Raw genomic sequence first — 72089 nt, 5'->3', positions numbered from 1 at the left:
TCCTGTTGTGATTATTGGTTGAGTTGTATTCAGGATTGTTAATTAATTAATTAATAATATTTGTATGTTTATTTTATGTGTGTTGATATTTCACTTGCATGTATTTTTGTGTGCCACTTATGGTCTTAGTACCCATGAAGGCTAGAAGAGAGTTTTGCATTCCCTAGAACTGGAGTTACATTTGGTTGTTTATGTGGGTACTGGGAATTGAATCTGGGTCCTCTGAAGAACAGACAGTGCTCTTAACCACAGAACAGTTTCTCCAGCCCCTAACATGTTAATGTTTTGTATGGAATAGTCATTCCTATTCTTTCTTTTTCTTCTAATGCCATCCCAGAAGCACTGACTTACATTTTCTGGGTAGAGTGCCTGGATTAAATGAAACATGCAGACTTTCCAAACTCCTTTACTTTGTACTAATCACTCACTGGGATCATTAAGCATAAGGACTAGACTTCTTGGATCTTTCCCAATGTCTAAGAAGTCATCCTCTATCTCTCAAATACACATATTAGCATTTTATATCATACAACTTATTCAAGTACTAGAAAAACAAGGTCACTCATATATATGTATACCATGTCCTGATGTCACTCATGTATACTTATGTGTATATATGCACATGTCTTTGTATGTGTATTTTACATCAATTTTAAATACCTGGAAATATTTGTAAATTTGTAAAGTTGGTTCCCACATTTTGTATTATTATTATTTTTTATCTATGAAAGCCTCACACAGAATTCCTGTTCCCTGAGAAACTACAGGGCAAGGTTCTATTGATCTCCTTGGCACAGCATATTACCAGTTGCCATTTGCCAGTTGATGAATGCATATTCTTATTTTCATATGTTTTTATGTTTAAGGACATTTCATTCTGTATGTATAGTAGATTCATTGATTGTAAGCTCATGGTTAGCAGCAGAGCCACTCAGGGTTGCATGGCGGTAGGCTTATGCATCATTTTCTCTGCATGACTTGCTGCCATCTTCCTGTGCTTACATCCACTAAACAACATAAAACACATGAGACTCAGAACAAATCTACAAACAGTACAAACCTGCACAAGTTACAGAGGACAGGGAAGGACACTTGTCCACAGTAAAAAAGGTAAAGCAAGTCAGCCTAGCACTGCTGCTTTTAATCTCATTTGGGAATGTGAATAGCAGATTGTTGAAATGTTTCTTTCCTCTGTGTGTGTCTTCCATTGATTGTGAAAAACACTGAATATTTAGCTAATGGTTACAAATAAATAATGAGAGAGAGAGGGAGAGAGAGAGAGAGAGAGAGAGAGAGAGAGAGAGAGAGAGAGAGAGGAGAGGGAGAGGGAGAGGGAGAGAGAGAGAGAGAGAGAGAGAGAGAGAGAGAGAGAGAGAGAGAGAGAGAGAGAGAGAGAGAGAGAGAGAAGTTTGGTTCATTTGCACTGCTTCAGAAGAGAACTTAAAAAAAATAGCTTAATAAATCTAAAACTGAAATTAGAAATTTCTGTAACATCCTGATCAACATGCCCATTGACCATTACTGGATAAAGACTCACTCGAGCACTTAAGTGTGTGAAAGAAGCTTCAGTCTGCAGTAAGTGAAGTAGTGTTTACACTTATTTGCTGCTCATGAAAGCCTTCTGTCTTCATTCTGTACTTACATGGCGCGAGCCTGATCACAAGTCTGAATTGCTACAATCACACATGAGGGACAGTGCATGCTGTAAATGTTACTTTTGATGGGAATTTCTGGAGGATGAGAAGAACAGTTGTCAAAGACTAGCAAAGTCTTGCATTTGTCATCCAGAACTGATTCCCCACAGTGATCCCAAATTGCTGACTTATGAAACCAATCAGAAAGAGGCTCCTGGCTCTCCATGCCTGTTTGTCAGGCCTTTTTGCTAACATAATAAAGGATTAGCAGGGAATTCAGGTCTTTAGAGGAGGAGAAAGAACACAGGCTTTGCCTGTCACAACCTGTTCAAACTCATAGCTGCCTGTGATATTAGCACAGCACAGCATGGAAGTAATGCCCCACAGAAGGCTTTTCTCCTCAGCCTGCTATGTGGCTTTCTGGGGTGGAAATAGTGATGTTTCCTGAGCACTGTAGACATCTGTCATCCAAGTTCTGAAGGCAGTGACCTTAAAAAGCTTGTGTGTGGGCTCCTTTGTTACTTCATGATCAGCCTGGTTTTTAACCACCCAAAAATCTAACATTTTAATATCATGGATTTTATTATATTTCAGTGACAAATGTGTTGGGTATTCATAGTCACCTTCACTTTTCAGTTCATCATGATGAATAGCCCCTTGTTTGTGATGAAAGTGGCACTTGGTGGCTTCTATCCTTTGTGGATCCACTCTTCCAATGTGTCACCTCGATCTTCACTTTTAGTTTCATGTAGTTTTCCCACTTTTCCTTAACTTCTCTTCATTGCTTTTAGCATAGAGCATGGGTGGATTACTTTTATTCTTCCTCAAGTCGTAAGCCATTGCATTCCAACACTCTAGTCTCCTGGGAGATGGTCACCATCATCTAGTGCTATTGACAAACACAATAGAGATAGCTGCATGAAGTGCAATATTGTCCATAACTTTGTCACATCACAGAAAAGAAAGAAAAGAAAAACAAAATAAAATGCCAGCATGAGTAATACACGCAAATTTTAGCCCCACCCAGGGCATGGTTGAGAGCCTGTTCTGGGGTGTAGCATCATCATATGCCATTTGATTATTCTTTGTGGGTGTGCATGCATGAGGGGATCTAGGCACGTATAGGACACATACAGAAGCAGAACAGGCCTAGCAGAACATTCCTCTCCTTGAGGATGCTAACTCTGCTATGAATTGTATATCTGAGTTTTGACCACAACCCGTCAAAGGAGAGTGGGTATAGAATATTTTAACTCTAACATTATACTGATGTCCAAAAGGTTTAATTTTTTGAAGTTGCAGGATTTAAGATGTGAGGGTTACATATTAATAAAAATTAGTAGTCATCAAAACAAATGAGGCCCAAATTCATATTATAAATGCTTTATCTACATCAAGGTATATTACTTTGGGAATATCTTGAAATCTATAGCTTATCAGATATGATAACTTTGACACAACTATACCTAGCGTAACCCTCCAGTGAGCTCTAGAATAGTCTGGAAACCACTTCACTAATGTGTCCCTGATATACAAGAAATTGAACATATCTGAAGTTAGTCTCATGAGTTTGGATGTTTACAAATGTCTGTAAAGCCATTGCCACAAACAAGAAGTTGAGCCTATGGACCATGGCCCCGAATGGTGTGTATTTTCTCTTCCTGTTCTTCTTCCTGCTGGAAACAGTAATTTGCATGCTGTCTGACTGAGTTTTGGAACCGTACAGCAGCTATCCTTCTCTCTGGCTTCTTTTTTGAAGAATAGTTATCCTGAACCACTGCCATAGTTTTGCTTTGTGTGTGTGTGAACATGTGTGTGCATGTGTTTATGCATGGTGTGTATGTGTGTGTATGTTTGTGTGTGTGTACATGTGTGTACAACAACACAACACCTAACCTCATCCTATGATAATGTGCCATGTTATAGATATGTTACAATTTTCTCATCTGTGTACACAGTATAGGCATTTGGTTTTTTTTTGTTGTTGTTGTTTTGTTTTGTTTCAAATTTTGAGCATCTACAAGCAAAGCTGCTGTGAAAGTGTGAGCAGCAGACATTTGTGTTTCCATCTGTCTTGGATAAATGTTAAGAAATGACATGATGAGGTCACATAAAAGACAGATGTTTACCTTTTCTAAGAAGCAGCCATGTTGCCATCCACTGTGCTTGTAGCATTCTGCATCCCCACTAGTAGTGTTCTTGTGTTCTGGTTTCTTTACATACTTCCCATGACTTAACCCAATCTCCATTTTTAATATAAGACATTCTGATAATATGTCCAAATATCACACTGTAACCTTAAGTTTTATTTTCCTAATGACTGAATATGGTGAACATCTTTCACATGCTGGTTGATGACCTGTAGATCTTTTCTTCCACAATATATTCAAATACTTTGCTCATTTTATTATATTATTTTATTGTTTCACATTTTTATAATCCTTTTTGGGTCTGAGGATTCCATGTGAACTTGAACATGTGTGTGCATGTGTGTGCATATGTGTGCACATGTGTGTACATCTGTGTGTGCACATATGTCTGTGCGTGATTGTGCATGTATGTGTGTGTGCACGTGTAACTTGTGCCTTTCATCAGGTGAGGGATAAGCAGGTATCTATCCTCATCTATGAGTGTGCTTTCATTTTATTTCTTTGAAAGAAAAATTCATATTTTGGCTGTGGTCCAGCTGGATGCTACCTTGTTCTCTTTTGGTTTGTTAGATATGCTTGACATGCACTAAGTCAGAAAGGTTTCTCTTATGCATGTGTAATTTAAACATTTTATAACTTTAGGTTTTATAATTAGCATTGTGACTGATTTTCATTAATTTTCCCGTCATAAAGAAAACATTCTACATCAGACTTTAATTGCCTCTTCTAGGCCTTGGCCTTGGCATTTGTCTTTTTTAGCCCACACAACTCAGCTTTAGTAAGAATGTTTCTGGGCATCCCCAGTCTTTTCCTATTTGTTGTCTCATCAAGTTGCACATCCCTCGTTGCTCTGTCTGAGCCTTGGCCTGACGTCAGTGAGGACTCCAGTTCTGCGCAGACAGTTTGCGCAGAATCCTCCCTCATGCATCCTGCTCCCTCTTAGTTTCCACCCATTGGCCCTGCCTGTCCTCCACAGCTGCTTCTGGCTCAGCAGTGCTGAATTTGAAATTGAGCTCTAGTGTATATCCAGGTTCTGTTTCCTCAATTTCAGTACTTCTTGACAAAATTGTGGTTTTTTTTAATTGCGTTACTGTCTGCTTTTGCATTTCTTTGACAATAATGTGAGAAACAGATTTCAGTTATCTTTAATTTCAATTATCTTTAATAATTCAGTTATCATAGGTGAATATAGAGATGGCAACTAACAATTAGAGCCACAATCGGTTAATGTGCAGCGAATCCTCAGCTCTAATATGACATTATACCATACCTTTGCTTCCACGGCTCAGGGAGCATAATGCGAGGAAAGGAGAAAGTTGACAAGAGTCAGATGTTTTGTTTTTGTCTTGCTATTTTTGTTTTGTTTATTTTCTTTGTTCGTTTGTATGTGCTGAATTTTGGTTTCAGGTTGTGTTGTTTCCTCATGTTTTTCTTTTAAAAATTAATTTATTCATATTACATTTCAATTGTTATCCCATTCCTTGTATCCTCCCATTCCTCCCTCCCTCCCATTTTCCCCTTACTCCCCTCCCCTATGACTGTGACTGAGGGGGACCTCCTCCCCCTGTATATGCTCATAGGGTATCAAGTCTCTTCTTGGTAGCCTGCTATCCTTCTTCTGAGTGCCACCAGGTCTCCTCATTCAGGGGACTTGGTCAAATATGAGGCACTGGAGTACGTGTGAAAGTCAGACCACACTCTCCACTCAACTGTGGAGAATGTCCTGTCCATTGGCTATATATGGGTAGGGGTTTGAAGTTTTACGGCCTGTATTGTCCTCGGCTGGTGCCATAGTTTGAGTGGGACCCCTGGGCCCAAATCTGCCTATCATAATTTTCTTCTTGTAGGTTTCTAGGACCCTCTGGATCCTTCTACTTTGCTATTCTCCCATGCTTCTCTCATCTAGAGTCCCAATAGGATGTCCTCCCCTCTGTCCCAGTTTCCTGGTAAGTGAAGACTTCCATGGGACATGCCCCTTGGGCTAGTATGCAGTGTCTTTACTTAAAGGAGAGAGAGATATGAGAGAGAGAGAGAGAGAGAGAGAGAGAGAGAGAGAGAGAGAGAGAGAGAGAGAAAGAGAGAGAGAAGAAGAAGAAGGAGGAGGAGGAGAGAGGGAGATGCAGTTAGGTGGGGAGGAAGGATGGAAGGATCTGGAAGGAGTTGGGAGAGAGGAAAATATAATAAAATATGTTGTACAACAAAATAAATTAAAATTAAGAAAAGTGCCAGAAGAGGCAGAAGAGCACAAGAAAGCAACATTCCCAGACACAACAGGATAGTTGCACAGAAGGATTTGTGGGAGTTTGTGAGACTATGCATAAGACCCAGGCAAATGCAAGCCAGACTAAATCTGCACTTGGAGGTAGGAAGTGGGTGTGAAATCTCACACTTAATGAGGCACTATTAGCAAGTAACCCCTGCTAGAAGGTATGAGTGAGTTTTCTTTAAGGATGTGGTCCCTGGTGGGTCAAACACACTCAAGTGCATGGTCGGGCATGTAGGACTCTTCAGGAAGGAAGCACACACTGGATTGGTGGGCTTTTTTTAAAAAAGGAGGAGATAAAGTTGGGTGAGAAGGAAAAGTGTGTATTTGGGAGGAGCAGGAGGGATGTGTGTGAACACAGTCAAAATACCTTGTATGAAATTCTCCAAGAGTTAAAATATAAAATATAAAGCTTACTCATAATTAAATATAAGGTAATGGATTTCCCTATGGCATCCATATGTACTTTATCTTGGCCATCTTGCCCAATCCCAGTGTGTGCTCATCTACTCCCAGCTGCCCTTTTCTACTTGCATGACACACAAAAAAAATTCAATTGCTTTTCCCAAGCCTTGAAACTCCCTTTCTCTCTCTTCTTTTTTTCCACTTTCACAACTGCATATATTCACATATATAAAAAAATTAATTCCTGGAACCACTTACAAGAGACCTTGTGGTATTTGCCTTACCAAGCCTTGGTTAGCTCAACACAATAATTTTATAGATCCATCTGTATTCTGAAGTTTTCATAATTTTACTTTCCTTCATGGCTCAATAAAATCCCATGTGTATAGGTACTATATTTTTATTATGCGTTTATCTGGTTTTGAGCATATAGGTTGATTCTATTTTTTTATTCTTGTGAAAAGAGCAGAAACAAACACGGAAGTGTCAGCATGTCTGCTGTAGCATACCGAGTCTTGCACTATATGTGAAGTAAACACTTAAGTCTCCGTCACCTTTCATGTGCATGCATGAGATTGCTGAAAATGTGCCACCCTCTTAGCACAATTCAAGTTCATATATTAATACAAACTGTTTATATTCAACAAGTACCACATGACATCTTGATAAACATATACAAAGGGAACTGACCGCCATCGTCAGACTAATTAAAACATTCACCTTCATGTAGATAATGAGTCCACTGAAATTTACTCTCCAAACTTATTTTCCATTGCACAATACAACATTATAGATTATAGTCACTGTGCTGTACATTATTAACTGTCAGACACATCCATGCTACATAGCTATGACCATTGCATGCCCTTTGGCCACTATCACTTCCTTTTTTCATTACATTCATCTTTGTTATCCATGTTTAATGTTTCTACTTATATGTGCTATACTCTTTAATATTCAAGTAGATGTAAGCTCATGCTGTGCTTTTGTTTTCTTTTTTGTTTTTGTTTTTGTTTTTTTGAAGCAGGGTTGCTCTGTTACACAGAGTCCCTGGCTATCCTGAAAACTCTTTGTAGACCAGGCTGGCCTTGAACCCACAGAGATCTGCCTGCCTCTGCCTCCCGAGTGTTGGGATTGAAGGTGTGCGCCACCACGCCCGGCTCATGCTATGCTTTTCAATCTGTGTCTTTCAAGTTCATCGATTTTGACACAAATGATGATATTCTTTAAAGGTTGAACAGCGACCCATTATGTCTGAGTGAAAGAATTTCCTCATCCATTCATCACATATAGGCATTTAATTGGTCTCCATATATTGGTTATTATGGACATACTGCAGTGGCTGTTGGGTTATTTATACTTCTTTGAGATACCAGTTTCATTTCCCTCAAATGAATACCCATAAGAAGGAAATATGATAGTTCCTTCCTTAACTTCCAAAGGATTTCCCTCCCATTCCCATAGGTGATGAACATAATCTACCAACAGCACATACATGTACTTTTCACCCCATCCTCACCTTCTTTTACCTGTTTGGCAATAGCCATCCTAACAGATACAAGGCCACATCTCTTTGTGGTTTTGTTTTGAATTTCTGTGATTAGTGCTATTGAACACTTTCTTCGTATATCTGCTCATCATTTTCACATCCTCTTTGGCATATATGTATTAAGATCCTGTGTCCATTTGCAAATCACATCACTCATGTTTTTACTATCAGGTTGTATGAGTTGATAATATATTTTGTATATTAGCTCCATTTAAGAACATATGGTTTGAAAATATTTTCCAAACTAATAAATGTCTTATTGTTTTGTTGCTTTTGTTTGTGTGGAGCTTTTCTGATGCAATCCTACTTTTCTATTTTCACTCTCATTTCTTGTTGTCTCAGCTTTTGGAGTAATAAGATATATACTATGAAGACCAATACAAAAACATAAAATGTAAGTCCTATTAAGTACTTATTCCATTCTGAGTCGTGTTTCTGCTTGTTAAGAGGTTCTAGGGCCAAGAAGGATCTGCCATCATGAGCAGGAGTAGTGCCTTCATAGAAATTAGAGTTGTCTCCCTTCTGTGGCTCTAACTTTATTGTCCTCATGATGGCTTCGGCCACTTGATGTGATACTACAGGTAGGCCCTCTCCAGATGGCGAGATATTGAGATATTGATCTTGGGCTTCTAAGGCTTTGGGACTGTTAGTACATTTATGGTTGTTATAAAATTACTCAGAATTTACTCTTTGGAAAAAGCAGCGCAAAGGGACTAGGATTGGTATACATAACTAAGAAATGATTGCTTATTCTCAACATCCTGGAGATTTAAACTTGTTTTCTTTTAAGAAATTTATGCTTCTATGTCTCATATTTAGTTCTGTCTCACTGGGTTACATTTTTTCCAAGTGTGCTGTGAAAGGTCTGAATTCATTCCTCCATGACTTGCTATGCAGTTTTCCCCGAACAATTCCTTTAAAGTGTTTCTGAAATCAGTTTGCTGCTATTTGTTGAAGATTGTTACACCTGTATTCATAGGAGACATAGTGTCCTATAGCTTCTCTTCTTCTTGTAATGTCATTAACTGTTTGATATTATGGAAATAATAACCTGACATAATGAGCTCAGAAGCATTCCTTTCTCTTCTGTAGTTTTCAAGGGCTTTTGAACGATTTGTATTAATTCTTCCTTCACTGTTAGCTGGAATTCATCAGTGAAGCCCACCTGGGCCTGGCCTGTTCTAAATTACTAATTCAATCATTTTTACTTGTTATATGTATTCCAATTTTCTGTGTTACTTGAGTCAAATTCAGCAGTCTTTGTCTCTCTAGGAGTGTTGAGTTTCATTTATATAAGCTAATTTGTTGGCATACAATGTAAGTAATCCTTATAATCCTTTTTTACTTCCACAAACTTGGCAGCCTTACTCTAGATTTCATTTCTCATTTTAGTATTTCATTATTTTCTCAGTTAGTCTAGCTAAAGAGTCTTCAATTTTGCTGCTCATTTCGAAGAACCAACTTGTGGCTTCATTGACTTCAGCATTTTTTTTTCTGTTCTGTATTTCATATACCTACTGGCTTTTCTGACACCCACAAGGTTTTCCATTTCCTTCTTCCAAACATGTATTTTTATGTTCAGTGGGGCACTAGGGACTGTGTTAACCTCTGTAGTGTATTATGAGGAGCAAAACCAGACCTGAGTCTTAGACCGTGAATCTTGTTATCTGAATAGCAACCACATTATCAGGCTTGTTTATGTAAGTCTATAAATTTTAAGCACTGTACTTATAAAAGAATATGATGAGAAAAGGATTTATGGTGATGGAAATAAAGAGATAGGTATGAATCAACCAAGAACAGGTCCCTGTGAGGAGACAAAGGACCTCATGAGGAAGAATCAGTAAATGATATTCTTATGCAAGGAACTGAAAGAGGGAAATGTCGCTGGAAATCGAGGTAAGAGAAGGATTAGGAAGATCTTTGAGTGCTGACCATCCCATGCTGTGTCTGTCATCCTTTTGGCTACATCATGGATTGGATATGGGACTGAAAACACTTAAGAAAGAAAAGTCAAGGGTGGTTTTGCTTTGGCTTGTGAAACTGCGTGAGTCATGCCTCAATAATTAATTGAATTAGAATTTTTGGGGAACACGCATTGGCATGTAGCACCCTGATATGTTGAGTTTTATCTGTTAAGTGAAAGTGTAGAGCAAGCAACTGTTTTGAATTGTAATACTATTTATGTTTACCAATGATAGCAAATAGCAAGGGCACCCACACTGCGTGTGTGTGTGTGTGTGTGTGTGTGTGTGTGTGTGTGTGTGCGCGCGCGTGTGCGCGCGTGTGTGTGTGTGTATGTGTTTGTGTGTGTATGTGTGTGTGTACAAGCATGGCAGTCTAAAGCAATTTTGTAAAGAACTAAGAGAAAGGAAATGAATAGGACTGTTAAAAAGCTTTAAGGCTCCTTTGAGGCTGGTGAATTCACATTTACAATAATCCCAACAGGCCATTTTGTAGGACACTTGACCTCTTGGATAGACACAGAGACAAAGCAGAGTGTGTGCTGCATGAAGAATTAAAATTTGATTCATGAAATGTGGTGAGGCGTGGAGAAGAGCTGAAAGAGCAAAAGAATTTATAGTTTAGCTAGGGATATCATAGAAATAATGTGCAGTAGGAAAATGAAAAGCTTGATGGACTTGAGGGGTTGGAGGAGGTTGGCAGAGAAGTCAGGAGTCAGTGGATTGCAGTTCCCCACCTGCAGCCCAGGGCAGCCTTGAAAATCCAGAAATCAGATCCTTTGGTGTGATGAACTGCCGCAGCTTAAATCTCATAAAAATACCACTGTTGTCAAACATGCTGCCTGTTCTCAATCACTAGATCCTGACTCAGCAGTGCGTTCTGAGGTGACAGGAGTAACCTCAATGCATGCATTCTGCAGAGCTCTGTGCTTCTAAATTCCACTATATTTGAAGCTAGCAAATCTATTCAAAATTAAGACTTATTTATTTGATTCTCTCTCTTTCTTTTCTCTCTATTCATATGTTTAAAATAAAGTTTTAAACATTAAATCTAAATCTAAACACTTCATGTTCTTTCAGTGTATATATCTTAGCTTCCAAAGGTATACTTTCCATTTAACTTGAAGTGCCCATAGATGTCAGGATCGTAGAAAATGCCCATTGAGATGAGGAGAAGAAAGAAATTAAGAGGTAAGAATAGTAGAATAGGAGAGATATGAAAGGGGGACATAGAATAATGTAGCTTATTCTTGGTAAATATTAATGGTGATGTAGAATAAGTACTGAACAACTGATACTAGTCAACAACACCCCTGACAATACAACTTCAGGATACACTTGGTTTCAGTAATGATGTCTGTCATCGATACTGGGAACCAGTTAGAGTGGACCTCAGGCATAGCCATCATAAAAGCAAAAATGCCTTACAATTTTGTGCTTGTCCTATTCTGAGAAGTAGTTAAAGCCATTTTTTTTCATTCTTTGGGAAGGGTCTATAAATGATTCTGGTCCTTAATGAAATATTATGAGCTGAAAGGACAACTCAACTCCCCTTTAAAAAATGTGCAGCTTGCTGTTAATAGATCAGGGAGTTCCCCCAGCTCCATGCCAGACTCTATTCGTCCAAATGTTGGATTGAAGTTGCAGGTGAGTTGAACAGCTGCCAAGCTTGCCTTTCAGGAAGATGCCTCTGGGAATGTAGCACTTCATCACCAGTGTTGCACCAGTCCACACAGAGGAGTAGACAAAACAATCAGAGCTCTGACTAAGGCATCCATTTCAAGGTCTATTTTCTCCTTAGCCACTGGAGCACCTTTCAACTGCCCCCTCCATCTGCTCATCCTCAAAGGCACAAGAAGTGAGCTAGTTGGCCAAAACTAAAGTCTTTCACCTGTTTTTCTCAAAACTAAGCCTGTAAACTAACATGTGCATCTAAAACAAAGCTGTTGGTGTTTCCTGAATCACTGTCTTCTTTTGTTGGTTACATATCTTTTCTATTTGCTTGGAGTTTAAGAGACCTCGCCAGTCTATATAGCCATCAACCAGCCCCCAGTCAAGCTCACCCAGTTCGTTTCTTGTAACATTTCTGAATGCTGGTACCTAAGAGCTGTAGGGCTAAAGTTACAGTGTTTAAGACTGACTCATTATCCTCTCTGGAACATTCAGCTTTCTCTTGTAACAATTCCTGCTCAAACTATGGTACCAGTCAAGGGCAATACGTGCAGTAAACTTCGAACCCCTACCCTGATCTAACCAATGGACAGGACATTCTCCACAGTTGAGTGGAGAGTGGGGACTGACTTTCACACAAACTCCCATATTTGATCATGTCCCCTGGATGGGAGGCTTGGCAGCACTCAGAGGAAGGATAACAGGCTACCAAGAAGAGACTTGATACCCTATGAGCATATACAGGGGGAGGAGGTCTCCCTCAGTCACAGTCATAGGGGATGGGAATAGGGTGAAAGTGGGAGTGAGGGAGAAATGGAAGGATACAAGGGATGGGATAACCATTTAGATGTAATATGAATAAATTAATAAAATATATTTTAAAAATCATCGAAAAAGAAGGTGTTACAGTCATCAGAACTTGGCTTAGATATCAAATAGATTTTATTAAGCAACATTTTGAACTGATTATAAGTAAAAACACATTTCAAATAATAGGAGACATCCCATTGGAAAATATATATTTAGTCTTTTCAAAAAATAAATAATTAAAGATGTATTAAAGTTATTGGAAACACTGAGTGTAAGTGTTTCCTTTCTTGCCTTCTTTTGGAAAGAAATAGAAGGAATCCGAGGGCTCTGACAAGATATTGACCTGTCTCGTGTTGTGAACAAGTGTAATCTGTTAATGTCTTTCTTATCTCAGGAATAGAAAAAGAAGTACAGGAAGCCAGTGATCTACTTGTAGGGTTCTATTAATTAACTGCAGTACAATTGGCCTTTTGAAACAAGTTTTCGTAGGAACATCCAGGATTAAGAGAACGGAATAATGAAATCCCAGCTACTGTGTCAGGCATGGAAGAGGCCGGTCTGAATCTAGGTCTTCATCCATTCTCCTGGACAGGCTTCACCGACAGCTCATGCTCAACTCTGCAGCTAGGGACAGGACTTTCACCTTTCCGTTCCTTGTTACAGTGCATGTGCTTTAGAATGGGCAAGTCTTTCCATGTTTCTGTCAGGACTATTTTGTCTCACAGTATAGGGTAGGTTCTCAGGGCACATTTTCTGACTCCTATCAAGTATGGGTCTCATTTTCTCTTAGTTTCTTTTTCCAGAGAACTTGCCGATGGTTTTAACTTCATTTTGGCTCATCTCTCCCTCCCCTTCAAGTGTTAGTTGTGGCATTGTTGCACACTGCAGTGTCTCAGTTGATTTCTGCCTCTCACTGCAGTGAGTAAGTGACTTACCTCATTTTTGCCTCGATCTCCTATAGTGCAGCATCTATATTTGTAGGGCACAGCTATGAGCCAGACATTTGCAAGTTGGAACACAGAATTCAGGTTTCTGGGGTCAATGATTCTGCAATGGGGACTCAGAGCTTTAGGATGATTGCTCTGGCAAATCCTCAGCCCACAATGCAGAAGTGATGGAGGTGGTCAGATAGAATAATACCTGATTCTGTACGTTATTAAATATTGAAGGCAACCAATGAATTTGCATGTACATTGTAAAAGCCTAGTACATAATCCAACAACTACAGCCCTCAGAGTTGCTGGGAAGTTTGTTTGTGGATAACTTTTGGTCTCAGAAAAGATGCAAGAAGATTTTGCATCACACCGTTGTTCACTTCAGTTTCTCTGTCTCTCTGCCCCTCACTTTCTTGAATACAAAATCATGGGTTTTGCTGTGGTAGTTTTACATATGCATAGCCTGTATGTTGTTCATGCTTCCCTTTATATCAAACAACTAAAAAGATTGGCAGAGACACATCACAGTTTATCTCTGTAGGTGCAGTTCTTGGTTATTAACTTCGTGGTGACTTTACTTTCATTTCATAAACTCAAAACAGTCATGGTACAAGCGAGATGGGGTATGGAGATACAGTTCTGCAATATATAAAATATCCTGCTCTCACTGCCTTCCTGTGTTGGGAAAGTTTCCATTACTAATGAAAACATGGAAACTGTAGAGTGTAACTACAGAGGATTTTTCATTTCTAGTCTCTTATTGTCTCTTTAAATTTTTATTTTGAGGGATATAACCTCTCTTTACATCTAGATGAAATGTTGGGCCTGTGGTATTTTTTGTTACTTTATAAATTAAACAAGCAAATGAATAAACAAACTAAAGATTGATTGCCTTTTAGCAATAACATGTCATAGCTCATAAACTAAAGAAAAGCTGTGTGCAGCCCCACAGACGAGCTACATTTTAAATGGCTTCATGTTGGGTTGTTGATTTGAATGCACTTACTAATGATCATAAAGGCAGAGTGTCAGGCATTTCTCTTCCTCGCACTCTTCAAATTCATGTTTTCTATTTTTTCTGCTAGAGAGGTGAGTTGACAGCCAATCTTACTTGTCAGAGATATATATGATGTGACCTTGGATGACCCACTGGATATATAGGCCTTCCTTTTGTGGGAGTTTCTGCACACCATTCCTAAGGATGTCATGAGAATCCATATGTATCATCTTTCTCCTATTTTCTTTTGTTCACACCAGGTTAGCTGAATCCCTAGCAGTGCAGAAAGCTCTTGTTCCAATATCCCCTTTCCCTTGGAAAGACATTCACCACAGCCAAAAGCATGCTGCATTTTCTCTCAGCCCAAGACCTGAGCCTGGTTGCTGGACTCTCCTGCAGTGCTGAGGTGCTTGTGATGGTCTCAGGGCAGGAGCAAGCAGATTTTTTCTACCCTGGTTGCCATCTGCAGCAATTTTGCCTTCTAGACTCCAGATTTTGGATCAAATACAAGCCTCGTGACTTGAAGTTTGTCAGGTAAGCATCAGGCACTGGTTGTGGTGTCTTGTGCCTTCAGGAAATACAGCAAAACACATCCCGAGCCATATTTCATAGGATGCTCTCCAGGTTCCATTAGGGAGCAAGCTTGCTGTTTGTCCTTGCATAGTCTTATTAGAGGATTAGCTGACAAGTGTGCACAAAGGTCATCTGTCACTCAGAGAAAGGTAAAGTTTATGGTTTACTATTTATTAACAATTAAAGTTCAGAAAGTACAAACTTATTTTCTTTCTAAACTTGAAGTCTTATTTTGGCATTTGTTTTCTCCATCTTTCTCTTGCAAAGGCATGTGTGCACATGTGTCCATGTGTGCACCAGTATGTATCTGTGTGTGTGTATATGTGTGTGTGTGTGTGTGTGTGTGTATGAGAGAGAGAGAAAGAAAGAGAGAGAGAGAGAGAGAGAGAGAGAGAGAGAGAGAGAGAGAGAGAGAGAGAGAGAACACTCCATAACTGGTATGCTATTAGCTTGCCATTCTCATTTACAGACTCATGGTATACTTTCTAAGCACGAATGAGTGTTCAGTCACATTAGCCCGATGCCTTGACGCTCCCTCCTGAGGGGTGAAATCAGAAGGGAGACTTACTTCTCCATCCAGTCCTCCTATTATGTCCCATGATTATATTCATCTAGTGGGGAAAGGGCCAGGATTTCGGGGGGCAGAGTTTGAGTCATTTCCTTACATTCACGGGAGATGGAAGCTTGTCTCTCTCTCAGGTTTGACTTTCTGATAAACTATTGCATTGACACCTCAGCCAGCCAGAAACAAGGGAAGTTACTCTCCAGCATCCTCTTATACTGGGATGAAAATAAAAGAACGAATTGACTGAGGGAACAAAGCCGACACAGCAACCTTTGATCTTTGACTTTCTTGTAGGGATCACATTTACGGTGTTTTCCTATTATCGCTTGCTTTTTGTTCTCAGTGTGCATGCCCCAGCAGTATTCTTGGAAGTTCATATTTTCACAGTAGTTACACCCTGGAACTTCTGAAAGGGGTCAATATAGATCAGCCTGGATGCTATTATCTATGAAGCAGAAAGTGATGTGATGCTCATGTAGGGCAGGTACAAGGCCCAGGGTAACCAATGATGAGGATTTTATTTTATTTTTTCCAAGATATATATTATTTTATTAATTTGTTCTTGTTACATCTCAATGGTTATCCCATCCCTTGTATCCTCCCATTCTTCCCTCTCTCCCATTTTCCCCTTATTCCCCTCCCCTATGACTGTGGCTGAGGGGGACCTCCTCCCCCTGTATATGCTCATAAGGTATCAAGTCTCTTCTTGGTAACCTGCTGTCCTTCCTCTGAGTGGCACCAGGTCTCCCCCTCCAGGGGACATGGTCAAAGGTGAGGCACCAGAGTACATGAGAAAGTCATATCCAACTCTCCACTCTACTGTGGAGAATGTTCTGACCATTGGCTAGATCTGTATTGTCCTTGGCTGGTGCCTTAGTTTGAGCAGGACCCCTGGGCCCAAATCTGCTATCATAATGGATAAATGGATTGAGCTAGAAATGATCATAATGAGTGAGTTAACCCAGAAGCAGAAAGACTCAAATGGTATATACTCACTTATATCTGCATATTAGCCCAAGGGGCATGTCCCATGAAAGCCTTCAATTACCAGAAAACTGGGACAGTGGGGAGGACATCCTATTGGTACTTTAGATGAGACAAGCATGGGAGAATAGCAAAGCAGAAGGATCCAGAGGGTCCTAGAAACCTACAAGTAGAACATTATGATGAAGATTTTAAAAACTGATTTAATTCCAAAGATTGTCTTCTTAATATAATATGATGGTAGTTTAGAATAAGATATAATAATATGGTAACTTTGCTTAAGATAAGTCTTCAGAACATCATATTCTACATTAAAGCCAATATTTAAAAATACTTCCTGAAATATTTTATGAATAATCAACTAGGAAACCATCAACCGACTGGACCTGTGTATATTTTAGGATAGCACTCTACTCAACCAGCTTCGTTATCAGTTCTGAAGTTGGGCTTCTGCCACAAAGAGGGTCCTGGGATCTTACCCACCTTGAGCATGTCTTCATCACCTTGGGCTGACCTCATCATGTCCCAAATATTAAACACCCAGTATCGAAATGCATTGAGCATGGAAAGCCCACCATGGACGTTATTAAGTTTGCTTGATCAGCACTTACAACTAGTTCTTCTCTGTGCAGAGGCTGTGCTAAATGAGAAACAAACAAGCAAAAAGGTGGGTGAAATACATTTTCTTATTCGTTTCTCAGATGCATAAAGAAATGTCTTTTGCAGTAACAAAGTCTTTTAATTACAAGCATCAGAATCCAGAGTTGGTGATGATTATAGCACTGCATTGGGAAAGAGATACTAAACACAGAGATCCTCAACCACCTGCTACATGTCATTGGCTAGTCATCTGTGTAATGCTTAAAATGCAAGTCGTATGTATAGACACTTTAAAAGAGAATGCATTGTGCTGACATTGACAGAGTGAAGCACAAAACATACAAACTGTCCTCTGGACAATTCAAAAGTAATTAATTGCAGCTACTGTTTTGCAGCAAGCTGGGGGAAATGTCACCGAATACAGAAAACTCCAGAAGGAATGACAAGTCCTTCCTGTGATTCTCTCAGCCTAAACCAAAATGAGACAGCTGCATTGTGACTGCTGTAGGTAATGAGACTCTGTAAGATTATTATAAATAGGCTGTGTAATTAATGCTGTACAGTTCAGTGAGCATTTTGTGTTGTTTTGTGAATTGGGAGTAGACCCCAATGGTTCAACAGAACAGTCACTCTCCCAGAATCAGGAAAACTCTGTGTGTGTGTGTGTGTGTGTGTGTGTGTGTGTGTGTGTGTGTGTGTGTTAGAAGTTGCTTCCAAATGCACTAGCTGTCAATTACTTCTAAAGACAAATGTTACAAAGAATTAAAACATTAGCTCCAAGGAAAGATATTTTCCAGAATAGAGTGGTTCCCAGGTGCTGGGAGATCCCACTCACTCTCAAAGTACACATCACCACTAATATCTCACTTAATTTGCATAAGGCAGCTAGTAATGCTCTTTTTCATAAAGGAGAATCTGGAGAGGGACCTTGACTAATGGCTTTAGACACTATTTGAATTCAGACTTGTATCATTCAAGATCTTGGTCTTCCCAACTATGCCATTTTTTTTTTTCTCCTATTTTCCACAGTGTATAGAAGCAGGCATTGTGATGTTTTTCTTTTTGAGGTTCTTTTTTTTTTTTTGGGTGATGTTTGCTATGACCTTTAATGAAAACACATGTATCCACTATGAAAAGACAGGTAAAGGCAGGCAACACCACAGGCAGCACGTGTTGATATTGTTTATTATTAATGGATGAGAGTCAGGTACCATCCATCACTCCGTGTTTGTATTTGCAAAGGTGAGCTCATAAATATCCAAACGTTTTCATTTGCTTTTGGCAAAGATTAAAAACACAGGGACTAAAATGGAATATGAATATTGCAGAATTTAAAGTGATAACAATGAGCGGGAATGGCCATCCGCTGGGAATAATGTCCGCAGAGGAAGGCACACAAACCTCTGGCCCTGGAAGCAAATGAGCTCCCAGGCCTCACGCTGATCTGGGCCCAAGGTGTCTTCAAAACCAAACCAGGACTCAGATCTATGCCTTGGCAGAGAGAAAAGGCAGGGAAAGCAGGCCCGGATCCTGAAGGACCCCTTCCTATGTCAGCCATCATTTAAAAGGATGAAGCAGGGAGAGCCACTTCCTGTCCGCTTCCGTGTGTGAGCTATTTCCTTTGCTTCTTCAGCATCGCGGTTGAAATGGGAGGTTTTGTCGCTGCTAGAGCAGCTTGGCTCCCTCAAGGACTACTTTCCTCTGACTTCGGGCAGCCAGGTAGCAACCCATACCAGCACAGCTCTCTACCAGCAGATGGGGAAGAAAGAGTGGCAGAGACACAGCAGGTTTGCTTGCATAAAGAACAAGCTCAAGATAGGTACACATAGCACCCCTGCTCAGGCCATCATCACTCTGATGCATGGATGACAGGAAGTGGATGTCTAGTGGAATATCATGTGCTGGGCTGATGGAAGGAGCATGTGGCACCCAGACTGACTGGAGGACCCTGAATCTCAACTCCCTTGTGGCTCTTCATCCTGCCCTCTTTGCTCTATTTCTACAGGATTTAAAAAAGAAACAATGGAGCAATATTTACTTTGAATTAAAGATGCAGCAGTCTTTTCAAGGTGTACTGTTTGTTGAGAGGCTTTGTACAGAAGGCTGTAAATTTCCCTAATTTAAAAGCACAATTAAGAGGAAAACATCTGAAACTCTATTTAATTTCTACATCTCTATTAATGGAATCTCACTTTCAATTTCATCGACCTCAGGAAATTGGACATTGCCCATGGTAGTAGGTAGTGAATCCTAATATTTCTTGATTCACGTCTTTACGTTCCAAGCCTATCTCTACCCTCAACAGGCCATTGAAATATAAATGACATCTTAATGGGTGCTACTTACAAATAACTAGATGCAATGCAGGTCAGTCCCCTAGCTGGCATTCAACACACTTCTTGTGTTACTAAATGTTAACTCAACAGCAGCTCTGAGTGACACACACAGAACATCTCTACCTGAAATCCTTTGGTCAGAAGTGTCGGTCCTTCAAAGCAAATGTAACATACTCTCATTCTCAGGCAGGAAAATGGTGAAAAGGGAGGGAACAGGAGAATTGCAGCCAGTAGAGGATGAGATGGGAAGGGAAGGGAGGACAGAAGGGGCCTCTACTGTTCTGTAGCACAATACCGTAGTAAGAGCTAGAGACAATTTGTGTTGTATTTTTTAAATGAATGGAGAGCAAGTTTACAGTTTCCCAACACAAAGAAATCCTAAGTGTTTAAAGAGAAAGAAATGATATTTACTTTGGTTTGATAATTACACAACATGTGCTCATGTTGATTTCTTACACTGTATACCCCCAAATATGGAAAATTAAAAATATAATATGTTTAAGTAAAAATAAAAACATGTTTATGGTAAGACAATATCTCCTATACCTTTGGGCCAAGATGGTGGAGGGCCTTAGAAGATAGAGTGGTTGATAGCTTAGTTAGGGAGCTTTTAAAGATGGTAAGGGATATTTGAACTTTCTGTCCATCTGTTTGAAAGGGCAATCAGGCCTGGGTTTTACCTCACTGATAGAGTACTTCCCTAGCATGTGTGCCTTGTGCTTAGCACCAAAGAAGTAAAAGAAAAAACAAAAATTTATTATCATGTAGTATTAAGAAGAATGCTGTTGACATGCCAATGAGTCTTTACTTCTTCATAAATGTCCAATAAAATCCCTAGATTTTTTCAATTTACTGCTATGAATAATGATTGTGATGGCTGGTCTTCCATGTCAACTTACTGCACTTAGGCTCCCCATGGAAATATAGCTCTTGGTATATGCAAGAATGTTTAACTGTGGGTGGAAGACCTGTCTTCAAAGTAGGTGACAGCTTTATCATATGGGCTGAGGTACCAGCCGAGCCTTAGCATCACATTCTCGCTGCTCCCTGTCAGTGGGTGCACGTGAGCAGCAGCTCATAACTGGGATGCAATGTTTTTCCTCCATGATGGACTATACAGTAAGTTAAACACTATGAGACTAAGCACATCCTCCCTTTCTTGAGTTGACTTTGTCAGATGTTTGGTCCAACAATAAGAAAAATAACTGATACAAGGAGAGAGAAAATTAGTAGAGCTATGACACAGCATAGCATGATGAGGATGCTGAATTTATACCTGCACATGTCAAGTAAGGTGAATTTTTTAAAAGAACATTTTTATTGTTTCTTTCTTCCATTTCTATTTCATTAATTTCAGGTCTGGTATTATTTTTCCACCTATTGTTTGGCATGTTGTTTGTTCATGTTGTTGCTAGGCCTTCAGGCAAATCATTAAGTTATTAAGATGGCATATCTCAATTTTTTTTTTTTGAAATAGAGTTTCTCTCTGTAAACCAGGCTGGCCTTGAACTCATAGAGATCTGCCTGCCCCTGTCTCCTGAGTGCTGGGATTATAATTGTGAGCCACCATTATCCTGTTCAAGATTTTTTTTTAATGTAGGCACTTAGTGCTGTAAAATTTTCTAAGGATTACACTAATTGCATCCTATAGATTTTGGTATGTTCATTTTCATTCACTTGTAGGGATTTTAAATTTTTTCCTACTTGATTTCTCCCTTAACCTAATTCTCTTTCAGTAATAATGTTGCTTAATTTCCATAAATTCTCACACTGTCTCTGGTTTCTATTGCCATTGATATTTGCTTGAATCTTTTGTGGTCAGCTATAATTCCTTATCTGACATAAATTTTCCTATATATATTGAGATTTTCTGTGCATCCCAAGATGTGGTCTATTTTCAAGAAAGCCCACAAGCTCCTGAGAATAGAGTATATATTCTTTAATATTAAGGTGGAATATTCTCTAGCTATGTTAAGTCCATTTCATTTATGATAACATTTAACTTCAGAATTTGTCTATTTAATTTTTTCCTGATTGTCTATTGTTGAGAGTTGGGAATTAAAATTATCCATTATGGGTGTGTTGTTTTAAACTAATAATGTTTCGGTATGAAATTGGGTGTTCTATATTTAGTGTATGTATGCTTAGGATTATAATATATTTTTGTTGTATTTTTTCCCTTTGATGAGTATAAATAGACCATTCTTACTTCCTCTGATTAGTTTTGATTTAAAGTTTATTTTGACAGATATTAGAATCTCTATACTTGCTTGTTTCTTAGTTTTATTTGCTTGAAACATTTTTTCCTATTATTTTACAGTAAAGCAGCCTCTATTTTTGGTTTAATGTGTTTTGTTTGTTTTTGCCAAATAAAATATAGATCCTGTTTTCTGGTTCCATCTATTACACTTTTAATTAGTGAGCTATGGTTACTAATATTTAGTTATGTGTATTAATTCCTGCCATTTTATTGATTTTTATGATGTAGGCTTGGAGTCAGTGTTCTGGAATTATTTATTTCTTGTATATGCCTTTTTGGGTATGTTTAACCTTCTTGTCATATCTGGCTCAAATTGGTCATAAAAACTGGTTTTTGTTTTGTTTTGTTTTACCGCAAAAGCTTTTCTTTCTCTTTTTATTACAACTGGTGGTTTTTTCTGGGTATAATAGTCACTGATGGTATCTGTAGTATTTCAGAACTGTATAACATTACTGTAGACCCCTTGGGCTTTCAGAGTCTCCACTGAAAAGTCAAGCATTATTCTGATGGGCTTGCCTTTATCTGTCACTTTGTTCTTCTCTTTCTAGATTTCAATATCCTTTCTTTGTTATGGGGTTTTAAATGTTTTCAGTACTAAGTGAATTTTCCTCCTGTCTTGTCTATTTGGTATTGTATATGCCTTTGAACCTGATGGACATCACTTTTCTTAGATTAGGGATGTTTTATTTGATGATTTTTAAGAGATATTTTCTGTGCCTTTGATATGAGTCTCTTACCTTCCTTTGGTAGTTATGTTTTATACACTTGAACTTTTTGTTGTGCCCCAGAATTCCTAGAAGTTCTGTTCCTGGGTTGGATTTTCCATTTTCCATTTTGTTTCACTGAGTTACGCAATTCATCTACCATGTCTTAAAGACTATTCCACTTAATCAAGTCTGTTGATGAAAGTTTCCTCTGAGCCTTTTGCTTGACTTGCTGAATTTTAAGTTCTGACTTTTATTTCAGTTTGTCATTTCCTCAGATAGTCTCTTTGTAAAACTGTATTTTAATACTTTACACTGTTTTCGTTCATCAGTTCAATTGTTTGTATTTTTGAGGCCTTCACTTTGACATTTATTCATATCCTCTTTAAGTTCTTTGAATATCATTTCTTTTTGAACTCATTATCTTGTGCATCAGCTAAGTTGTTTTTCTTAGGGACCATTGTGATGGGGATACTAATTGTTGCAGGGAGATACATTGTCTTGGTTATTCATACTGTTGGTAATAATTCTTTATACAGGTGTCAGTTGTTACCTTTGTTGTGTAGGCGTTTGCATCTTTGTTTGTTAGCCTAGACTGGGGTTAGCTTTGGAAGGAAGTCTGTGTTGATCTGCAGATGGGGTGTCAGACATAGTTCCGGCTCAGGAGGCATAGTGCTACTACTAAGCTCATGTGTAAACTTTCTGTTCAGTTAGAGCAGTCAAGCTGCCATTTTTCAGAAGTCTGTGAAGAGCTCACTGTTTTCTACAGATGGTCCTTGTGTGGCTGGGACCACAGTCGCATGGGAAGTAGGCGGTGTTCACTGGAGGCAGGGCTTCAGAACCACTCCACTTTCCTCAGGTAGAGACAGGTGGACTATAAGCTAGGTTGGACTCCTTACCTAGGGTCAAGGTTGCAGGATGAGAGGCCATTTCAGGGCAGCACAATGGGTGAGGTAGCTGGTGAGCACTCTGGAAATCATACTTCTGTCATAACTGTGTGCCAAAGTAGATGGCACAAAATTTTTGCCAGTGTATAAAATAATGAGAAGCGGGCACACTCCCAGTGATTCTCGGGAAACTTGGGACCATCAGATGACTTGGGATTCCGTGCCACATTGTTAGAGCATGTTCAAATATGGACGCTTTTCTAATTTTCTCTCACTTCGGGCCTGACTTTTCCAAGCTGTAAGAAATGTGGACTCGCAAGCATTCTGATTTTTCTGACTTTTTCCCCCTATGGTGTCCCTTTCCTACACGCTTGGAACAGGACATGTACAGAGATATGAAATATGCTGTCTGAAAACATGATCAGTAGAGTGAAAACCTGCCTCACGATGCCCCAAGAGCCACGGCTCATATTCACAAAGGTAGTTATTACTTTCGGTGCTGCTCAGATGTTGTGCCTCTCTGTTTTTATTAATTGCATCTCTTGGCCTCACTGTGATGGAAAGGAACCACTGCTTTATGAGATTTCTCATTTCGCTATTGTTGTGATGTTTTGGTCTCTGAATGGGACAAAAAAAAAAAGGTATTTCACGAAACAACAGTTGTTTGTCTCATACAATTAAATTTTTGAAATTGACTCCACAGGTGATATTTTTGAGGGGAGATGGGATATATTGGTCATAAGTGCCTTTGCCATTTGTTGAAATTGGAGTTAGATTTGGAGATGAAATCTGATAAGGTAAACAGCCTGCTGACTGGAGTTATAAGACCAGCACTATTGCCTGCATACTCACACTGGCTTCTGGGAAGCTTTAACCAGAAGCAGCCTCTTTCTGTGGGGAATATTTTGTGTGAATATGTTAGTAACTGTGCCAACATTTTGTAGGTGCCATAGAACTCAGCATCAGCTAGTGCAGCCAGCACAGTCACCCTCTCACTGGCCTTGGCTTAGTGGTCAGTTGCTTGGGACTTTTAAGGGTTTATGACCAAAGAATCACATAATTTACTTTGAAAAAAAGCTGGTTCTGATTTTTGAATGCTCTTTTTAAATGAAAACAAAAGCCATTGTATATGTGTGTGTGTGTGTGTGTGTGTGCAAACAAACATATGTATGCATATAGCTTTTTATGCTACACATTAAAATTTTAATAATGTAAATTTATAATGTACATAAAGTTTTCATGGGGATTTTGTTTCAGTTTCTACCTCAAAAATGCACTCAACATTTATTAGAATCTTTGCAGTTGAAAACTTTTCTGATTTTTTAGGATGCTGCCATCATTTTTTACGGAAAAATTTCAAAGAAATTAACTTATGTACTTTCACAAAACACTGCTTGTGGCATGGTTGTGAGGCAAGTTTTTCACTCAACTGATTACATTATTAGACATAATATTTCATATCACTGAACATGTCCTATTTCAGACATGCAGGAAGGAGACACCAGAGGAGACATAAAAGTCAGATAAAATCAAGATGCTTGCAAGGCCACATTTTAAGAGACTGTGTATTTCATGTGGACTCTGTCTTCTATCACCTGAAGTTGCTGCATGGCTGACAGATGTCAGGAAGATTCCTAGACAGAAGCCAACTCAAAGACTCCTAGCAGAAAGACGGCCACCACTGAGTCTGTCATCATGAGCTGTAATTAATCACCTTTCTTCTAGAAATATTTTATTGGGAACGTTTAATCAGTGGCAGTCACAGCATGAATGGAGGAGGGGCTTAAAGTATAATTAGAGAAGTTATTTGTTGCAATGCATTTACATTTTACACTTCCTTTTTTTTTTTTGCCCCTCTGTTTTGAACAAAAAAGTTGTAAATTATTCTTCCTCAATAGTTAGAAACTACTCTAAGGATATGAGGATGTTATTTATCAAGTTCTTGCTTTGTCGATGCACAGTGCCTCAACAATTCTACCTTGTTACCTTGTTTTCACTAGTTTAACTGGCCTTACACAAGATTCACAATTTTAACATGGCATCAGAAGACAATTCTTTCTTATTCATATGTGCCCTATCATCGTATTTCTTTATTCATACACAAAAAAGTTGCCATGCTTAGGAAAGATGTAGATAATCTCAGAGTACAAGTGTGTGTAGTAGTTAGCATTCTGTTGCTGGGACTAAAACACTTTACAAAGGCACATTAAAGTAGAACGGATGGGTTTTGACTCATGATTTCAGAGGGCATGGTCCACGGTGTGTCCGAATACATCTTGAAGCACAAGGAAGAGGAAAACTGATACTGTATTGGTTTCTTTGCTTGTTTTGTTTTTATTTATCCCTTTTTGATCTTATTAGGGGCTCTCAGGCCATGGATGGGGCTATCCACACTCAGGGTGCAATCTTTCTTTCTCAATGAATCATCTCTGGAAGTATGTTCAAAATCTTGCCAAATGGTATGCATTGCCGGTTCCAATATGCCAGTGGGTTAAAAAAATAAGTTATAGGTGGTGAAATATTTGTGTAATTGGCAGGAGACCTTGACTTTAGTCCCTGGAATTTTCAAAAAGAATTGTGTTCTATTTGTAGATAAAGTATAAAGAGTAGGAGTGGAGGCAGAGGTTCACAATGACTTCCAGGAGAGATTTATCTGGCCACACTGTGATCTCCTTGCATATGGCAGTAAAGCATAGAAGGATCCCTGTAATATGTGGGAAAGTGAGAAAAGAAACTACATTTAAATTTATACTTGAGTGGTATGATAAGGTCACATGATAGACCTTAACTAACCTTTGCCAGCAGAAGCTGTGAACCAAAGAAAAAGATGAGGAGGCACTAGGCTGAAAACTGTACATATGCCTAGCCATACATGAGGGGAATGAAAGAATTAAGTTAAAGTAAACAATTAAAGATAGAAGGTTAGGACTACTAGAGCCAGGTTGCAGAGGCAGGATCTGCCCTGGGTCCTCAGAACTCCATTGCAGCAAGAGTGCTCTACCTCATGGGACCCTATCCTGACCTGCAACCCCAGAGACTAGAAGCCATCAAGGAACAACAGATCCTCCCAGCAGAGGCCATCTGCCCTGGGCCATCTGTGCCAGATCTCTCGCAGTGTACTCCACTCTCCATCTCCCAGGCATGATGGATTTCCTGGACCCTGTCTTCATCAGTAGTCCCGGAAGCAGGCAGCCATTGGCGAACAACAGTCCCGGAGGGTGGCAGGCAGCCAGTGGGGGAACAATAGTCCTGGAGACCAGCAGCAATCAAGGAACAGCACCATCCATTATGGAGCAGCAAAGACAGACATCCATCAGAGTCCAACAGCTCCCTGTCCACCACATTTCCTGGGCTCCATTTTCATCTGCAATCCCAGAGATAAGCAGCCATCAGAAACAGCCATTCTCCTTCTATCTCCAGAGGTCTGCTACCACCCAGGAACACCAGCTCTACCTACAATCCTAGAGGCCTACTATTATCAGGCACCAACAGATCTACTAATACCAGGGCCAACCAGATGCCTAGATGTCAGCATAAGAACACAATCAACAAAACTCAGGGCCATATGGCACCTCCAGAACCCAGCTATTCTACTTCAACGAGCCCTGGATACTCTAACATACCCAAAGCACCAGGTAATGATTTTACATCTAATGTTATGAAAATGATAGGGGCACTAAAATAGGAAAATAAATCCCTCAATAAATGCAGGAAAATACAATCAAGCAGGTGAAGGCATTGAAAAAAAATCTCTTAAAGAAATACAGAAAAAGGCAATCAAAGAGGAAAAGAAAATGAATAAAAGTTTTCAAGACCTAAAAATGGAAATGGAAGCAATAAAGAAAACATAATCTGAGGTAATCCTGGTGGTGGAAAACCTAGGGAAGGGAACAGGAACTAGAGACATAAGCACCATCAACAGAATACATGAGATGGAAGAAAGAATCTCAGGTGTAGAAGATACGATTGAAGAAATCAGAAATCAGTATGTAAGTAAAATAAAATGTTAAATCTAAAAAGTTCCTGACATGAAACATCCAAGAAGTCTGGGACACTCTGAAAAGAGCAAACCTAAAAATAATACGAATCAAAGAAGGAGAAGATTCCCAGCTCCAAGGCCAGAAATATTTGCAAAAAAAGAAGAAGAAAGAAGAAAATTTCCTGAACCTAAAGAAATTGTTGCCTATAATCATGAGAGAAGCACATAGGACACCAAATAGATTGGACCAGAAAAGAAAATCTTCCTTAAAGCACCAACTTAGATAAGAAAGAAAACTAAAAGCTGCAAGGGAAACAAGCCAAGTCACATATAAAGGTAGACCTATCAGAATTACACCCAACTTCTTACCAAAAATTCTAAAAGCCAAAGGAGCCTGGGCAGATATCTTACAGACACTAAGAAAACACAGATGTCAGCCCTGACTACTATACCCAGAAAATGTATAATCACTATAGATGGAGAAAACATTAATCCTATAATCTCTAAGGAAATAGAAATATCCATCAAAAGTTTCCCAGCCAAAGAAAGCCCAGAGCCAGATGGTTTTAGCATAGAATTCAATTAGATAGTCGAAGAAGATCTAATATCAATATTCTTTAAACTATTCTACAAAATAGAAGCAGAAGGAACATTTCCAAACTCATTCTATGAGACCACAGTCACCATGATTCCTAACCCACACTTACTCAACAAAGAAAGATAATTTCAGATCAATTTCACTCATGAACATTGATGAAAAAATAATAAAATGTTCACAAATCACATTCAAGAATATCATTCACCACAATCAAACAGGCTTAATTCCAGGCATGCAGGCTTGTTCAACATATGAAAATCCATCAATGTAATCCACTATATAAACGAACTGAAAGAAATATATCACGTGATCCTCTCATTAGATACAGAAAAAGCCATTGACAAAATCCAACACCCCTTCATGGTGAAAACTTTGAAGACATCAAGGATTCAAGACCCATACCTAAATATAATAAAGGCTATATACAGCAAGTTGATGGTCAATATCAAATTAAATGGAGAGAAACTCAAAACAATTCCACTGAAATCAGTGACAAGACAAGGCTATCCACTCTCTACATATTTGTTCAATATAGAATCGGAAGTTCTATCCAGGGCAATAAGACAACTAAAAGAGATAAAGGGGATACAAATTGGAAAGGAAGAAGGCAAAATATCACTATTTAGAGATGATAGAATAGTGTATACAAGTAACCCTAGTGTATATACACCCACCAAAGGACTCCTTATAGCTGGCAACCACTTTCAACAAAATGATTAATTAAAAATTAGTAGACCTCTTGTATAAAAATGGCAAATATCCTGAGAAAGAAATTAGGGAAATTATACCTTTCACAATTGCCACAAATAATACGAAATATCTTGGTGTAACTATAACCAAACAAATTGAAGTTCTGTATGAAAAGAACTCCAAGCCTCTGAAGAAAAATATTGAAGAAGATATCAAATGATTGAAAGATAGCCCATGCTCATGGATCAATAGAATTCACATAGTAAAAATAGACATCTTAGCAAAAGCAACCTACTCATTCTATGCATCTCCAACAAAATACCAAAAACAATTCTTTATAGACCTTGAAAGGACAATTCTAAACTTCATATGAAAAAACAATAACAACAAAAACAAAATAGGTAAAACAATCCTATTCAATAAAAGGACTTTTGGAGGTGTATCCACCCCTGACTTCAAGCTATACTACAGAGCAACAGTAATAAAAACTGTGTAGTACCAGCATAAAAATAGACTGGTTGATCCATGGAATTGAATAGAAAACCAAAAAAATAAACTCACATACCTATACACACTTGATTTTTTTCACAAAGGAGCAAAAAACCATATAACGGAAAAATAAATCATCTTCAACAAATGGTGCTGGTCTTACTGGATGTCCACATGGAAAAAAATGCAAATAGGTCCATATCTATCACTCTGCACAAAACTCAAATCCAAGTGGATGAAAGACATCAACCTAAAATCAGAAACACTGAATCTATTAGAAGAGAAAGTGGGAAAGAGCTTGGTCTCACTGACCAAACTGCAGCCTCCATATTGAGAAAAGATTTTCACCAACCCTACATCTGACAGATGTACAAAGAATTCATGAAATTAAACACCATCAAATCAGATAATCCAATTAAAAATAGTGTACAGATCTAAACAGAGAATTCTCAATAGAGGAATATCCAATGGCTGAGAAGTACTTAAAGAAATGCTCAACATCCTTAGTTATCAGGGAAATGCAAATCAAAAGGACTCTGAGATTTCATATTACACCCATCAGAATGGCTAAGATAAAAAACACAAATGACAGTACATGTTGGCGAGGATGCAGAGAAAGGGGAACACTCTTCCATAGCTGGTGGGAATGCAAACTTGTAAAACCACTCTGGAAATCAATCTGGCACTTTCTCTGCAAATTGAGAATAGCTCTACTTTATGACCCAGCTATACTACTCCCAGGCATATACCCCAAAATGCCCCATCATATAAGGACATTTGCTCAATTCTGTTCATAGCCCCTTTATTCATAATAGCCAGAAACTGGAAACAACCCCTGATGTCCCTCAAGTGAATAATGGATGAAGCAACAGTGGTACATTTACATAACAGAATACTGCCCAGCTATTAAAAACAAAGAAATTATGAAATTTGCAGGCAAATGGGGGGAACTAGAAAAGATTATCAGAGTGAGGAATCCCAGACCCAGAAAGACACAGGTGGTATGTAGTCACTTATGGAAATTTAGCCATATAATACAGGATAACCACACTACAATTCACAGACCAAAAGAAGATTTGTAACATGGAGGACCTAAGGGCGTTACTTAAAATCACTCAAGTGGAAATAAAATAGACAGCAGAAATGGTTAAAGAGTGTGACCATGGTCGGAGAGGGAGCACAGAGAGAAATGAGAGTTGATATCAGACTTGGGGTGAGTGGAGGAGGGAGGACAGAGGGTTTTCAAAGAGAAATGAAATCTTGGGCTGGGGCTTCTCTGTGACAAACTGGAGATCTACAGCAGGGCAGGCTCCAGGGACTATATAAGGGCAACTCTAGATAAGATTTCTAGTGGCAGGGGTCCTGGAGACTGCAGAGGACACCCTCTAACTAGACAAGACTTTCAGTGAAAGGAGGGGAACACCAACCCACAAAAGGAAACCACGACACAGGACTTGCCCTGCCTACAAGATGCACAGGTTCAGAGATGGAGCAAAGTTAGAGGAAATGTCCATCTGGTGCCTGGCCCATTCCATGGGAGACAGCCAACCCATGGTATTACAGACAATCCTATGAGGTATGGGTGCCTAGCATGGCTGACCTCAGATCGGCTCCACCCAGCAGCTGATAGAAGCACATGCAAGACCCACATCCAAACTTGGTGTGGAGGGTGGGGAGTCAACGGGAAAAGTCGGTTGGGGAAAGGATGGAGGACTCAGAGCAGGCAGGGGCTCCACAGGAGGACAGAGCCAACCAATCAGGGCCCAGGTGGATCTGTGGAGACTGAGGCTCCAGTCAGGGACCATGTATGGACTGGAACTGGCCCCCTTGATGTAGCTGATGGACAGCTCGGTCATCATATGGGTACCCTAGTGAGGGAAGTGGGGACTGGCTTTGACAGGGATGCTACTGCATGGTTTTTTGTTTGTTTGTTTGTTTGTTTGTTTGTTTGTTTTTGTCACTTTCTTCTGCCTGGGCTGCCTCGTTAGGCCACAAGGAAAGTTAATGACGTCCCTTCTTCCATTTTTTCTTCAGTTTCAATCAACAAAGGATGGGAAGACTGAGCAGCATCACTTTTCATCTTTTTTATTTTTTTAATTTTTACTTTTATGTGGATGTATATTTGCTTATGTGTATATGTTGGTGCATTACATTCATGCCTGGCGTTCAAGGAGGCCAGAAGAGGCTATCAGGTCTCCTGCCACTGGAGTTAACAGTAGGTTATGAGCAGCCATGTGGGTGCTGGAAACTGAACTTAGATCTTCTTCAAGAGAAGCCAGTGCTGAAAACACTGAACTATCTCTCCAGACCATGGAACTCAACATTTTAAAGAGGAATTTTGAATGATATTTTTATTGTAAAGCATCATTTCTCAGTCTTTGCTTTGCCATTGTCCCAATATAGTGTCCTGTCCATTGGCTGAGAACATAAACTGGCAAGACTTTATCCCTGTGTCAGGCAATAGCATCTATCCCTTAAAAATAAAAGGCATGAAGGACAGTGGTAAACACAGTTCATGTTGCATTGTGTTCATTTTAGTAAAAGAACACACAGCCACCATAGGGGCACACTGAGTTCTCTTATGATGGATTTTTGTGTGAAATTATGGACTGCTGATGCTTTGAAAATTTCTATTTGGTTTTCTTTGAGGGCACTGAAAAGTACCTACATTTAAACTCTTAGAAAATACATTTATGGATGTGATTTTAACAATAGAATACTGGAGCCGGGCGTGGTGGCCCACGCCTTTAATCCCAGCACTCGGGAGGCAGAGGCAGGCGGATCGCTGTGAGTTCGAGGCCAGCCTGGTCTACAAAGCGAGTCCAGGACAGCCAAGGCTACACAGAGAAACCCTGTCTCAAAAAACCAAAAAAAAAAAAAAAAAAAAAAAAAAAAACAATAGAATACTGAACTATGCAAAGAAGATCCTATTTATTTGGCTGACTATAGAATGTTAGTATAAGTCAGTGACATGCATCACATGAGAAACCATTAACACGAGATCTATTAAAGCCAATGCCTTGAAGAAATAATGAAAATTGAAAGAAAATATTTGTAATGAAAACATAAAAGATCAATATAATTACTTTTTAAAATATTTTGAGCATTGATTTAAAAATATTTATTTACTATTGGGAAAAGAGTAATTAGTGTTTGATTCCTCAGGCAGAGCAAAATCTATTGTTGCAGAGGATATTTTAAAACCTAATGAAGGAGTGGGTCTTGGAACCCTTCCATCAAAGTGAATAAATTAGTTTTATTTTACATATTAGATCAGACAATAACTTGGCATTGTGTTCACTCTGAGGAGACTGGTAAGCTTGTTTTAAGCTAATATCTTATGACCTTGTATGCTTGGGTCCATTGCAGTCTCAAAAACAGTTGGCATCCTCATGGAGAGGCTGAAGAGAAGGCTGAAAGGAGCCACTATGACAACGAGCCCGGAAACAGTTTCTCAGATGATGGACAGGTCTTTTTATTTAAGTGAATAGCATATTTAGCAGCAATGAGAAAAGATAATGAAAAACTAACAAGTGAAATCTTTTTTTCTATTCAGGATTTTTTTCTTTTAAATTTATTAAGGCTCTCCTCTATAAAGAAGCAAAAACACAACCTGAGATAAACAAAAGGAAAGGTGAAAGACTGGACTACCCATTGCACAGGGTTCTTTAGTAGAAAAACATTAATGTTTCGAATGTGAGTTCCATGTTGGGATACCATTGTGCAGTTCAGAAAGACCTGGGATTCCCAGAAACATGGGATTGGTGGGTGTGGACAGAGGCCACTTTCCCTGCCAGCCACACTGTGATAGACTGGAGTGTTCTTACTCAAACACTTGTGTCGTATGACTAATGTCATAAGAGTTAGTTAACAGAGTTACCTTTAAGACTTCTAAAGGACAAGAGGGCCTGAGGAGATGGGTCAGTGGGTAAAAGCACTTTCCGTGCAAGCACGAAGGCATGACGGCAGATGCCCAATAGCCACTTAAAAGCCAGACACAGAGGCATACCTAACCCCACTGCTGGGGACACAGAGGCATACCTAATGGGGACACAGAGGCATACTTAAGCCCACCGCTGGGAAGTAGCCACGGGCAAAGGTCAGGGGAGCACAGGCAGCCACTCTAACTGATGCAGTGAGCTCCAGATTCAGTGAGAGATCCCGCCCAGCAAAATAAGGTGGAGCATGATACAGCTTGAAATGGACTTCCGGCCTCCACATGCACAGGTAAGGACAGACTCCACACACATGTAAACACACTCACATATACCACACACACACACACACCATAAACACAAATAAATCCTAAGGACCACGAGTCCTGGGGTTCTATTGGTAGTTTAAAAACGTTGGTCCTCCCTTGCAAGCCCTACATCTCAATGATGATGTTTCCTGCAGCTTTACTGCTCTGCTTCTATATACAGCTGCCCCTTTCAGCCTTAGCTGGAGGCTTTTTATAGTCACATTTTCTATTCTTCTGTACTGAAAACAGCAATTTAACCCTTTTAAGACTTGCTTAAAATAGAATAACTAACTGATGGATTAACAATACTGAGAATTATTTGCTATGCTTCTAAATAAGAAGCAGTCTAATCATCTCTCCTTGACTGATCTGGCTTTAGGGACTTAACCAATGGGATCAAAACAGAGGTGACCGTATGGAATTGGAAGGATGCCATATTAAGCCTTCAAGCCTCTGCCTAAACTTCCTTGACACATTTCCTTTCATTCCTGAGTGTCCCTGTAAGACATTTGACTACTTATCTGGAAGTAGAGGTGGGGAAAGACCCTAGACCAGAGGAAGAGGGTGGTTTTGAAGTGAGTCCATCTTTTCCAATCTTCCTGATAAAGGTGCCAGCTGTAGGAATCTCCTTTTTGGGCATCCAGATATGCGGTCTATGATGGGTGTTGTTTCTCTTGTGGCGAAGGAAAGAAGGCAGTATGGTGGCCTTCCCAGCCTGCAAGACTAAAGATTTTGTTTGGGATTGAAGAAGAGGCCAGAGAATAGGTAAGCGAAAGCAAAGTAAGACAACACTGCAGTAGAGGGCAGAGTTCACTCTGAGCAAGGGAACTGCACTAGCAAGAGCAAATATGAAAACCAGTGGGTGACCGTTACTTAAGAGTCAAATGGAGAGTTTAAGACAGCTACAAAGAGGCTGGGAGCTCATAATCAGCTTCTAAGTTCTCCTCATGTCCTTTCCTGCCACCTCTACTGTCCATCCAATAACCCCACAATAAGCAAGGGCTAGAAGAACAAGAAGCAATTTGTCAAAAGACAAAAACAAAAAGCACCCTCTTAACCAAAGCCTCTTTGGTTGGCCACCTTGAACTGTAATAAGTTGTTGATAGTTAGTGTCTATCTGTTCCCTCTGTCGTCTATTGTTGGCTAAAATAGAATGTGCTTTATGCCTATAAGGAGAAATGAACACACGAATCCTAAAGTTATTTTGGAAAAAATCTTTCTAAGGAGAACAGTATGACTACTCAGTAATGAAATGTGTATGAACTAATGCTTACAGTCACTTTATCTTGAAGAAGAGGCACATGGTATTTTCTGTACTCACAGATTGAGTAAAGAGACAAGGGCATTGAGAGAAGAGATATAACAGCTACTTTCTGTGAACATCTTCTAAAATGTGGAGTTGGAACAGGTACTGAAAACAGAAGGAATCCATGAAATATCATGAACCAAAGTACCTGAGCAAGCAATTGGTAAATTACTTGGTATATAGTTTTGAACAACCTAAGAAGTGGCAGAGACCCAACTACTGCCATGATCATAGAAAACACCTCATTTCCTACACATTGCTCATTTGAATCAGTTCAAAGATGCTTTTTAAGATGTATAACTTTCCTATTTGACTAATAGTCATATTACCTCTTAAAATTTTTGTGATTAGTGCATATTAGTGTTAATTTGAATGAACAACTTATTTCAATTTTGTCTCTAATTTTCTTCAAGCAAGACTCATGTTTTATGCTGCTCATTTCCAACAGTTTCTTGCTCAACAATGAAAACACAGCATGCATCTGTAACTACTTTATTACATTGATTGAATACAAAGACTAAACAGGATGTGGATATTCTTGCCAACATTGCCATCAATGAGAAATCCCTTCATTATCCCCTGGATAATATAGCTGGAAGATAACAGTTTCTGTTTTCCATTCACTTTTGGATATTCTAGTGTTCTCTGTTTGTAATTCTATGGTTAAATAGTATAAAATAATGAGATAATCAGACACATGTGTTTTAATCACTCCACAACCCTCTAATAACACAAACAAATCAATACAGAAAGAAAATAAGACCAATTACTCATGCCTATAGTATGCCAATGAAAGATGAAGTAGTATAAATTTTAAAATACAGGAAAATGGGGGTAATAAATATCTGAAAGCAGTAGAAACACATCAAGCCCAACCAACCAACCAAATGAAAACAAAAAGCTGAAGATTCAATTGGACACAAAAAGTGAGGAGTTTAGGACTCAGTGAGGAAATAGAAGAGAATTCAGAAGTAAAAAATAAAGGTAACTCTGAATCAAAGGAACCAAGGGGCAGAGAAAATATATCTGTGATTAATGAATGTAAGTGCTGCTTTGTAATTACTGTAAAGGAGAGAAAATAAAAGCAGCTGCAGGCAAATGGGCTGTCAGCACATAGATTAACCCTTAATTCTCAGATAAAATACAGAACCACCCCTTACTTATTATCTTAAGAGAAATCCAAGACGGATATAAAAATCACCTCATCTGAGATTTTATCAGCTTCCCAATGCAGGATAAGTGTAATTTAAAAGTCTGTCAAGTTATTTTAAGATTAACATTTTCACTGGCCATGATGGTGTAGACCTGTAATCCCAGCCAGCACTCAGGGAGGGAGAGACAGGCAGATCTCTGTGAGTTTGAGGCCAGACTTGTCTACACAGCAAGTCCAGGATAGCCAAGGCTACACAGAAAAACCCTGTCTTGAAACAAAACAAAACAAAAAAGATAAACGTTTCCATATAATTAAAGATGATTTTTATTTAACTACATATACACTTTAAAATGATTTTAATTTTGTTGAGAATTTCAAATATGCCAATTAAATAACTTTATATTTATTACCTCCTCCCAAAATTCTCTCATCAACCTTCACCTCCTCCTCCCAAGTGCAAGTCTTCTTTCTTTTATTTTTAAATATCCAGTGAATCTAATAATAACTGACCCTGTGTACCAGAAACTATATCCCTGAAGAGAAATTACTGTCCTCCCATTAAGTTCCAAGAATGACTTAGGTATGGGTAGGCCCTTATGAGAGCCTCTTCATCCATCTTGGAATGTTGACTGGTTAGATGCATGCCTGTCTTGTAAAGGCATCTAAAGCTGTGGGGCAATCATGTGTGCTTAGTCCTACCATGCCCAGGAGATACTATTTTAACAGTAGTCCTCCCTGAACTCTGACTCTTATAATCTTGTAAATGTTTCCTGAGCCTTAGGAGGAGGAAGAATATTATGTAGATGCCCCATTTATAGCTCAACACTTCAAAGACCTTACTGTCTATCTGTACTCTGAGCAACACTGAGGTTAACAGCTGTTCATTGCAAACAAGAAACATCTCTGACTGAGCTGTGCTAATCTATGGGTAATACTCATTGGTAAGGCAGTTTGATACTATGTCCACTTAGCAAAATAAGAATAGCAGTGCTCTTCTTGGGTCTAGGGCCTCCCAAGTCCATCGTCCATTTTAAAACATTGACTTGGTTTTGTTGTTTAGTTTTTTGAGTTATTTATTTGTTCTAAACATTAATCCTCTGTCAGATGTATCACTGGAAAAGAATTTCTAGAGCTGATAAGACAAGTGAAACTATGAAGTCTGTAGGAGAATTATGGAGCTTGAAGATTTAGTGAAATAATCCACATTTCAAAAGAAAATTACCATATGTCCTCTCTTGTCGATGCTGCTCCCGTCCAGCAGGAAAGACACCAACACCGGGAACTCTTCTTGCAGCAGTTTTTATTCAGGATCCTGGAGTGACCCCGGGAAAAGCTGCCACAGAACCTTTATAGTGTGCCTGTCCTATCAGAAACTGCCACGTCGTCACTCCTGGTTGGTGCATTCAGATCACACCACCTCACACCATGCCTTGTCAGAGCATACCACCTGACGCTATGACTTGTTTGAATCACGCCACCTCACGCCAGGCCTTCAGGCATGTGCATAAGGGGCTTGCTCACTGCGCATGTGCAAAGGTTTACTCACCGCGCATGCACAAAAGGGGGCGCATTGCGCCGGGGAAGCAACAGGGGCGCTGCTATCTGTGGCTCTCCACACTCTCTAATGTAGAGATCATCTCTGTTAATTTTCCTATATGTGCATTTTAGTGGGTGTCTATGTAAAATGAAGAACCTAAAAAGGGGTTCATGGCAGCAAGAGAGAATTATGCTTTACAGGGACTGTAGTAAATTATGCAATACAATACTTCTGTTGTAAAGTCCAAGCAGGGATGGGTTAGGGGGAGAAGGAAAGGAGGTGAGGCTAGTACTAACTAAAACTAAAGCTGTATAAGAAGTCAGAACATCTTAATTATGGGCATGCTAAAAAATTAAGCTAAATTATAAAATGACTTAAATAGAAGTATCCTACATTGACAGATAAAGCTGCTCCCAGAGACTAGAGGTTATTAAATGGAAATCTCAATATGTGTCCAGGCTACTTAACGAAAAAGAGTGATCAGCTAAAGAAGGCTTTGAGACTCCTCAAATAATACAGGCAGTTTCCATGGATATTGGTTGTCCAGGTAGCATCTCTCTATTGCTGAAGACACCACATATATTTGTTTCAGCCAGAGAGAAATTAAACTACAACTGGGATGGAAGCCTCTTTCCTACTGGCTAATTCTTATTATGACAGAGGGTGCTACGCAGATTGCTGTGGGAAATTTTTCATCAAGTCTTACTTAGTTGTGGATTCTGAAGGCTACACTAATGGTTGGCAGGCAAGATGTCTCTACCAGTGTAATAGTGGCATATCAGTAATGGGAACAACCTACTGCTCTTGGATTAGAGTTGAGACTCACTCCTCCACCAGAGGGAATCCACATTTGGCATTATAAACCTTGTCAAAATGAAGAAGCTACTCCTATTCTCTCTATGTCTATGTCTCTGTCTCTCTGTCTCTCTGTCTGTCTCTGTCTCTCTGTCTCTGTCTCTGTCTCTTTCTCTGTCTCTCTCTCTCTCTTAGATAAACAAAACAGTCCCATCAACTGGCTCTTTAATTAAGTGTGTTCATACTGGTAGACTAATGCTACCATCAGCTTTGATTAGAGAATTTCTTTTTTTTCACTTGTCAGTAGTAACTACAGAATCTACTAAGTGGCCAAAGTACTTGACAGTAAGGAATTTGTCATGGATTTTGTCCAGTTATTAGTCTCTGTAGTTACTTCCTAGCCTATGATCACCTCCTTCCTAGGCTCGGGAAACATCACAGAAAAAAATGGGTGAGCAAGTGGAGAGATGTAGACCACTTTATTTGGAACACATCATTCTGATGCATTCTTAATATCATAGATGCCAGGGATTGCAGGTGCAAGACAAGTGAAAGACTGGGTTTATAAATATATCATGGGGAAGGTATGAGCCATTCCCCAAAGGACCTAGAGATAGATAATGATGGATACTTGAGAAGATCTCATGAAATCCCCTCCATTCCTGAGCATTTGCAGTCAGTTAATAGTCCCTGGGGGAAGGAGAGACATTTGCACCAGTGTTGTAACCACTGGTATGGTACTTATGTTATTGTAAATAATCTCTACTCAGAACCTTCTAAGTAATCCTAATGAGCCCATTAGGTTATCAAAATAAATGAAGATGAAGATAAAAGAGGAAATAGGTAGAAAAAGGAAAGGAGTCAGGAGGATCAGGAAGAGAACAAACTATGTAAGAGAAAAAGTACAATGATAATATACTATGTATGAGTCATGTATTGTTATATATACATATTAACATGCATGATGTGTGTATGCATAGAGGATACACACATATATATGAGAAAATATTGCAGTGAAATTAATTTTATGTATAATTGATTTCTAAAAATAAGTAAAATGTTCTGTCTTCTCAGTTTCTCACAGTGAGGATTCAATTTCAACACATGAAGTCCTTAGGGACATATTTAAACTACATATAAGCCACGAGTAACACACACTGAAAGCGATAAAAATATCACCTGATAAAAATTAAAGGGGACCTAAAAAAAGCCATGTTTATGAATCAAAAGACAATTGACATTAAAGATGGCAATATTCCCCCTGAAGAGATCTCTTAACTCAAAACAACATCAGTGAAAATCACAATTGACCTTGGTAAAGATTGACAGGATGATTCAGAAATTAAAGTGGAGATAGAAAGCAGTATTGGCAGAACAAATCTGGGAAATACAGTCAACAAATTTCAAAGGTCCTTTGATAAAAAACAGTAAAGGAACTTAGAAAATGGATAATTATGTAAAGTAAACAAACTTCAAAGCTAATTTGTAATGTTATGTGGCTAGAAGTATGTACAGAACTTGCAAAACTGCAAAATGAAACATATAAAAAAAATCAGTGTGAGATGAAGATTTTTCAGAGGAAATCATAAATTAGAACCATAAACTTTCATAAAATAGAATTGATCAACCTTTTAAAACAGTGGTCTCCATAAAAGATCAAGTAGAAGAGTAAAAGAGAATACTTAGAAACATTCCATAAGGATTAATAAGGTCATATTACTGAATAAAGAGAGAGCTGTCCTCCTACAAAACTGGGGAAGCTTCCAGAAGGAAAAGTGATGAAGCTACAGGAAGGGCTAGTAAACATATGTCAGCTACTCCAGATTGTGTGTGCCATACAATTATTAGCATAGATAGATCTAAAAAGACTGAGTGGGCCCACACTACAGAGGACAAAGAACAGCACAAATTCTTTCTTATTACTCTTGTCAAAATGAGAAACTATTGCAAACTACTGCAGAAACTATTTATGCAATAATTATTTTGATATTATTATAGTCATATATGAACAGAGTATTATCTATCCATGTGATGCTCAGATGTAATTGCAGCTGTAAATGCACAAGTAAAATATGCAAAATGGGACACCTTTATGATTTTGAAGTAGGTGAAGATAAAATGTCTACTGAAGAAGAGAAGAGTTGGAGATATTAAAATAAATTAAAAGCAGTTAAAGTAACCTTTTCTTTTCAAAAGGCACCTCTAAAAGAGTGACAATAGGAAGTAAATATAAGAAAATGTAATATAACCAGTGAGCAATTCTTACACACAACATGCCAAAATATTTTACAAGACAATAAAAGATAGACAAACATTGTAAATTAGTCAATGGGGCTGAGAAATAGCTCAGTAATTAAGAGCATGTACTACTTTTATAGGGGACTGGACCTCAGTTCCCAGCACGCATATTTGAAGGTTTACAATTTGCTTATACATTCAACTTCAGAGATGTCTTACAACATTGAACTCTGTGGGAATCCATACACATGCATATACATCCACACAGACAAACACAACACCACATGATTTTTTTTTAATGCACTTTGGGGCTGGAGGGATGTTCTATTTGCATGGGGGGGAATTTTTGGTTGGAAGTATTGTTTAGAAGCTGCATGGGGAACGTGTGAACAGTCATATCTGGATATGCTCAACTGAGAAAAATCAATCTGTACACTTACCATTTGCACACAGCCCTGTTTACATGATCCACTCTGATTATAAGTGCATAAGAGTGCAAATTAGAAGGAAACTAGAGTCCTAAGAAAATCAAAACCCATTGTGCTGAGCACTGACAGCCCAGCTCAAATCCTGAGATAATAAGTCTCTACTCCATGCACTACAGACACACTTAGAGGCACTAATCCTGTATTCTGCTCTTCTATGCATGAAAGCAACAAATTCTGGCTTATCGTCAAGTTAAAATTTAAGCTATTTAAAGTTAGAACAACTCATTACAATATTTTTTCATAAAATCACTTTGAATGTTCTGGCTTGGAGATTAATTGGAAGAGAACATTATTTACCATCCCATATGAAAAATGAGGATAATAAGGAAGATTAACTGTTCTGCATCGAGTGTTTTGGCCACATTTAGAATTCATGGGGTCAAGGCAAGCCCAGGGACAGTTGGATTTTAAAGAGGCACCAACTCTATCAGTTTTCTAGATCTGCCACATGGAAGCAACAGAGGAATAATATGCACAATGGAAATTCCTAACTGTAGTGGAGGCTAGCCACCCAAAGTTAAAGTGTGAATGGATGATTCTTTTGAGAAATCAAGTCTTATCTTCCGGGTTTGAGGATTCCTATCTACACCCGATGCAGATGCAGTCATCTCTGTATGTACATCTCAATCTTCATCCTAACGTCTAGTCATATTGGATTGCCACCCACACTAATGATTTCACGTGACCTTAATTACCTCCTTAAAGTTCTCGCCCTCAAAATACAATCACATTGTCTTTTATTGAAAGTAGATGTTTTTCATACAGTATGTTCTGGTGCCTGTACCCTTTTCCAACTCCTCCCTTCCCTCCGAATTCACATCCCTTCTGTCTCTCCTTAGAGAACAAATAAGCATATAGAGAATTATAATAAACCGAAATAAAATAAGACAAAAATAAAGGACAAAACCAAATAAGCAGAAGAAAAGGAGCCATCAAAGAGGCTCACGAATGGCTGGGCATGGTGGTGCACTCTTTAATCCCAGCACTCAGGAGGCAAAGGTAGGCAGATCGCTGCGAGTTCAAGGCCAGCCTGGTCTACAAAGTGAGTCCAGGACAGCCAAGGATATACAGAGAGACTCTGTCTCAAAAAACAAAAAACAAAAAACAAAACAAAACAAAACAAAAAGCACACGAAAATTATATAAACACAAAGACACACATGTTCACACACACAGTGTTCTCATAAAACCACAACACTGGGCCATAGTATACATGTAAGGGAACTTTAATGTTTAAAAATGCCCTGACAAAAATTATGAGACAAAAAAAAAAAAAAAGAAAGAAAGAAAGAAAGAAAAACTTCCAAAGATGCCACTGAGTTCATTTTGGCCATCTACAGCTGGGCATGCCCTTAACAGTGGTTTGTATCCCTAATGAAACCCATTGGGAAAGCTAATTTTTCTTTCTTTTGTGAGCTATTATCAGATGTAGTTTCTGAATTATGGCTGGGGGCGTGTGCCCACTTCTCCTTTCAGCTCCAGGACTCCATCTGATGCAGCCCCGTTCAGGCTCTGAGCATGCTGCCGCAGTGTCCACTCGTGTGCCAGGGCCCTGCTGTACTTAGAGGACCTTGTTTTTCTTGGTGTCCTCCTTCTAGTCTGGCTCTTACAATCTTTTTTCCCCCTCTTCTTCATGGTTCTCTTAGTTGTGAGGAGAGGGATTTTGAGAGAGACACCCATTTTAGGACTGAGTGTTCCGGGGTCTCGCACTCTCCGCACATTGTCTGACTCTGTCTCTACATTGCATTTTCAAATACAGGGTTAGGTTTTGACCTATACATTTTCAAGAAAGAATTAAGCCCATAAAACCAACTAATTTGAAGACTGACAGGCTTTTACTTCAATACCTTAACACGTCTTTTAAAACGCACTCTACTTCATTGTAAACAGCGTTCGGTACTGTGTGGTCCCAGCTGATCCTAGACTTCCATTACTCCCTAGTGGTACCTAGGGTTTGAGAGGCCATCATTTCACTTGGCTTTCCAGTTTTGCTTCCAGCAGGTGTAAGCAGTATAACCCTCGCCAATGAGACACAAAGAAAAATGTAGCCCACAGGATAACACTTTACGTATTCTGAGAAAGGTAGAGAAAATGATGGGGAACCAGGGAAACTGCAGTAAAGGAGCTTAGAGCATCTATAAACAGCTCTGACAACAATCAACTGTTGCCTTAACTTTGGATTGCTTACTTTAACCATCATTACCTTCTCTTCCTCCTTTCCCCTCTCTACAAAGCCCAGTCGCTTTACTGTAGATGAAAATGAAGCATGGCTCCCACATTATATTCCAGCAATAAATTTTACAAGTAAAAATGTTGATGCTAAAATCTGCCTATCAATTGCTCATAGCTGCCATATCACATCCTTATCTTTGTTTCAACCTTGATGCCTAAGAAAGGCCACTTTCAGACCTTTCACCATTGGAAAGATGATTTGGGGAATATTCTGATCCCTGGTCTTGTCCAATGTCATAAAACTATCAAAGCAGTCCTGGATTTTAGCATTAAGCACTGAAGCCAACAAGCCTCACACCAATAGACATCTATCCCAAGAAGCCAACCTCCAGGTGCTGTCTCCGGTCAATGAATAAACCTGTGTCCCTTTCAACTTCAAGTATTGAAGTGATTCTTATAACTCCTATCCACCGGGAATCCAACAAGTTCTCTAAGAACCCCTATGGAATGTTATTGTATTCGTTATGTCCTTTGACAAGACATGCACCAAATGGCCTTTAATTTTCCAGTCAGGATTTCTGTATATTTCACTTATGAAAAATCACCTCCTACATAAGTTGCTAAATAAAAGCTATTCTGCGCTATAAAAAGTATCCTTAAGGGTTTCTTTTAAGTTCTACAAGTCTGTAATGAATGTCACAGAAGTATGAGTTTTTCTGTTGAGACAGAGTCCTATTTCTTCATGTGTTCTGAATTTTTGAATTTCTTTCCAGGGCTTTGTCCATACTCAATTTCATATTGAAGGTCAGAAATAAGGTAATTGCTTCAAGTGTTATTTGGCTTCAGGTGTATTTCATCTGCTATAGAATGGCTGGATGGCATCTTGTGTTTCTGGGGTACGACCAGTGCTCCCCACCTTATTCATTTATCAATTACTAGGTCTGATTTTGAAATGCAGGCAGACAGGTTTTGACATTAAAATTTAAAAAATAAAGCAGCCTCCACTATGTTCTATATTTTCATTTTCAAAATCGTGTCTAGAAATATAAAGGAAAATGACACATAAATAAATCCGTGGTGGTGTTTGTCAGGCTGCTTCTTCCGATGCATTGCTCACCAGCACATTGCAGATTGTGGGTGCCAGGTGAGACCGTTTGATAAGAGAAGAGTTGCCAATGTCTGGTTGTCAGCGTCTTGGTTATCTTTCACACCTTTATAGCTTTCTATGAACTTCAATCCCAACACATAAAAACCAAGAGTTACTGAGTTTAAAGATTAGTTATGTACTCATAATAAAACCAGTTGTTTCAGGCTGCATTTCTGCAATGGACTTTGCAATAGAGAAGCAACAGTATTGTGGAGAATTTTTACTATATATACATATATATAGTATATATATATGTATATATGTGATATATATGCTATATTGAAAGCAATTTGAACAATAAAAGGTTTACCAACATGGTGGTTTAGCCTGAGACCACAGTGTAGGCTGCAGATTGGAGAGGAAGTACACTCCGGACCTGTCATAGCCCTTCAGAACATCTTAAGTGGAAGGAACAGAGGTTCAGTCCTCTGTAGCCCCAGCAAATCAATCAGTGGCTTCTATCCACTCCCAGGAGGGACTACCACTGCACCCAAAGCACCTCCTTAATTGTAGGAGCAGTCACCAAGAACTGAAAAGACTTCAGTTCACACAGGCTGGGAGAGGGCGCTGGTATTCCCAGGACAGGGAAGAGGGACAGAATGTTCTTGTTTCCAGGTGTTCCATCTAGGAACCAGACCTCCAGTTTCTGCCTTACACTTGTTTTATGGTTAGTAAAAACATCCTCCAATGTGCGCGCGCACACACACACACACACACACACACACACACACACACACACACACATGCTCACAATGTATATCTTCTACCATCCTTTTTAGATTCCACTCACACTGGGTCAGCATTCTCCCCAAATGGCTTGTTGGGTATGTGCAGTCAGATTCTTACAGGGATGGATATAGGATGTAGGATACCATACCTTTCTAAGGCTACAGCTGCTGTGATTATTCATATATTATTAAATCTAAGCATGAAAACAAGAAGTTCTGCAGTGTATCACCTTGATCCAACCACATTCCTATTAACTGCTGGAGACCAGGAACAATGATCTCTAACAGCAGTGAATGCCATCTTGGATCAATTACATGAGCACAATGTTGATACCCAAAGGTTTCCCTCCAGCTACCAGGAAGAGTGTACTTAAGTTATGGCGAGTGTTACATCCTGAAGACAGTATACTATGCTTTCAGAATCTCATCTCAGCTGATGCATGATTAGTGTCCTTAGAGAGACTCTTTCTATGACCTCCTGTAGGATACTTGTATTCAATTACAATATATAAAAACTTCCCTATATAGCCTATGGAACTTTTACAACCTTCATACCTCATACCTCCCGTGCTATAATATAGAAGAACTCTTTGTTTGAAGCAGTTCTATGATGTGTATCTATGAAATATTCTGTAGGCCTTTGGAAGCTGTGCTGATTGGATCCTGAGAGGCAAAGAACAGGTCTATCTACGGTCCTGTTATGCCCAGTTTTCTGTTCCTTTCAGAGCAGATGCTGCCCACTCTATTCAACATGTCGTTAGATAGCCTTGGTGTATTCCACACACACAAAAATCTTTCTGTAATAGTGACTGACACAGGATTGACTCTGCTGCTGTCAGTTTGTAACATTCCACAATGGGCAGTAGCTAGATCAGTCTTGAAGGGTAGTGGACTGTGGTATTTGACCCATATATGGGCATCCTCCTAAGACTGTATCAGAGCCCAGCAATGTATAATGGCAATGCACTCCCTGGGGACGGATTGGCTGATGCCCACAACAACTGATCGTGTTGTTCAGGTTGTGCAGGAGCCTTTTATTGTAATTATTTTCTAATGGGTGTTAGCTATCGTGCACAGATCTCCGTATGCTCCACTAACTCTGAACTGCATATCCCTACACCTTCTTGATCACAATTTTTCAATGTATCTTCCTTTGTCTCTTTAGTTTTAAAAATCATTTTGATAAAAATTATCTCAATAAATTTATACAAAAATATATTGAGTGCATCACCCTATGTCCCCTAAGCTTCTGTTTCTCTCCTGCAAACACTTCTTTAGTTGCCTCTCTTTACATAGGCAGTTTGCTTGTCTTATGTTTATAATTTTAACTATCTATAAAATATTACTATAAAAATGAATTAGAGAAAATACATGATTGATATTTGTTTGTGTGTGTGTGTGAGAGAGAGACTGACTTATTTAAAACACACAACACAGTTATCTGCTGTTTTATCCATTTCCCTCAATACAATGGAACTTCATTCTACTTCGTGATTGTAAATTCAAATGCACATACAGAACAATTTCTTTATCCACACTTCTGCCACTGGACACAAAGGATAGTTTTATAACTTAGCTATTTGTGAACAGCGTTGCAGCAAATGCTGAGGTGCAAGTGTCTCCGTGATGTGTTGTTTCTGTGTCTTTTTGATAAGTAGCCAAGAGTGGGGCAGCACGATCTCATAGAAGATCCTCAATTTTCTGAGGAACATCCATCCTAAATTGTGTAGTGGCTGGACTGACTTAAAGGCTTTTCAGCACAGAGCATAGGGTGTTTATTTGTTGTTGTTGTTGTTTTTCTGATTGTAATTGTGACTTAGAGAAGACAGATTCTCAACAATGTTCTGATTTGCTTTTCTCTAATGACTGGTGAGATTTTTCACTTGTTTAATTGTCATTTGTATTTTATCTTTGGAAACCTGACCGTTCATTCCATTTATTATTCTCTTTGGTTGGCTATGTCCTCTTAAAACTAGGTTTCCTTTGCTGCACAGAAACTTTTAAGTTGTCCCGTTTGCCATTTCTTGGCCTTGTTTCCTGAGCAACTTTCTTTGATGCTGTGAATCCTGGTGAGTGGGCCACTCAAGGGAAAGCCCTGGTCCTAAAAGTAGTGGAGCGATGCAAACTCGACACAATCTGGGAAAATATAATAAAACTCCCACTTCGGTGGAGTTTAGATGGAAACAGAAAGGGAGAAGGTGGATAGGTGAGAACTTTGGAGAGAGGTGCAAATAAGATCAAAACACTGTATGAAACTCACGAACAGCAAAATGGTAATTCAAAAGAACGCGTGTATCTATATTTTTATTATGTGTCAAGTGGCTTAAAATATTCAGATATTGTACTGAGGTCTCTGATACCTTTGGAATTGGTTTCAATGATAGTTTGACTCTTAGTTTTATTCTCCAATATGATGATTTCTAGACTTTCAAGTTCCAGTTAGTGAAAAGACTATGTAGCTTTGAATATTTTTGTCAAAAATTACATATGTACATATGTAAGACTTCATATCTGGATCTTCCATCCTGTTCCACTGAATTGTGTGTCTATTTTTGTGACAATATTAATCTGTTCTTGTGACTGTGGGTCTGTAGTATAATTTGAAATCAAGTACGGAGTGACCTCCAGCATTATACTTTTTGCTTTGGGTATCCAATGCTTTTGTTCTTGTTTATAATAAAAAAAATCCTATCTATGTGAATAGTTGAAGGGGCCTAGTAAGGACTGCATTGAATCTGTTGATGTCTTTTTAAAGTTGACTATACTTATAACATGAACTCTTCCAGTGTGTGAGCACAGGAGCTTTACTTCATTTTGCTCTGTGTTTTAACGTTTTTACGGTAGAGAGACGGCATGTACATGCTTAGCTTTACTCAAAAATATTTCATGTATCAGCAATAACTATGGGAGGCTCTCCTTCCCATTTTTCACTCAGCATTTTTTTAAACTGTCATGAAGGAAGACCACGGATTTCTGTATGCTAATCTTATGCTTGCCTCATTGTTGAAGTATTCATCAGTTATATAATGCTTTGACATCTTCCTTCCTATTTGTTTCCCTTTTGTTTACTTATCTTACTACCACTAAGAACTCAATCATTGCACTGAAATGGAGTGGCTTAGTCACAATTATAATTAGTAAAAAGAACAAAATCTTACTCTAGATTTTGGTGAAAGTGGTTTGAGCTTTGTCCCATTTAACATGATGGTGGCTATAAGTTTGTCATATACAGCTTTTACTGTGGTGAAATAAGTTTCTTTTTCTGTTCACCTCAACGAAACTTTTGTCATGAAGGGATGGTGGACTTTTTTTAAAAAGCTCTTATTACAGCTATAGAAATGATCACATAATTTTTATATATGAGCCCACTTAGGTGATATATTAAACACACTGATAACGCATACATTGAACCTTACCAGGAACTCAGGATCTTTGACTTCTGCAACCATGGGCTGAGGCTTGGTTAACAAAATTAGGCATATTTACTTTTCATGCAATCTGCTCATTGTTGAGAGTGAGACATCAAAATGGTGAGCACTTCTATGATACAGCCTGTCTCTACCTTCAAACCTGTTAGAATTAGCCTTCTATCTTAGGTATATTGATCTGGCTATAGATGTGTTTATAATGTTATAACATGTGGAAGGGTTAAGCTTTTTATCATCACATAATGTCCTCTTTGCCCTTTGATATCATGATTTTTATTAAATTTTTAAACTTTTAGTGGCCAATTTAAAATAATTTACAGTAATTATTTTATTAAATTACAATCTAGTTTCTGGTAATGTTGTACTGATTTATATGTGCCTACAAGAATGTTTTCATATCTTTTATGTTATTTCTGCCATCAATTTTTTTCTTTACAAATACTATAAACTTACATGACTTTGCTACTATTTCTGTTTAGATGAAAAGTTACCTTGAAACAAATATCTATCACATTTATCTTTATTTTTAACCACTTCTACTGGTCCTCATGTCTTCATATAGATCAGCATTTCTGAGACTACTATTCCTTCTGCATAACGAACCTGTGTTGATGTTTTGCAAAATATGGGTGTGATTTGTTTCAGCCTTGTGTTTTTCTCTGAAATGATATCTGTTTCTTCTTCTAAAAGCATAACTAGATTGCTTCAGCTGGGTATTCTCCCTGGATGCTAAAATTTATATTTTCATTATTTGCTGTTTTCATTCATCTCTCTGCCTTCTGATGAGAACTGTCATGTGCTTTGGTAGGGCTGCTTTTCAACTGTTTGCACCAGATGAATTTTCTTTTCTTGTCATCTCTAAGACCTCACTTGTCTTTTTCTTCACAGTGTTTGGAATATGATGCATAAGTCATTTCCATACATTTGCTTAGCTGAATGAATTGTTTACTGAAATCATTATTTTGGTATCCTTGATTATTTGTGAGAACTTTTATGACAATTATGTTTTAAAATATTCTCTTAGTTTTTGGTTTTTCAAGATGGAGTTTCTATGTGTATCCTTGGCTGTACTAGACTTGCTTTGTAGACCCAGCTGGCCTTGAACTCACAGAGATCCATCTGCTTCTTCCTGCCAAGTGCTGATTATAGGCATGCACACCATGCCTAGATTTTTAAATATTCTTATTATTTCTTCATTTTATTTTCATTCCTGTGAGACCTTATATGTGTGTGTGTGTGTGTGCATGTGTGTGTACACAAATACAGAGACAGAAAAATTCACACACACACACACACACACACAGAGAGAGAGAGAGAGAGAGAGAGAGAGAGGGAGAGAGAGAGAAAGAGAGAGAGAGAGAGAGAGAGAGAGAGAGAGAGAGAGAGAGAGAGAGAGAGAGAGAGAAGGCCAGAAGGCAACAACTTTGGCAGTCACCTTCAGAAATCTAATGCCTACGACCAGGATCTCATTAGTCCACAGACCACCAACTAGGCTAGTCTAGCTAGCAAGTGAGTTCCAGGGATCTTCATGTTTTCCCAGAATGTACCATCTTGCCCAACATTTATTCTGTCAGTTCTGGAGACCCAACTCAGTTCCTCATGTTTGTTAGGCAAGCGCTTTACAAATTGAGCCATCTTCCCAGTTCCTCTTCTCTGTCATTAGTATTTTGAATTGTAGGAGAAAATGCAGGCATAACCTTTCCCTGTGTCTCTGTCTGTGTGAGACACAAATAAACAAACACACACACACACACACACACACACACACACACACAGAGAGAGAGAGAGAGAGAGAGAGAGAGAGAGAGAGAGAGAGAGAGAGAGAGACAGACAGACAGACAGACAGACAGACAGACAAACAGACAGACAGACAGAGACAGAGAGACAAAGACAGACATGGAGAAGGAGAGAACACGTGTATGTATATGTTTGGATGCTTCTTTATGGAGTGCAGAAGAAGGCATCAGATGCCTTGGAGCTGGAATTATATTTTATATGCTTGTCGGCTGGGTACACGCAGGCTGGGATCCACACTCCATCCTCACATTTATGCTTCAAGTACTCATACAAACCGACTCATCATCCCAGCTCCCAGCCTTGAACTTTGTCTTCTGCCCCCTAACTCCCAAATACTGGGAATATAGGCATGTGCCATCACACATGGCTCTGTGTGTGTTGATTGGAGTTTAGAAGGATATCTCAAGTCCTCTTTAAAATTCCTTCAACATTTTTATTCAGCTTTTAAAATAACTTTACTGGAATTCTTCATTGCTCATCTGTCTGTACTATTATCTTTCCAATTGGGTTTTGTAATTTTAGTATTAGACTTCATAAGATTTTGCTATATTTATACCCTTTCTAACCTATCATTTTTTCATTTCTCCAAATCTTGCTACAGCCCTACTCACCCTATATGTATGTAGCTTTAGAGCTGGCCTCTTAGGCTTGAACAATCCATCAGTGGTTTGCCCTAAATAAAACTGACTCCCAGTCCCTCAGTAGCTACTGACTGCCTTGAGCTCTTGAACTGTGGATGGGTCATTTGTGAAATTTTCTTCATCTACGTTGGCATGTCAACTTGTGTGGTCTACTCTGGGTAACTGCCGACATCCCTGTAATGTCCAGAAGACACTATCTCACAGCATCCTTCCAGGTCCTCTTGATCTTAAAATCTTTTCACCCTGTCTTCTGTGATGTTCCCTGAACCTTGGGTGGATGTATTAAGTTATAGAGTTCCAATTCATAACAAGCCACTCCAAAGTCACTGTTTCTCTACATTCTGGCCAGCTGTGGATTTCCTTCGATAACCTCTGTCTAGTGCAAAAAGAAACTTCTTTGATGAAGCATGAGATCTGCACTTATCCACATATATTAGGATTAGTATTTAGAAACTGTATTAATTTAGCAAAATGACAGTAGTATTCTCTCCTTTATGGTCTACAACTGCTGCAGCTATGGATTCCTCGTTAGGGTCCTAGTCCCAGGCCTGGGTTTCCTCCTAGTAAGTGCACCTTTAGTCAGTTCAGGAAGCTATTTGTTATCAAGCTATCAATTTACTCTTGTACTTCTGAGGATGTCTTGTCAGGCCTGTCATTTGCAGTTCCCTGAACTTGAAGCTTTGTAGGACTGTTGGTAACTTTCCCCTTGTGGCAGTTTGCATAATACCTTCTGATAGTCTAAGAGCTAATCCACAGGGAGGAGGCTTTCTGATCGGTACCTGATTTCTCCAAATCCCATGGCCAGAGTATATGGTGTCCTCAATATTAGGGTTTTACCCTCAATTTCTGCCAGGCAATGAGGAGCAAATGGAACAGCTTGAATTGTTTTGAGAGTCTCGTAGACAAATTCCCACCCTTGATGAACAATTTGAAAAGTGATATCCTTTGCCTGTCACTGAACTTTTGCTAAATTTCTATGGCCATTGGGGAAAGCATTACTCTTACATGTAGAATAACTCCAATTAACCTTACACACATACGTACACACACACACACACACACACACACACACACACACACACACACACACTTTAACATACATCACAATTATTAAAGTTTTCCTATTAGTTTCAATATCTACTTAGCCTCTGAATTTTATTCTCTTGATTAGTTCTTCTTTCAGTATTGTTTTTGCTTTGTTCTCATTTTTATTTAATGAGTACCATAGTTTTTTTCTTTTTATGGTTGAGAGTGATGAAGTGATTTTTATGCTTGGAATTGGGCACATCTTTTTTTTTCTTTTAAGTTACATTGGAGATTGAGGCGATATAATAAGGACTTGAACTCGGTCAATGTATTAATTATTTGTTTCATTGCTATGGCAAAATACTTAGCGAAAGCAAGTCCCAAAAGGAAGGAAGGAGGGAAGGAAGAAGGAAGGGAAGGAGGGAGGGAGGAAGAGAGGAAAGAAGGGAGGGAGGAAAGAAAGAAGGGCAGTCATGTTTATAGTTTGACAGTGTGGTATTTCATGGCTGGGAGGTTGTGGTGGCAAGGCAAGAGCTTGAAGCAGTTGGACACAGTATATGCCCAGTCCAGAAGCAGAGAGAGAATGGGGTACAAGTACAGAACTTGCTCTCTCCTGTCTATGCAGTCCAGTACCCTCTCCATGTGATCGTGCTACCACAGTTAAGGTGGCTGTCCCACCTTTTGTTACCTAATTAATACAATCCCACACAGGCATGCTCACAGGTTTGTCTCCTGGGTGAATTTAAGATCCTACGGATTGGACAGTGTTAACGAACACAGCTTGGGCTTGTGGCATTTTAGCTTCATCTCACTTGTTTAGTGTGGACAATTATTTGCTGAGAGTTCTCCCCATATTTATGCTCCACCCCCAGCCTCAGTTTCCCCTATTTTCTGGTGCCTCAAGTAGGATTTCTCTTCTTGTCCTGAGAACAATCGAAAGCTATTGATCTCACGTCATTATCTGCATGTTGATCATTATGATAAATATTTTTGGGGAGGGACAGCTACTCAATGTTTTCTTGATGCCCTGCTTCACAAATCCCATAATATGTCATAGCAATAGGTCATGGTGGCTTTGTTCCTCCAGCAACATCATTCAACCATCCTTGCTCAGCCTAAGACTGAGACATAACAGAATTACTTTGCCAACCTCTTCGCTCTTAGTATTTTGCAAACTGCCATAGGCTTATGCCATAATTTTTATTTTTCTTAAATATAACTGTGTAGTTTTAAAAAGTTATCTACTCTTGTCTTCATAACACCTGTTTCAGAAATCATTATAGCTTGAGTTTCTTCATGACATAAATTGCCTTGCTTGGATTTTATCACTTTCTCTGTCATATCTGTTCCCTGTCAGTATGGCTACAGCTATATTTAGACACACAATTGTCAGCCCACCTTTGCTTATCTAGCTACTTTGCAAATGCATGTGTTTCTGGGCTTCAATTTCCACACAGATGTCCTTCTTTTTTTGGCAGTTTGTGCTCCTTGTTTTCCTTATCTACATAAAAATCCAAGAGAAAAATTCTTTAGTGTCTTAAAAAGTATCGGAGTTTTTTATTTTTCATTGATATTTATTTTTGTCTTCTTTGTAACTTGATTAGAAATCATGCAACAATTTTAAATTCTACTTTAAGTAGAATTATTTTGCGTTCTTACTTTACATGGCTGGCTTGAAGCTTACGATAGCTATTGTTACCCAGAAACCTCAGAGGGAAAAAAGAGCTTCTCTCTAAGTCCCTAAAAGCCATGTGTAATGGACCAAATGCAGGTGCCATCATGTGGGGTGAGTCTCTGTGCCTGGCCAGACCTGCAGGAGCAATCGTGATGTGTAAATGTTCCCTGTACTGACCTGCTGAAATGGTACACTGATGGCTACATAGTGCTTATTCCCTGTTGCCTAAAATGTAACTCTAAAATGTGTATAGAAGATGGATAAGGAAAGGATGTGCTCTCTGAACATTATTTTCCTTTGATCAAAAAAAAAAAAAAAAAACAACCCAATTTGCTTAAACTCACATTTGCATTTCACACATACCCATGTCCATAGTTGAGATAGTTCTCCGGAGCTTATATGATTCTATTTGTGTATTCTGAATTTTCTTAACAATTATATTTTATTATAAACTTACTAACAGAACATACCTCACTTACAACCCGACTAACCCAAACAATAAGAAAAGGAGATTAAAGAACACAATAATGACACTTTAAGGATATTAGTTCCGAGGAACAATTCTCCTGGCGTAGCCAGCAGGACCTCAGCAAACCAGCAATCCCACCAAAGTTGCTGCTGGTACCTGGAGCAAAGGGAACCTGAAGCCTCAGCTGGAGTCCAAAGCATTGAAGCTTTTCCTGGACGAGTCCTTTCTAGGAGCATCTCTCGAAGTGGATATATATATCGTCTCAGAGTCTCTACTGGGATGTTTTTAGCTCTCAACATCCAAGCTCCCCCACGCAGTGGTTCGACTTCCAAGTGGAAAAACATCCTGCTCTCTTACAAATCTGTTCCCCAAGCCACACTTGGAATCAACACAAAAATATGTTTATCTCTCCTACATATTTGTCTCTTTTCAACTAATGTAGAAAAAATAATTGCTTTGATGGGTTACAAAAAATGTGACAAGGAATTTGGGAATATAAACACCCCTCGGTATTCTTACAGAAAGATATTAAAACATATATGGGATCCTTCATTGTATTTCCAGGCCTTAGTAGGGTTTTCTCCTGTCCTTTTAAACTTTATAGTGAAAGTTCCTCAGGGTCAGTTGTAGATACAAATGCTCAATGAAATAGCTCAACTTTCCCTCTTGAGTAATGCCATTGATATGACGTCATTATATAAGTTGGCATAGGACTGGCCAGTCAGATCTGTTCTCATTATTCCCTGCTCTAACACTCAGTTTGTGCTCTTATTTTCTTTAGGTGACTGAAAATGCTTTAAAATGTCTGTTTTTCCACTGTCTTAGTTTCTTTTTCTGTTGCTGTGACCAAATAAGTGTTGCATTTTTTGGCCCATAGTTTTGGGGTACAGACTCTAATTGTGGGAAGTCACAATGACAAGAGAGCACACTATCAGGTCATGTCATATCTAGAATCAAGAAGCAGAGAGAGAAGCATATTTGTGTGCAACTACTACTCAATCTCATTCTAACTCAGTCAAGCACTCAGCTGAGAAATGATCCTGACCTCCTCAGTGCACCTAACATCGCTCTCAGGAATGCCTATGCGTCAGTCTAAGTCAGACAGTCTCTCATATTCCTGGTGCTCCCAGATGCTGCCACGTTAGCAACAGGTATCAAGAGTGAAGTATGGCTCCATCTTAACACACAGGCCATAGAAGCAAGCTTCATGTTCTCTCAACTTTACTCTGATACAGACCTTGGTAGAGTCAATTTATTTTTATCTCTACAATAAAGGTTGATGTAAAGAAGATCTCCTGACCTCTTAATTAAAAAAAAACATAAATATTAAATGAAATACACACATCCATTTCTTTAAGCAGCTCTGGACCTTATTCATTAAATGTTAGGCATTAGTATTACTGCCCGGGTGAGGGAACATGTCTACTGTGTGGCACAAACTTGACAGAATATGCTTCTTATTCAGGCAGTGTGCTGCATGGAGGGACAGCAGAGGCAGGGGACAGCAGGATATGCCTTATACAATGAAAGCCACTGGGAGATACTGATTTGGTTCTGAATAGTAATGAGCATATCCACATATATACATATATATCCATGTCTTTGTTTTTTTGAGAAGTTCACATATGTATTCATCTGTGTGTGAATACATATGTTCACCTGTAAAGTTGAGCATTGAGCTCACTTGATTCCCTTATTAACCACTTGGGTCCTTAGTTAAAATACATTGCTCTAGTAGGTCTGAGGTAGTACTGGGATCTGTCTATGCTTTACCCTAAGTTACCAGATACTGTGTGAAACTGTGGTTTCTATGTCTGTGTCTTGTCCTGAGAGACTCCATTTTGTAAGCAGAATTTGAGTGAATCTTGAATAAGGAGCAGGATTCTGCTACCTTGGTAGACATATGGTCAATACCATCTACCTGGAACCACCCATGAGGCAGGCACAGACTGATGAATAACTCATTCTCGAATGTAGAAAGGGTGCCACCCCCTAATTGTAAATTTTCTTTTGAGAATTCCATAGGCAGTCACAGAATTCCAGACGTACAACTGGCACATATAAGAGGGCACATTCTGGACAATAAAGCACAGAGCACTGAAGACAGAGCCATGGCCTCCCTGGAGTCCACTGTGTGAGGTCAGAACTGCCACAATAAGCCTAGTCAAAAGTCGCTTCATAGAGTTCTCAATGATTCCAAGTCCTCATGGGCTTTCAAGATCACAGTTAGAGAAAGGAAATGTGACTATGTTGTCATTTGGCTGCATGAGTTTATTTGAGCTACTGTTTGTTTCCAATACAGAGGCATGAAGTTTCTTTTTCAACTCTTACCCTCTCGGGTTGTCATGGGCTGGGTGAGCTTGGATGCCTCTGTGGGAAACAAACTTTATGTCAATCATGAAGTCTGAAGTCAGAATCAGAGTGACAAATATAAAATGCCTTCTATGTGACACTGAGTAGACCAAAGTTTCGTGAGTAGCAGTCAGAAAAACCTTAACACATCATTAATCTGACTCTGTGAATTAGGAATCCAGTGGTATTGACTGGATGTAGGAAAGATGACAAGCAGGCCAGGAACAGTTTTGTCTCCTTTAGTTCTAAGCAAATTTGCAAGAGGGTAAAGCATCATTCTGAATTAAGGAACCAATGCTCGTACTGTCCTGTGTCCTGTAACACAAAGAACTGATGGGAATATACTGTAACATTAGGCAGGAGATGCTGTAAGGACTGGGGTGGCCAAGGAAGGTCTAAGAAGATATGCGAGGTTGCAGCTGGACCTCAAAGGCAGAATGGACCAGATATGAGGGATTCCACATTTACTGTAGATCACATATGTACAAAAGAGCATAGTGATAGAATGCCTTACTCAGGTACACCGCAACCTGGGGACACACTTCATCCTATTTCATGTCTTTCATGGGATAAATGAATACACTGGCACTGGAAGAATGTAAGAACTCTGGCTTCCCATGGCTAGCTCAGATTTTTCCTCATGTCTTGATGTCTGCTTTTCCGGAGCTCTTTATTAAAAGAGAGTGGTACCGCTCTATTGAGCGCAGTGTGAAGGACACGAGGGAAAGATGACATCTGAGAAGTGAAGTAGACAGATGCCTGGCAAAGAGCAGTTCCCTCATGTCCCTCCCTGCACCAGTCCAAACCAGCAGCCTTTAATGGAGTAAACAGCATTTGCCTTCTACAAACAACAGAGGGTGTCAAGTTCACCCCAGAGTGGAAAAGCAAGCTGATCAAAAGAGACAGGCAGAGAGGATGCCTCAGGGAGGGAGAAAAGAATGGAGGGTACATCATGGCGATCCAGTAATTTGCTGTAGGAATAAATGTCCCCTTAGGTAAGAAGAGTCAAGTTTATTGAGTTTATATTAGTCGATGATAAGAACAATGATTAAGAATGAGAAGAAAACATCCTGTTCCCTGAAGGAGATTCTAAATGAGGCTTCTAACATTCCAGGCTCTTAGATGAGCACGGGTAATGATGCCTGTGTGTTTTTCTCAGGGTCATCTGGGCAAGAAGACCTGCCTTCTGGAGTTGAAGCCAATCTCCACTGTTTTCCATAGCAAAGATGGTTTCAATGTGTCGCAGGCACACCCGTCTTTCCAAAGTGGAAGCATTGATTTCCCCCAGGCTGCCTACTGGCTTGAATCTTTGATAGTGTTTGGAAGGCAAGCCCTGGTCCCAGAATCACCCATAGCCAGCTCAGCTTCAGGGCACTGCTGTGACAACCTTTATGAAAAGCCACAATCCTCCAAGGACATCTGATCAGCAGGTGGGAACTCGGGGTGGAATAAAGCGACCATTTGACTGATGTCTATATTTATTACACGTGAAAAGATGGCGTGCACACTTAGGAAGACTTCGTGAAAACATGAAAACATCCTCATTGTTCTAATTTAAAGAACACCAGCTGGGCAGACAAATCATTATGTGAACTGCGTGAGAATATTTTAAAGAAATGAGGCAAAGCTAGGTATGTGTCTATTCATGAAATCTTGCCTGTGTGCGCATGTATTGGTGCTCTCGTGCACGTGCATGCACGCATACATTATGCTGCATTTTCTATAATTAATTATGTTCTGTAGAGAAAGCTCCATTTATTTGGGATGCCACTAAACAAGTGAAATACAAATTACAAGCGACATTGATATGATCATAATCGCTCTTTTCTGGCTGCCAGAAATATTCTCTGAGAGGAACCTGCATTTCTACAGATGGCAAGGAAAAAAAAAATTGGAGCCCGCAGAACACACCATTATTCCTCAGAGACTCTCAGTTCATTAGTTGAGGCAGCTAAGTCTTCAGGAGCCACATCTGATCAGCAAATGGGAAATGAGCAAGAGTATAAATTCCCAGCAAACCAAATCATTAACATTTGCTGCCTGCATCCCAGAAACACAGTAAATCAAATGTGTCATCATTTATCAAGACAAAATATCATTACTAATTGGGATTAATTTGCTGCTGTGGGATTGCTGACCTTTGCTGAAAGAAAATAAAACTGCTCGTTAGCTGTCTTCATTTAATTTTCCTTGAAGGAAGGAGCTGGGAAAAGGCTGTCTGTCTTGGGGAGGGAGGAGATGTGGGTGTTATCTTCCAAACAGCTCCACGTTGTAAAGTCCCAAGCTGCTGACCGAGCCAGCTAATATGCTCTTGTCAATTGGGGCTTCAGGATTCTGGGTACCGGTCCTGAGATGACAATCCCCTGGTTGTCATTGTCTGTGATTTAGTGGAGTTTTAAAAAGAATGACTAATAAAACAAGACCCTCTAAATCAACATAGGTAAAGCTAATATGAACTCAGAGACTGAAACAGCATGCACAGGGCCTGCAAGGGTCTGTACCAGGCCATCTGCATACACACTATGGCTTTCTGTTTCATGTTTTTATGAGCCTCCTGTGAGCAAGTGGGTCTCTGATTCTTGTGCCTTCTTTTAGGTTCATTTCCTTCTGTTGAGTTACCTTGTCCAAATCTGAAGTGACAGATTTTGTTTTATTTTATTCTACTTTAGTTGACCAACATATAATAGCTTTCACAGTTGTGTGTGTGTGTAGTGTTTTGTTGTTGTGTTGGGTTTTTGTTAAATTTTTGAGAAGGAACTTAATGTTGGATGGGTAGGGAAGGATAAAGGATCAGAAAGGACTTGAAAGAAGGGAAGAGTATGAAAAAATTTTAAATGTGAAAATTACTGTTAAAAAAAAAAAGAATGAGTGGAAAACATTTTGTCATATGCCACCGTGACCAGCTAAAACATTACATATATTAGTCACAGACTTAGACTTCTTGAGGGAACATTTAAACTTTGTCCCCTTGATAAGTTCTTGAGTCGCATTTCCCTGTTAGTCCAGTAACGTTCCAAGTGAAATGCTTTGCTTACCATAATGAATGAACTATAGAAGAGGAAGTACCAAGCCAGAAAACAAAGCCAACAAGCACTGAACCCGGGATTGAAACTCACAGCTCTTCGACCTGGCCCTGCCATTTGTGCTCCTTATTCTGTGTTTCTCTTAGCTACAACTATTTATGAATCAGGGGGAGTCTAGGAAGGAGCCATGCTGTCAAGTAGTGTAGCATGTCATGAGTGCTTTGAAGACACACTCTTGTGCCCGAAGAAACAGGTGCCACACAGAAGCTCACTAATTGTGAGTGTGAGGTTGAGATACTCTACAGCACTGGGAAATGAATGATGAGGAACAAAACTTTAAGTGGTTCACTTAGGAGTTCTACTGAGAGCTGAATCATCACATTTCCATCTCAATTCTGGCCACTGTCCAAGAGACACTAAAGATAATTCATACGGCACATAATACAGGTCTGCATAAATCCTCAGTCTCTGGTCAGTCAGAGTGCTCTGATTCCCCAGTGTCTCATGTATTTTCTCTTATGAGTTGATATTTGCAGAGATGGGCAGTATATTAACACTCATATTGAAGCATTGGAACAAATTTTGTGCCTCTTAAATAAAAAGTCTCTTTCTAATATTTGCGCTCTGTGGATGTGCTTATCAAATGTTATTTGAGAGGATTTGTGAGAAAGTACAATGAGGGTAGGTGTGAGGAAGAAGGCAGGGCTGACAACCCAGACAGATTTCCTGACATCCCAAGTGAGGAAATTATCAGAAGAGTGTGAAGATGTGGTACTTTACAATGTAGTGTAACTCGGAGACCCGAGTGTGTGAGTCATGGAGACTCTTGGGAAAGATGGTGGCTAATGGGTCCTTGTGAAGGAGAAGGGCTGTGAAGCCATGATGTGGCAGCAGATGATGCAGGGGAGCTGCAAAGGAATGTGGAGAAGGAAAGATTAAGAGTCCCATAGCCCTGACTTCTGTTCCTGAAAGGCAAGTCCAGGGGCATCTTACCTGGGGCAACCGAGTCCTGGGCTTCGTATCGCTTGCTACTAAATCAGTTTCTGTGCTTGAATTTCTTTTTTCAGCTCAGGATGGTTCATCACTAGTTTCTTTTGTCCCTGCAGAAATGTCTATGCCCAGTCTCAACAAGGTGCCTGCTTCTTGAAACACCACTTTTTGATGACTGTTTTTATGCTCATTATCCCTCTGTGGCTCCACTGTGAGACAGACAAGGACTCCAGGAGTTTTATTTGACAGTGACAAAAATCTTCATGCCCACCAACCCAAGATAACATTATACAAGAATATTGATTTCTAATCAAATTCAAATAATTTAAAATTACACCAATGCAGACATTCATGCTCACAGCCTAATAGGGAGATACACTTTTACCTGATCCTTTTAGGACCTTCACATTTTAGTTAACATCACTACGATGACTAGTTGAGGTTCTTGTAATTCTACAGTCAGTATTACAGAAAGGTAAGGATTATGTAAAATGGAAGGAAAAACAAACTATCATCTAAAAGTCCTTCGTCTGTTCTAAGGTCACAGTGAGTACAGATTCACTAAATCCTGCCACAGTACAAATGTTAGACATACTTTCAAAATCTTTTTTGGTGCACATTTCTAGTGACATGATATTCGTAACTCCCTGTGCACACTGGGACCGAGCTTTGAGTCATTGGGGACCTTTTTCTGGTGCCAAATGGATGAAACACATGGGATACAGGCCAGCTTTGCTTTAGAGAGCAGATGAAAGGTATTGATCGCATGTGATACAGATCAAAGAACAAGCCTTGACAGGAGTTTATGCATCCTAGTCCTCCCTGTACTGCAATCCCATGCATCCTTTGAATTCATCCCTTCCATCCCCTCATTTATGCCCTGACAAAGGAGGTGGGTCTTGAGTTCCGTTCTAAGCCTAGACAGTCTTCTGTCCAAACATCTACTTGGCTTCTATTAGACTAAAGTAAGCACATATTGACACTTAAGGATTTCACAAACACAGGAAAAATGTGCCTATGTGCAGCCAAAAGGATGAGACTGGAAGCTTAAGTGAAATAGGGCAGGCACAGTAAGCTAAGGCCTGTGCATTCTGATTCATGTGTGAAAGTTATTCATAGGAAGGCTGAGGGAGAAGGGATGATGTGGAAGGTTGGATAATGAATATCAAAATCCAGTTAGGTGGAGGGAGTAAAGTCTAATGCTCATTGGATAGTAAAGCGGCCAAAGGTTCTAACAGGTTAATGTATATTTTTGGGAAAACTGGAAGAGAGAGAAAGGTTCAAAGACTCCAAAGATAAAAAATGATAAATTTATAAAGAGAAGGAAGAACTCATGCCCTCCATTTGATATGCTTGTGCACATACATAATTATGTACTAGGTTTATATATAATATATAATCTGTATATAAGATATTTAAATACATATTGAATTATCATACAGAACACTACAACTATTTGCAGTTGCATATCAATTAAAGACAGTAAATACACAAAATAGAAATGTAATATTTTTTACTCTGAATTTTTGGGTTTCTCAGAATAAGAATATTGTCCAGGAACATATTTTGTTTTACTTTAAATTTGAGTTGCACCTTTGTGATTCAATCTAAATAAATAGAGCAACACTAAAATTGTCTGAATACTGACACCCCAGAACTGAGATTTTGATGGTCAATAAGTAATTCCACATAGACCCAGTTCCCACCGGATCCCACAATTTTTCCAAGTATGTGTTCATTAGGATATAGGGAAATGCAGTTGATATATGGCTTTATTCCACTGTGGTCTGATAGAATATGGGACATTATTTCAGTATTACTATTTCTGCTTAAGTTTGTCTTGTGTCAGAGTATGTGATCAACCTTGGAGAAAGTTCTGTGCACTGTTGGCATGAATGTATTTTCTTTAGTGTACAGGTGACATTTCTGTAGATGTTTGTTGGGTCCATTTAATCTAGTTTACTTTAACTCCATAGATTCTGTTTATTTTATTTTATCAGGATGACCTGGCTATTGGTGATATGGAGGTATGGAAATATCCTGCTATTACTACATTTGTGTTGATCTGTGGTTTTCAATATAATAGTATTTGTTTTATGAAACTGAGTGCACATGTGTTCAGGGTATATACATTTAGAATTGTAATATCTTCTTGATGGATTGTTTCCTTAATCAGTATGAAGTAACCTTTATCTCTTCTGTCTGGTTTTAATTTGAGTTCTATCTGTTTATTTAAAAAGAAAAGGAAAGAACACAGGCGGTTGGAAGACCCTTGTAAACATCCCAAAGTATGACTCATGTGCATGGCTATGAGAGGAGGTCGCCTGCTGGCTCCCTTTTCACACTACTGGGGGCAAAGTGAGCTGGATTCTGCCTCCCACCCACTGTCTCCCCTCCGTTCATACTAAAGTTAAGCATATTCGCTTTATGACTGCTCTAAGACTCCCTACATAACCCCAACCTCTTGGATTTGTGGAAACCATCCTGTTTCAGCTTTTGTCATAGTTTTTGTCAACTTGACACAATCCTAGACACGCCTGAGGAGAAAGGATCTCAATGGAGAATTTCCTTCATCAGCACAGCCCGTGGGCACGGCTGTAGGGTGTTTTCTTAATAGCTGGTTGATGCAGGAGGACCCAGACCACTGTAGGTGGTGCCATCCCTGGAAGGGCTGACAAGAAGGGTTAGACAAGCCAGACAAAGGAAGCCAGCCAGTAAGATAATCACTTCCTGGTTCATGCTTCATTCATGCCTCAAGGCTCCTGTCTTGAGTTCCTGCTTTGGCGTCTGTGAATCACGGGCTATAAACAGTAAGCCAAACAAAACCTTTCTTTCACAGGGTGGCTTTGTTAAGGCTTTATCACAGCAGTAGAAACTGAACTGGAAAAGCCTCCTAAATGCTAGGCCACCAGGCATGAGACACAGATGCAGGCTTTTGCAATCCTAGCCATTCTAAGATGAAACATCTTTTCAAGTACCATTGCCCATTTCCTTATCTTCTTTGCAAAGTGTTTAATTGGTTATTTGATTATTTTATGCTACTTTCCTTATATATGTTGTATAACACTCTTTATTAAATAATATATATTTTAAATATTTTCCACTTTAAAGATTTCTTTGATACTCTGCTGATTAATTTCTTTACTATAAAGAAACTTTTTAGTTTGATGTAGCAACATTTGTCTGTTTTTAATTTTGTTGCCTTTGCCTTTGCTTGGGCATCTTATCCAAAATCATCATGGCAATGTCAAGAAATGTGTCTCCTCTTTTTTTTTTTTTATTCATCTTACATTATTTTATATTGACAGTTACACACATGTGAAGAGTGTATTATCATATTCACCCTGTCACCTTTGAAGTCTTCTATTAGTGCTAAGATTCCTTTTCCCAACTAGACTTCCACTTACCCTTATGCTCTTGTGTGTGTGTGTGTGTGTGTGTGTGTGTGTGTGTGTATGCTACTAGCCACATGTGTATATTAATTATTGCCATGCCACATCCAGAACATAGTGCTCCATTACACTCTTCTTTAACCTCCAGTTTTATTTTTTCCCACCCGCTCTCTTGCTGTTCACTCCCCTAGACCTTGGAGAGCGTGAAGCATGTACCTCCTCTAGAGAGAAACACTAAGGAGCCACTTGTTCTCCGTTCTTTGACCTGTTGTGGGTCTTATTTTAACCATCACCCTTTATCAGGAGAAGCTTCTCTGACCCAGACTCACAGCAATACTAGTCCATGGCTATGAAGATCATTGGTTAGGATGCAATTTGGACATATCCATTTAGAAAAACAATGGCAGCACACTATTTCCTGTCTAACTTTCACAGTTAGACTTTTGGTCTAGTTTAAAGTAATGCAACTCTATGTGTTCATTTTCATGGGGACAGGTCCCCAAACCAAGCAGAAAGTGGTTTGGTTACCCCTACAAGAGTCATGCCACGTTATAGTACCTCAAATTGTACCACAAAAGGAACTGTGAGCTCATTCTGCCTGACACAGCAGAATTTAGCACAGGGGACCTTAGCCTGGAGAGTTCATTGAAGATTTTTTTTCACAGCAACTTCCAAAACTACGACTGCCACCCAGTAGGGAGTTTGGAACTCAGTTCCCGCTTGGTTTCTCCATTTTCTGTATCCAATATGTGTGATGTCTTCAGCAGTAAGGTCTTACCATCCAGTTCCGGTGAGTGAGTACAGTAATAATATACTGAGTTGTTTGGAGATTCTCTGAAGTCGTTCTGGTCAACAACTCATAGGGAGTTACCCTACATCTGACACGGACATTTTTGTTTAAATAAACATTTTTAGTAAGTTTATACAGTTGTAGGTTACACAGATGTCCCCATAGATTCTTAGATTCGGGTGACCCTCCTGCTAACCTCTACTTTTCCTGGTGCTTCCACCCTATTCTCACTTTCACAATTTCCCTCCCACTCTGTATTTTAGTGTCATATATACTTTTCTGAGGGGCAGGGGAGATAGGTTAGGGAAATGAGGGAGCAACGGAGGGGAGTGTCATATATACTTTACTTGCTCCTCTCCGAACCACATCTCATGGATGTTTTTTTTCCTCATGGTAGAGACTGGAGTGTCACTTACGCATGACTCTATTGTATTAAAATAAGAACAGCTTGACTTCTTCCTTTCCTATTTATATCCCTTTATTAGCTTCTCTTTTCTTTTTTTACTGGCTAAGACTCAAAGTACTATATTAAATAAGAGTAAAGGAAATACATGTCCATATCTTCCTTGTTTTAAAGCAAATATTTCACAGCTTTCTCCATTTAGCCAATGTTGGTTGTGTGTTTGCCAAATATATCTTTTACTATATTGATCTATATCACCTCTATTTCTAATATCTCTAGGATTTTTAACCATAAAAAGAAGTTGGATTTTATTAAAGGCCTTTTTTGGGGGGTCTATTGGGCTGTGTAATTTCAGACCTCAAGGGTCCTTAATGCTGAATAACATTTGATGATTTATATGTGTAAAACTAGGCCTTCATCTCTGGAATGGATCCAACCTGATTTTGGTGGATAATGTGTTCCTGGATTTGCTTTGTTTCATTTTTGCTATGAATATCAACATCAATGTTTATCAGAGAGTTTGGTGTATGGTTGTTTTTCATTTCACCTTGTATCTTTGTGTTTGGTACCAGCATAATACTGGCATTGGATAAAGGAAATAGAAGCGTTCCCTTCTTTTCTACTTTCTAAAAGTTATTTTTTTATGTATGTATGTTTTTCCAGTGTGTGTGTGTGTTTGTGACTCATGTATGTGCCTAGTGCTTGCAGAAGCCAGAAGAGGATATCAGAATCTCTGGAACATAAAAGTACAGGGAGGTTTTGCTCCCATTCGTGTCCTGGGACTTGAATTGGTGTCCTCTGAGAGATCATCAACTGCTCTTAACTGTTGAGCCACCTTTCACCTCCCACCACTATTCCTTTCTATTTGGTAGAATGATTTGAGAAATATTTGTTTTCATTGTTATTTAAATCCACAGTAAAAATCTGCTGTGCGTGCATCTAGACCTCAGGTAGTTTTTTAAATGGAATAATTTTTAATTACTGCTCCAACCTAACTGTTGTAGAGTAATGTAAATTGTCTGTTTCACTTTGATTTGCCTTTGGTACATTGCATGTATTAGTGAGATTTATTCATTTCTTTCAGATTTTTGTAATCTGGTGGGATATAGGGGTTTGTTTTTTGTTTTGTTTTGAAGAAAAAAAAACCAATTTATTCACTTTACATCTCAACCATTGCCCCCTCTCTCTTCTCTTCCTAGTCCCTCCCCTCCGTTGCTCCCTCATTTCCCTAACCTATCTCCCCTGCCCCTCAGAAAAGGGGATACACCCTACCCTTAAACCCTGCCCCAGCACTGTGAGTTTCATCAGGAGTGTGTACTTCCTCTTTCCCAAGTGTCCTGGCAAGGCTACACCAAGCTGAAGTGATAGAAAGGCATGCAGCTGAGACCACGTCAGAGACGTCCCGCATCTCTTTTTTAGAGGGACGCAAGTGGAGGTTAAGTTGCCCACTGGATATATATGTGTAGAGTGTCTAGGTCTAGTCTATGCCTGGTGCTTGGCAAGTGCTTCAGACTCCGTAAGGCCTTCTGGGCCGAGGTTAACTGAACTGTTGGTCTTAATGGAGCTCCTGTCCTCTTCGGGTCATTCTACCCCCCTCCCTGCCCCCACAACCCTTCTACGAGGCTTCCTACGCTCTGCCCAATGTTTGGCTGTGAGTGTCAGTTTCTGTTTTGATCAGTTGCTAGGAAAAACCTCTCAGAGGACAGGCATGCTAGGCTCCTATCTGTAAACACAGTAGAGCATCATCAGTTGTGCCAGGGATTGACTCTTTCCCATGGAGTGAGTCTCACGTTGGGCCAGGCATTGCTTCTCTAAGAGGTGGCCCCACCCATGGATGCTCCTCTCTTTGCAAGCCCTCTGTCCTTTTGCCACTGCTCAACATACATCTGATTCCCACCGTCATTTCCCTCAGTGTTCCTTTTCCTATCCTGTCCCCTCTCCTCTTGTGAATTGTAGTATGGTTATCCTCTACTACATGGCTAATATCTGCTTAGAAGTGAGTACCACAGACAGAATTCTGCCTAAAAACCTTGGATGTAGGCAGAGTCAACAGCCAAACTCTGCCAAAACAGGGTAAGCAAGCCCTTAATAGTTCCTGCCTCACAAATATGTTTGTCTGATATATTTAGCCAGAAGACTGAAGATGATGCTCCAACATTATAGAGAGTTTTGGGTGTCTGTTCAGAAAGTAAACTGTCTCTGTCATCTTCTCATTTAGGAAGCTGTTAATCTGCATTCCCTGTATACTCAGGTAATTATATTCCTTCTCACATCTCAGATGGGGTTGAAGACCAGATAGTTTAGTTTTACAATCAAACTTAGTTGTTCAGGGGTTAAGATGTTTTTAGGTCTATATAGATGTTTTAAATGGATAATGATGAGATATGATAGATATTGATTTACATTCAGAATTTTAGACTCACTAAGATAGGAAAGATATTTTCTTCAAGGCTGCCAAATACAAATAGTCAAAACACTATGAATGTAGCATTTATATAATTCCTGATTGTTTTGTGGTTTTTCTTGCTGTATGTAGTTTATTGTATATATGTATAATAATATAAATGTCATGTAAAAATTTAAAAACAATAGTTAATTTTTAAAAATCCAAAAGAAGAAGAAGAAGAAGAAGGAGAAGGAGAAGGAGGAGAAGAGAGTACATACCCTGTGTGTTTTTCTGGGTCTGGGTTTCCTCACTCAAATGATCTTTTCTAGTTCCATCCAGTTGCTTGCAAACTGCATGATTTCCTTGTTTTTAATAGCTGAGTAGTATTTCGTTGTGTAAATGTACCACAGTTTCTTTATCCATTCTTTCTTGAGGGGCATCTAGATTGTTTCCAGCTTCTGCCTATTATGAATAGAGCTTCTATGAACATAGTTAGGCAAATATCCTTGTTGTGGTGGGGCATCTCTTGGGTATGTGCCCAGGAGTAGTAAAGCTATGTCTTGAGGTAGAGCTATACCCAATATTCTGAGAAACCCCCAGATTGATTTCCAAAGTGGTTGAACAAGTTTCCACTCCCAACAGCAATGGAGGAGTGTTCCCTTTTCTCCACATACTTGCCAGCATGTGCTGTCACTTGAGGTTTTTATCTTAGCCATTCTCATGGATGTAAGATGGAACCTTAGAGTCTTTCTCATTTGAATTTCCCTGATGACACTAAGGACATTTAGCATTTCTTTAAGTGCTTCTCAGTCATTGGAGATTCCTCTGTTGAGGAGTCTGCTTAACTTGGTACCCTATTTTTAATTGGATTATTTGGTTTGTTGGTGTTTAACTTCTTGAGTTCCTTATGTATTTTGGGTTAGTCCTTTATCAAATGCCGGATTAGTGAAGATCTTTTCCCAGTCTGTGGACTGTCATTTTGTTCTGTTGATAGTATTTTTTTGCTTATAGAAGCTTTTCTATTTCATGAGGTTCGGTTTATTAATTGTGGATCTTAGAGCCTGAGTTATGGGTGTTCCATTCAGGAAGTTGTCTCCTCTGCCAACGAATCCAATGCTCTTTCCTGCTTTCTTTCCTAATAGATTTAGTGTGTCTGGTTTTATGTTAAGGTTTTTGATGCACTTGCACTTTAGTTTTGTGCAGGGTGACAAATACAGATCTCTTTGCATTTTTGTGCATGTGGACATCCAGTTAGACCAACACCATTTGTTGAAGATGCTTTCATTTTTACATTGTATGGTTTTGGCTTCTTTGTAAAAAAAAAATCAAGTGTTTGTAGGTATGTGGTTCATTTCTGGGTCTTCAGTTCGAGTCCATTGATCTACCAGTCTGTTTCTATGCCAGTACCATGCAGTTTTTATTACTATTGCTCTGCAGTACAGATTGACATCAGGGATGGAGATACCTCCAGAGGTTCCTCTATTGTTTATATTGGAGATACAGGTTTTTAAAGGCATATCTGTTAAATTTTCTGGATTTCATTTGTATCTGTTGTAATATTTCCCTATTTATCTCTAATCTTACTAACTTCATTATTTTTACTAACTGGAATAAATGTTTGTTATTTTTATTATCTTAAAAGCAACTTTTAATTTCCTTGCTTTTTAAAATTGTTTTCATTGTTTCTATTCAACTGGTTGTTTTTATGATTTCCTTTTGTCTACTATGTTTGGGTTTGTTTTGGATTTGTCTAAGGGCTTACTGCACATTATTAAGTTATTTGTGTAAGACATCTCCAATTTTGTGAGGCAGACTTTTGCAGCTAAAAACTTCTCTCATAGGGCTGCCTTCATAGTTTTCAGAAGGATTCACTATGACTGTTTTATTTTCACTCAATTATAGAAACTTATACATTTCCTTCTTGATTTCTTCAGGGACATGCTCATCATTCTGTAGTGTGCTATTTGATCTCAATGAATTTATGTACTTTCATTTCCTGTGTTACTCTATTTTCAAAACTACTTTATCTTAGGGTAGGTTTAGGGCAGACTGGAGTCTCAGCTTCATTTCACTATGATCTAAGACAATACAAGATATTGTTTAAACTCTCCTGTATTTTCTAAGACTTGTCTTGTATATCAGCTTGTGACCCAATTTAGAGTAGGACACAGGGACTTCTGAGAAGAAAGTGTATTCTGTCGTGTTTGAAAAGAAACTTGAATAGAAATCTAAGTCTATTTGTTCTACGGTGTTATTTAACTGGTGTTTCTCTAATTTTAGTCTGGATGATCTATCATATTGGTGAATGGTATTGTTGGGGTATAAAAGTCATTCACTAGTATTGTATTGGAATTAATCTGTGGCTATATCTTGTAGTCTTTTTTTTTTATTAGAAGACCTTCATTTTGGGCATATTTGTTTAGAACTGTAATCTCCTCTTGATGGATTGTGTCCTTAATCAGTACGAAAAGGCTTTCATTGCCTCTTTTAGTAAGTTTTAGTTTCAAAACTATTTTGTTTTAGGACTGGATTAGGGTAGTAACATCTGCTTGTTCCCTGAATCCATTTTCTTGGCATACTCTCTCCACATCACTCTGCAAGTATTCATCAATGATGGTGAAATATGTATTTTGGAAGCAAAAAAAGAGAGGTCTTGTTTTCTGATCCAACCTGTTAATCTGTGTGTTTTGATTTGGGACTTGAAAGCATTAATATTCAGGTTTGTTGTTGGACAATATGTATTATGTATTAATACCAGATATTTTAATCTTTTGATGAATGGTGTTTTCTTAGTCATTTTTTTCCCTTAACAGTTATCCTTATATTAGCCTCACTCTCTAATGTTTCTTCTAATATTTTCTGGAAAGATGGCTTAATGGTCCTATATTCTTTTAGCCAGTTTTTGTCTGTATTTTTCTTCTTTAATCACAGAAAGCCTTCTTTCTACTTCAAATACAACAGTAGGATGCATTGGCAGTGACGGTCTTTCAGAACTGAAAATATATCTTTATTTTTGCCCTTGATTTTCTTTTTTTTTTAATTTTATTTTATTAATTTATTCATATTACATCTCAATGGTTATCCCCTCCTTTGTATCCTCCCATTCCTCCCTCCCTCACATTTTCCCCTTATTCCCCTCCCTTATGGCTGTGACTGAGGGGGATTTCCTTCCCCTGTATATGCTCATAGGGTATCAAGTCTCTTCTTGGTAGCCTGCTATCCTTCCTCTGAGTGCCACCAGGTCTCCCTACTCAGGGGACGTGGTCAAATATGAGGCACCAGAGTATGTGAGAAAGTCAGACCCCTCTCTTCACTCAACTGTGGAGAATGTCCTCTCCATTGGCTAGATCTGGGTAGGGGTTTGACGTTTACGGCCTGTATTGTCCTTGGCTGGTGCCATAGTTTGAGTGGGACCCCTGGGCCCAAATCTGCCTATCATAATTTTCTTCTTGTAGGTTTCTAGGATCCTCTGGATCCTTCAACTTTGCCATTCTCCCATGCTTCTCTCATCTAGAGTCCCAATAGGATGTCCTTCCCTCTGTCCCAGTTTCCTGGTTAGTGAAGACTTTCATGGGATATGCCCCTTGGGCTAGTATGCAGATATAAGTGAGTATATAACATTTAACTCTTTCTGCTTCTGGGTTAACTCACTCATTATGATCATTTCTAGTTCAATCCATTTGTCCACAAATTTCAGGAATTCCTTGTTTTTAATAGCTGAGTAGTATTCCATAGTGTAAATGTACCATAGTTTCTTTATCCACTCTTCTACTGAGGGACACTTAGGCTGTTTCCATGTTCTGGCTATTATGAATAAGGCTGCTATGAACATGGTTGAGCAAATTTTCTTGTTGTATGCTGGAGCATCTTCTGGGTATATTCCAAGGAGTGGAATAGCTGGGTCTTGAGGAAGCCCTATTCCCAGTCTGAAAATACATCTTTGTAATTGCTTCTAGCATTTAAACTTTCCATTGAAAAAGACCAACACTTATTCTGATGTGCCTGCATTTGCGTATAACTCTATCCTTTCTCATTGCACAATTTAGTATGCTTTTTTGTTATTGTGTTGTCTACTAAGTGTCTTGACTATCCTATGGCATGCAGAATTTATTTTGTGGTGATGTTCCTTTGCTATTTTGTGTACCTCACATCTGAATGAGCTTATATTCCAAAGATTTACATATTTTCTTCTATAATTCCATTGAATATATATTCACTACATATTAAATATGAATATTCAATGCCTTTGATGGGAAATTCTTTTGGGGGGGGGCGTTTCGAGACAGGGTTTCTCTGTGTAGTCTTTTTCTATGATCACAATTCAAAGAATTTTTTGTCTATTTACAGTATATTAAAGACCTTGCACATTTCATTCATTTATTGAAAAAAAGAATTATCATTTTCTTCAATTAAGTGATTCAGTTCCTCTACTTTGTCTCCAAATCTTGATATTTTGACCTCCACATAATCTACCCTGTTGGCATAGCCTTTAACTGAACGTTTTAGTTGACTTACTAAGCCTTTCATTCATTTCATCTTTGTTTGTTTTTCTCTAACATTTCTATTTCTTTATTAGTTTTATTTTCATATCCTAAATTGACTTCATTTTATTCAATTGTTTCTTTATGCTTTCTTGAGATTCATTTTGGAATTTATTCCTATCTTCTGTAACTTCATTCGTGTGCTTATTACTATCTTTGAATTCTATGGGAATGTTTAAAAATTTTTCTTTTGAATTGTTTATCTTGAATTTTACTTAAATGTTTCTCATTAGAAAACATTACTCTTGGTTTGATAACTTTTACATATACACTTGGGTTTTTGAAATGTGACTTGGGCATTTGAAGTTAGTTCATTGGGTAAGCCTT

Source organism: Acomys minous, assembly GCF_964271855.1.
Source record: "Acomys minous genome assembly, chromosome: 3".
Classification (NCBI taxonomy): Eukaryota; Metazoa; Chordata; class Mammalia; order Rodentia; family Muridae; genus Acomys; species Acomys minous.
This window is presented reverse-complemented; position numbering follows the sequence as displayed.